This window comes from Tetrao urogallus (genome assembly GCF_951394365.1).
Source record: "Tetrao urogallus genome assembly, chromosome: 8".
Lineage (NCBI taxonomy): Eukaryota > Metazoa > Chordata > Aves > Galliformes > Phasianidae > Tetrao > Tetrao urogallus.
The window spans coordinates 2,884,491-2,956,579 of NC_136821.1; positions in this window are offsets into that span (position 1 = coordinate 2,884,491).

Sequence of the window (72,089 nt, forward strand, 5' to 3'; positions counted from 1 at the left end):
TCCACCAAAGTTCTGCCCTCCCAGTCATCCCTTTTCAATTGAGAACTCCGCTTAGACTTTCCTCATCCTCCTTTTGTTCTCAATCAAATATGTTTTGAAAACAAAACAAAACACTTGAAACAGCGCTTTTGGAGCTTCCCCTTTGCTAAGCTGTTCCTCCTTCAGATTATTATTGTTATTATTATTTTTAAAAAGCGAGGCAGCTCAGAAATCCTCTTTTGAAGCTCCCTTCACCTATTTATCTTTAAAGCAATACTGTATGTGGCTGTAAAATCGTTATGAATTAATTTGTTTTGTTTGCAGCTGGTTATCATCCAGCTCAGGAATATTTCAGGGATATTCATGTTACTTTTCAGCGAGCACTGTGCCATTTTCTAGATGTTATCATTATGGCCTTTTAGTAAAGAATTACCGCCACTATTACAGCAACTACAAGGAGATGCACTCCCACTCAGGGCTATGATAAGATGTCTCACATCCTCCTCCTTGCGATGGCTTCCTTAGTATCCCACTTCTCCAGTGGAGGCATGTTTGCAGCAATGATAACAATTTTCAAAAAGAAACTAATAAAATGTGCACTTCTCTTGAGGATTGCGATTTCCTCCCAACAGAACTGTCACTGAAGCTAGTAACCACATTTAGTAGAAATGATTAGAGATGTGTGACAAATTTACAGCATAATGCACAGCGAAACTGGAAACATTTTTCTTTTCATCAGCTATATGAAAAGCAAGGGGGGGGGGAGGGTTGGGACATGTTTTTCTATCCCTTTCTGCCTGACAGAATATTCTGAATTTTAAGATGTGGGAGTATAACTTCTGAAGAATGTTTCTGTTAAAGTATTAGCCAATTTTTTAATAAAGCACGTTTTCGATGGTAATCAGATGTCAGTGGCCACTGGCTAGCATCGTTAATCAACAAGGATGAGAGATCTTGACTTATAACAACAAAGAGGTGGAAACAAATACTGTTGGTTTGGTGATGTTTTTATTTTTAACAATAACTTTTAAGTAAGAATTTGTGAATGAGAGAGAAAGTGTTTGCTCCCGTGGGGGCAGCTTGGGTTTAAAACTAAAAAGGCAAACATAACTTTTACACATTTCTAGATTTTAGATTTGGGCTTTAGGTCACTCAGTTAGTAACTGTTTAGGCCAACTTGAAACTTAAAAGGAAAGTAGTATATGACTGTATCTGTGTCACATGTTAGATTTGGTTGGCTTAAGGAGTGCTGGAAGTACTATCTTTTGTCACTCTGATTTTAAAAGAAAACAATCATAGTTCTTCTAACTCAGTGGCTGCTAACCAGGTAATCAGAAAGGATCAATGTTCTAGCCTTGGTACTGACTTCTGCTCTTGAATGTTGTAGAAGGTGGAAAAATAAGTGAAAGATTTCACTCTTCTTGCTTCCCATGCTATCCAGTCCTATTCACTTACAGAAATAAAATATGAGTTTGGAAATAGTTATGAGATACAACTCTCGTTTAGAAACGTTCAACCCTTGACCCAGCCAAACTCTCTGTGCCCCCTGAGCACAGTAAAACAGCACAATATATGGCTTAGGATGCTTCTGGAGCCTCTGAAAGGTGCATCCCTGCCTGTGCAGATCTTATTCTTCAGTGATAGTGGGTAGGTTGTTTGTTTGTTTGTTTCTGTTTGTCATTTGAATCCAGTGTGGGAAATTAGGCTAAGCCTGTTGGAGGCTTTGAGCATCATCCACTTAGGACAGTGGATTTGAATTCTTTACACTGTCTTTTAGTGTCTGCAGTGCTCTCTTCTTCATTAGTCAAGCAGTGCACAGTGTGAATATGTAGCTGAAATCTCAGCTTGTGGTTCCGTGAATGGGCCTGCATGCTTTGTGTGTGTAAAGGTGGAGGGCTCTGTGTTCCATGTGCAGAAAGGAAATGTGAATGGTGCATACAAAAAGAAAGCTGCTTGTCTTGAAGTCCCTCCAGAAACAAAGAGTTCTGAGTTTTGTTTGTTCTCTAGCTGTGATTGTTAATCTGTAGTTTATGGTAAAATATAAAATACCATTCTGCTTAGATCAAGGGGAAAAAAAAAAAGGCAGTAATTGTTTGATACCTAAGTAGTGCTTTTAGGGGCAAGCACTGTATGGAGTAATTATTTGGCTATCACATGCAAACTACAAGTTTTAAAAGAATAGTATTTGAAATTGAGATTCAAGAAAAAAAACCATCAGATTTAATGTTGGAAATGAATAGACTTATCTCATGTATTCAATATGAAAGCCTGAGCAGAGTTAATGAAACACTGCCTTTACATAAGGAAAGGTAAGTCCTATATTTGGGTGAGGTTATCAGCAACACAATGGAAAAAAGATTAGGGGTAAAGTATGTACAGGCCTCCAATCTACTGTTAGTATGAAAATAATGTCTGGAAGTAATTTAAATCCCATGGTAGTATTTGGGTAGAGGACAAGCTATGGAACTGAAGTTCTAAGGAGCGCATTGACCTATTGGATGTTGGTTGGTGGGAATGTAAAGGTGTTGAATAACTTTGGGAACATAGAACATGCAAACACAAAACTAGATTATTAAATACCAGACCTTCCCTAGAGATGCAGTACTTTGTTGTTTTCCAGGACAGTCTTATCAAGAGGAAACAATTATTTTTAATTCTCATGTTTATACTTTAAGGTATTTTTCAATGAATATTAAGTATATTGTAGTGATGCAAGATGCTATTGTGACTTACAATCTTGGCACAGATAGTGGAGTACCATGATTGCAATCTTTGCTTACGATTTTCCTTTTTTACTAAATTTTCTAGGGTTTAACTGCCATAGGGAAAGTTCTGTGCTTTTCTGTGAGCTTAGGGATGTATCATGCTGTGTCACTGTGAGGTTTATGGTGATAGTGTAAGCTTTGATTTGAACTAGCAGAACCTATCTAAATGCAGGTACTGCATGATTTTATTCTCGTAGGCTTATAGAGATAATGAAAAGTACACAAGGGATGATGATAAAATGAAAGAAAGAGTGTGTCTAACAGTTGAACATCTACCATTTTGTTGGCTTAGGGACACAGAAGGGACCTCAGCATTTATCTTCAGGACTGAAAGTAAAGAAATGCCCAGCTTTCCCAAAGGTACACTAGTCATGACATAAGGATGCCTGATGTGGCATCTTTAATGTGCTTCCATCAATACCATTTCACTGGTGTTCAAGTGCTGGGTTATTCCTGACTCAATGTCCCTTCCTGAAAACCACAATACTGTTCTTCGTCTGTTGTACTAAGTTGTTGTATTTACCAGGGAATGTGTGTGCAGAATGATTTTTGAACCATGAATGAAAGATGCTCTAGAGTGCAAAAAATTACTGCATTGTTTTTATTCATGACTTGAGCTGGGTTTTAGTTAGTTGTGTGTCTTTGTATGTTGCGTACTGGGTTTTTATAGCAGTGTCTATGTTCTCTGGGTACCTAAGCAAAGATTTTCATTTCAATAGTACATAATTCAGATGCTGGATTCATACCAAATTCACCTCCTCTGCACATTTTAACTGCATTATTAATAATAATATGGTTGATTGCTGATGCTATATATTTGTTTTCAAAAGAGCTTGTTGAGAAGCTGGGCGTGTTAATAAGGTATGGTGTGTTTCTCCTGTGTTCTCAGCAAGGCTCCTGCCTGTAGCGTGCAACTGGTACTGCCCATATTCTCTTTTCACTGCTTCTAGGCACAGTGTGCAGGCATTTTCAATTCACTAGATCATTCACAAGTTACCTCCAACCCAACCTTGTCATTGCAATTAGTCACACTTGCCGTGTATGCTTTTATCTGCTGTATTTTGCTGAAGTCTCATCACATCAGGCCAGTGCTGCAGGGTACTAGATAACAACGAAGATCTCGAGCACAGTTGAAAAGGTAGCGCTGTAAAAGAGAAAAATAATGGCCACAATCACTGCTAGATGTCCTGTTCCCATAGATCCTCCAACCTTTTTGCCATTCCAAACTACAGTTAAGTTGTATGACTTCCTTCCCCATTGCCAGTATACCTGGCATCTTCTTCAGCATGGCAGGGAGGGAGAGCAGAAACCCTGACAAAGTGTCTCTGGAGAGAACATGTTGGGCACTGTTTCAATGGGAATCATTTTAGGGGAGACTTTCTCTCTAATCAGCTTTTGGCTTACTGATCATGGGAATTAGGATGGTGTCGTGAATGGACATCAGGCTGTGCAGCATTCATGGCTTTACCGCAGAAATCTGGGCTGTCCTTGGACAAATCATCAAAGGTTGCTTTATCTCATCTTGGAAGCAATGAAGTTATGCTAAAACCAAAATTAAAAAGGTGAGAACAGAATCAGTCTCCTTTGCTTCAGTGGGAGAATATTGGTGATAGGTGGATGGTTGGACTGGATAGTCTTGGAGGTCTTTTCCAACCTTGGTGATTTAATGGAAAAAGTCATAGTTTTCTCATGCCACTCACATCTGTTGCTTAGGTGTTTAGAACTTGAGTTTGTTCCTTGGTGTGTTTTTGTGCACTCCCTAACATGAAGGTTTCTTGGTCCCAGTTACAGTTTTGGGTTCATGGACACTACATAGTGATTTCTATAGAGAGATGATGTTGCATTGTCAGGTACCTTCCTTGAAGAACGGAAGTTTAATTGCTGCTTCTAGTGATATCTGTGGTTGTGTGCTCCTTTATGGAGCTAGGTAAATTTTCACTTTCTGTAAGCATGAGTTACAGCTGGTAGTAATATGTATATGTATACACCTCTATGAATTTTGGTACAAAACTTGTACAAGCCATAAAAAAAAAAGGCAAAAACAAGGAAAGCTGCAATTCCATGCCAAAGGCAAACTGAGCTTCTCTTTCTCAATTTGTCCTTTTATTTACACAGAACGTTGTTGAACGTTTCCTCAGATATACTGCAATAAATTCATGCTAGGACTATGCAGGCTTTCTTGGGAGAAAGGGATGGAGCTGCTGCCCCATGAAGGTGTATGGAGGCCATCACAGAGCAGTGTGGAGCTCCTCTGCCCTTCACCTTGCTCCCTTTTTAGATCAGTGCTGGTAGTTGGTGAAGTTTTTGACAGAGGCTTGTATCCTACTGGGAGAAAAATGATGCAGGGACCTACACGCGGGTACGGGTCCAGCATTGTTTTGTTAGCAGACCACACAAGTGTAGTGATATTTCCCAATCTCCTCCTGTGGAGGGCAGCATTAATCCTAATCCCAGATCACCCAGCATACACACAAACTATCGGACAGGAGATGAGTCTGAGGAATGCTGCATCGTCTTTTGAAGATGAGACCATTTTACTTGGGATTTTGGTTAGGTCCTGATAGGCAGAGGTGGGAATATTGATATTACAAACTCGACTGTTGCTATTAGCTTTTGTCCCCTCAAAAGGAGGGGTGGTCTGAGATGCTTCATAGGCTGTGCTCGTGCTCTGCTTCAAGCTATAGCACTGAGAGGCTCCTCTGCTGCGTTTGTTCCGCCCAACTCGTGTTTTAAGCATCGTTCCTCTTGTTCAATAGTGTTGCTGTAATAAGATTAGGTCTGGACTTTTCATTGCTGCCTCTCAAGTTTCGGTTAACGTGTTCTCGGATTGCAGGAAGCATATTTGAGCAGATGCCTATAAATAAGCTTCATTGCTGTCTTTCCTTCTGAAAAACATTAAAGGATTGGAAATGATGATGCCATTGAAGTCTTGGGATCAGTTTGCCTAAGCGATGTAGGACTTCATTCCAGATAATATTCTGAAGATGCATTTTTCTTTTTAAGAAGATTTGGTCAACAATTGACAGGAAGGAAAGGTTAAATAGTAATGAGAAAGTACTGTAATTGCAGTTCTTTAAAGGCTGGTGCTGTAAATGATTATATGCATGATTGCAAACCATACGTTGGCTCCAAAATTCAGTCTGACCTACCTGTATATTTTCAATAAGAAGTAATGTCTCCTATTTCTAGGAGAAGGAAAAAAAAATCTGCTGTTTTAAGCTATATACAAATGATAAAAGCGAAGACATCAAAGTGTGCAGCCTTTCAACTCATGCTCAATTAGAATAAAAGTTTGGTTGCTGTTTTAAACATTTATGGCTAACTAACTGTGACAGCGTCTCAGCTCTGCAAATGGGATGATTTTGGATTGACTTTTGATCTGACTGACAGTTTCTTACATACTTTGGTGTTGGTTTATAGCACACGAGTCCACATTTGAATCCACATGTGACTAATTAGGAGCTGTTTATGGTCTGTATGTACACATTCACACAAGAATAAAAGCTTTTTTAACTGCAGCCACGTTATTAATGGAAAAGTTAATTTAACAAGGTGTTTGACCTGCAATGTTTAATGCATCTATAACAAAGATTAAAAAAGAAAAAAAACGTGTGTTTTAGCATGCAGGAATTTAAACTAGTATTAACAGTAAGTGTGTAAGCTGAGAGGAAGATGCACTTAAATCCTTCCATACTTCTACGGCTATTACTCTGCAAAGCGTCATTCAAACTGTTTTACTGTATGAGTATCTCAGTGAGAAACTTGATTTGAGTGTAACTACTGGCCTTTCTGATTTAAAAAAAAAAAAAAAAAATGTCTACACCCATCTCTTCATCTACCTTTATCATAAGGGCTCTTGACAACACGAGTGCTCCTATCGTGTGTTTGTGCTGCTGAACACCTCTGGGGGTTGCAAAGAGGCTGCAAAGAGAAGCACTAAAAACGAATAGGAACATAATAACGTTTTGGTGATAAAATAATGCTTCCGTGTCACAGAAAACGAAGCTGTCAGCATTCCTTTGTAGGCCTCTCTCAGGCTTAAGAAAGGGTCCTTGACAGTTTCAGCATTGCCTTTAAATATCTTATTGAAATGTAGATTAAGACTGTACATCTTATAATGGTTGGAGAGCCTTTTCATTTAAAGTCTTGTAGAAAGGCAAGTATTAAGTAAGTATTAACTTTAGCAGTTATATTTTAGCATTTTTCTCAGGTTGATCCTTCCTAGACCTAATATTTAGATTTATTTAAAGAGGCAGTAGATTACCTGCCAGTACAGTAGTACAGCATTGTGTGCTTCTCTGAGTCCCCATGAAGTCAGATTAGTTCTGTCTTTTGATTAGTGCCATCTCTCATGTTTTACAAAAGCATCGTGTGCACGCTGATACTATCATCAGTGATGCGTCAGTGTTCTCGGTTAATATGTAGTGTTTTCAAACATACTGTAGTTTCATGTTAGCTTATTGGAAGTGGAAATGACATTGAGATTTTCTTCTGTAAGCAGGGCTTTTTAAAAATATTCTGCAGTTCAGAATTGATCTTTATCTTTTAACTGTTTCTTCTAATGAAATGTGAAACAGTGTTTAGTTATTAAGACTTCTTTTAAATTACTTTGAGTCTGTTTTTGGGTGCTAACTTTGGACTCATTTGGTCTAAATTGGAAGAAGTTCATCTTTCAGAAGGCTCTTAACTTCAGCAAGTCAGTTTCTAGCAGTTATTGGTCTCTCACTGTGAAATGGCCAAAGCTGAAAGTACCAGTAATCCCAAATCGTTTCCACATCTCATACATGCAGATACAAATTTTCACCAGGGCTTAAGATAACAGTTAAGCTCATAGGAATATCATCTCAGAGGTAATGGCCTGGATGTGACGAGGTAGTCTTGTTGCTGTTGTTTCTTATATAACCCATGTTATGTATATAATGAACTTGATTTTGCAAAGCTTAGCTGTTACAAGGATAACTCTCAGCTGCATGGATGTGATATAGTTAATTGGAAGCCAATAAATGTACTGTTTATACATACTGACCTTTCAGAATGGGTTCCTGCTTTAAACAAGTGCAAGAAATATAGTGCTTTAATGATGGTGGATTCATGTTTGCTGAAAGTATGTCAATAAATATTTGAATGTGGAAGAAAATAGTCTTGGCTCACATGAGATGGGAACAAGACAGCATGAGAAAATGATTCATGAATGAAGAAGAAATGTCATTACTGCATCCTCACACAACATGGGTGCTTTGTGAAGTCCGATAGTGGTAGTTAAGCTTCCGAGTAGCCAGCATATAAGTTACCTAAACTGTCCAAAAAGTACTGCTAGGTACTTCAGTGGTCTCTGTGAATGCTTAAGTATTCAAATACTCCAGGATATCTTTATTTCTGAATCTTTTCTAGGACTTCTAGAATGAGTTTGTTGGTGTATAAGGAAATAATTGAATGGCCCTACAGAGGTTTAATGTGTGCTAGACTTTGTTTGAAGCCAACTGAATTTTTTTGATTTCTTATTCTCTTCTTTCTTGTTCCTCCATCCCTATTATTCTGCTATGCTATGTAGTATTCAACGCTTCATATCTGAAAAAGTAGGAAGTAAAGCAGTGATGCGTCTGGTTTTACAAATCATTGATTTGGAGAAGTAGACAAAACTGTCTTGATCATTTTTGGGGTAGGGTATTTTACTGTTTTTAAACCTAACGATTAGAGGGATTGCGGAACTTTCAGTGTTGACTAACAGTAACTTGTGTGATTATTTTGAGACGACATGGAAGAGCTTCTCACATGCACTTAATCACAAAACTGTACTCAGCCCTCTGGTAGGCATTCCTACGCTGCTTTTTGTGCAGTTTTCTGCACAACAATGAGAAGAATGTTCAGCCCAGCAAGTTGTAAGGATTCATGGAAAAACTTTTTTCCTCTTCAGCCTCAAAAATCAAGTCAAAGTATCCGTCTAAAATGGCATAATACTGGAATAACTCCAACAAAAATCTGGTTTTACATTCATAAATAAATAATTTTGTCCTCCTGTTCTTACTCTGAGGTTAAAATGAAATTGAAAAGTAGAAATGAAGCTTGCTTAGAAATGTGATGTTGTACTTGATTTCAAGCCAAAACCATGAAAAATAATTGAATTTCCCTTTTTGTGATTTAAAAAAAAAAAACCAAACTTAAATCACATAAAGTTCATTCAAGCTGAATCCACGGATTTCCATCAACCAGATGTGAGAAATTCTTGAGAAACTCTAGAATTTCAGCAAATTTTAGATGAACCTGAGATTTGTTTGATTGCAGTATCCATAATAGTTTTTTTTTTTCTTGTTTTATCTTAACATAATTGATAAGTCTCGTTTGATCCCAGTGAATAACGCTTAATTTTCTTGAGTTATGTACTGAACGTGGTCAAAATCCATTGCAGCCATTACAAAAATAGGGAACTCTTCTACATTGTGTTGAAGATGTCTGGTTTCAAAAAACAGTTGTTTTTCTGCCCCTATTAGGGCTTTTCAGCCTTTAATCTCTACTTTCTTTTGGTCTGGGGTTATCTCTCAAAGCATTATGATGGTCTTGCCTGATTTTATGCATTTGTGTTCTGGTGAGATGGATGGTAACATCCAAGAAAAACAACTCTCGAACAGAGTTCACTCTTTGTAGGTATTCATAATACTTCTTTGTGCTCTTGTGCTCCCTCTACTGACTCTGAACCTAGGAATGAGATGCCCAACAAGTACATAGAGAAAACCAAGCGTGAGTGCAGGGACAGGAGTTCAGATAACATGTCTTGGTTTGATGTTGTAGCCTCAAATGCAGCCTGGTAAAATTGAAACCCACATTGTGGATATCTTGTGTCTTGTCAGAAAGGAAGCAGAATACCTAAGTCTCTTCAAGAAAGGAAGTCAGTCTGCAAGTTGGTATTAGTAATTAACCTTGTGATCATTGAGAAGGATGAAGAATATAGAAGCTGTTGAGAGAAGTGCATGTGGAGAACACCTCTATCTTTGCAACTGTTGAGTCCTATCAAACTCCAGGAAGATCTTCAGTACGGTTGAAGTTTCAGTGTTAATACAGCTTTTTTTTCCACTGCAGTGATGGGAAGGTTTTAAACTTTAAAGCACGTGAGGATGAATTATGTACTAGCTAACTTGTTTAGACCCGACCTTTTGTCAGTCAACGACCTTATACAAAAGGTACGTGTTGAACAGACCAATTCAATGAAGACGTCTTGTCTGAATACAGTTCTGATATTTTTCTCAATGTAGTCAGAAGTGAGAAAAGATTTGTATCTTCAATTCTGTTGAAGGGAGACTGAGAGAGTTTAAGGTGTCTTCCATCCAAATAATTTACTTCACTCATGACCAAGTATTTCAGTAAGGTGAGAAATCAAGAACTTCTTTCTTCCATTTTCCTTAGATTTTAATGTTTGTTTCCCCTCTGCTCACTGATTGGTGATGGACCTCTCCTGGGAGTAAGGGCACTCAGCTAGAGGGGAGATGGTCAGACTGTCCTTAGACTGGTTCCATTCCTGAACTTCAGCTCCCTGAATGACAGCTTTCTACAGATCTATTTTTCTCTTCAGTTTATGAAGCCTGATCATTTTATTAAAACCCAAGTTCATAACCTGTAAGATCATGTGAAACTCCACTCTTGCTTTGCAGATCAGTTTGCTGAGATGTGTTGGTGCAGGAGGCACGTGGGTTGGATTTGCTTTTCTTGACATTACCTCTCTTGCACTGTCTGTACCTGCTGATTGCCTGTAGATGAATCAGTCACTTGGGTACTACTGCCTTCAACAAAGATGGATACTCAGTTCTGATATAAAGCATTTTGGGGCTGAGCTGACTGAAAATAACTGTCTCATTAGAAGTTCTGTCCAGAGTCATGTTGCAACTTTGGAAGGTCTTTTCCTTCCTTTTTGGAAGGAACCTTTGCTAGACAGCTGAATTAAGCTTTATATTTCTTCCCTGCAATTAAAGAAATCCCACCCTAGTGTGGGGCCTGTTTCTCTTCCTTGACTATTGAGGACGTTATGCATATCCAGCTTGAGACATGAATACATCTGGCTAGGTAAAGTAAATGTCATCACTTCAGTCTGTTTTCATGTGGTCAATGTGTTATGCTTATTTTTATGTGGATGTTGTGCTTTTTTTTTTTTTTTAATTTTAAACTCAATGTAAGAAGAACAGAACAAACTTCAGCTCTTTCTGATGATTTGTTTTCTTGGTTGTTTTGAGATGTTTAGGCACCAAATATTGGTCATGATTTTTATTTCTAAATGTACTCCAACCATTCATGTGATGAAAATACATTTCTATGGCTGACAGAAACCACAAAATAAACAATTATTGGATTTGTCATACTGCCTTGATGTAAGTGTTAAAATATCCCTAATGTCGTAACAGAATCAAATTTTAGAGAGAGATATATATGTATGCAGAGAGAGAGGGAGAAGATATGAGTATTTGAAGCATGTCCTCCTAAATGACTTTAACATTAAAGTGTGTTTTTACTTGGAGATTTCAAAACATTCAGCATGCACCTTCAATTTGAATATAGGAAATATTCAAAGGCTGAAGCGAGGAGATGCAAATGGATTTAGAATGTGGGGACAATGTAGAAAAATGTGAGAGAGGAAATCTAATCTGCACTGTAAGTTCTCAAGGTTTATTTTTCTAATTTGGGCTTATCACAAGTTTCAGTCGTCCCCATTCCTGCCATGTTGGGACTGGGGCTGCCCAGAGTGGTGGTTCTTCAACCAGAGGTGAACACTCACTGCAGCTGCTGTATGGGCACTGACCAGCTTTGTGTGTGAATCTGGCACTTGCTTAAGAATTTGCCAGACAAAAAGTCTTCCTAAATTGCCTTTTTCCTTTTGGTACTTCTCTGGAAACCTGCAGGGGTTACTTCCAAACTGGAGCCAAGATTGGACTCACGACTGCATCTTTAAATTACATCACCAGGCATGAACGGTGCAGAACTTAAACTCCCAGTACTTTGGAATGTTTGTAGGATTTTTGTATTATTGGAAGATTGAAACACTTGTTAATATTGATTTACATTTTTTCTAATGTTTACTGCCTGGCTTTGAGCTGAGTTAGGGATTTATTAGGCCACAAAATATTACCCAGTTTTTTCTTGCTTCTGATGTGAAAGAGCAGTAATAGGCAAGCTTTCAGATGGTGAGATCTTGCACACCTGGAAAGAAAAATTTGCTGTGAAATGGAGGACTGAAGTATTCAGGTTTAAAACAACTCAGCTGGAATGTTAGAATATGTGCTCCAAATTATTAGTGTAATAGTAGATGGATTTGGGACATCTCAGTCTTATTTTTCAAGTGATAGCATTCTCAGTTCTGTTTTCCTTCTCAGCTCAAACTGGGATGCAGAGAGGTATCAAAAAGGAAAAGGGTGGAAATAAGTGACAGAGTAACTTTGTATTGATTATTGCACTAGAATAGAAATACGTTTTATTAGTGAATAGATTAAAGCAAGCTTCCTTCCCCTGGTTAGTAGATGAGATTGTTCTCCTTGATAGACTTCAGTGGGTTTATTCTAGTGTAACTGAGAAACTTCACAGTTTTCTTTTCTTTTGGAAGAATATACTTAATTATACTTAACAATATAGGCCGATGTTCCTATCTGTTCAGGTAGGTATGTTTTTTCAATTCTTGTATATTTAGTTTTGCAAGTATTAATACAGGGGTGAAAAAAGGCGTTCCTTATTTTTTCTTTCTTCCATTAATAATCTGCCTCATAAATAATAATAAGTGAATCCTCGATAGTTTGCAGTTTCTCAGCTATAAGGTGCCAAAGAAGTCAGTGTGTTGTCCCAAGGGAGTAGATGAAAAGGAAAACGAGTGTGTTTCTGTTTATTTTCTTGGCTCATTGCTTTATGGATATGCAGGACCTAAGAAATAAATGGTGGTCAGAAACGAACAAACACGTTTATTAGGGCAGTTAGAAAAAGACGTTGTTTTTCTATTTGCCAGGGTCCTTCTGAGTAGCGTGTTTGGCAGCTACCAAATGACATGGCCTGCACTGAGCTGATTTTGACGAAGCCTCTGGGATGTGTTAAAAAGTAAACCAGAGCAAATCGCGTACTGGAAAGCATAACTCAATCAAGGAAAAATGTATGATTAAGGGCGACGTGGGCAAGGAAAGCTTTGTCAGAGCTCAGGGTAAATATTTGTATCAGTGTGAAGTGAAAGCTTCACATTGCTGATGTCAAGCAGCTGGAATTTTCATTGTTTATAAACTTTTGTTGTTACAGTTGGGTTTTGGCAGAAAAGGTAGCAAAGAGAGAGCAGTTCCCAGCAAGCAAGTCTGAATTTTGATAAGGCAGTTTGAATGGGTAGAAATACTGCATCTTTACATTCCTGTGTCTCATAGCATCATGTGTGACCACTGGTTGCTCTGACACGCGGTTGACTTGCCCTGTTGGAGTTGTCTAGGCACACTGTGAAAGCTGAAGAGATGCTGCAGATGACTGCTAGCCCTCTTGAGAAGGCAACTAGTAACCATCAGCTCACAAGCCTTAAATAGCTGCTTTAACAACCACAGCTCTGTCTTGTTCAGAGTCCAGAGTTCATTTGTCTTCAGAGCGTTGCCAGCACGAGCCAAATATTTTAAAGAGGAAAATATATGACCTATTTGGGGATTGAACCCAATTCTTTGGATTCTGACCAGGAGCCTTAAGAAGATAAACTAACACGCTACCTTTCCCCCCACCCCCTAACTCTGATATACTTAAACTGCAGCTATGGGCATGTGTTGTACTTTGCAGAATACTCTGCAAGTTGTTTTATTAGAATGTTCTAAGGATTTGAGATCTAGTAGAGTTAATCTGCAGTGATTTCTTTCTTGGGGTAAAATTTTGGATTGTGGTCCTGTGTAACATGAGTTTGGGTTGATTTTTGGTGGGAGCTCCCAACATTGGATATATTTTAGTAAACTGCAGGTCTGCTGTGGATGGACATTTTTAACATTGGTGATTCTTATGTTGCTATTTGTCATTAGGGACATGATCTCAACTGCCACTTCAGGTTTTGTCTCTAACCCAGAAATGAGAAGTAAGGTATTGCAGAAACAACCTGCAGGAGGAAAAGTGTTGCAAGAAAAATAGGTAAAGCTCTGAGAATGGTAATTAAATTCCCAAGAAAGGAGCTATTGCACTCTAAAAGAAGATAAGTTCAGTTGAAGAGCTGGCTGGGGGTGTGACTGGAAAGCATGTGCTCCTCTGCACATGTATGTGAAGATGCTTCAATTTAAAGAGCTCTGTATTTTAGTCAAAGCAAACCAGGGGCTATCCCTGCCAATGAAAAACGGTGCTCGGCAAGAACCTAACAACATTACCCAGCTGCACTAAGAATAGAAATCAAGCCCCTGCTGGTATAATTAAGAAATCTTCACTTCCAGTCCCTGGGCTTTAGAGACCTGGATCACTCACTAATTCCAATTTAGAGAGCTTTTTTGATAAGAGCTTTTGTAAACTAGGAAATAAGCTGAGAGTGAAAACTTTTCATTGCAAGTATTTTAGTTACGCAGTCAGGCTGTTCAGTGTTATTTAATGTTTGGTCTGTCCTGGAGGGAAATCAGATATATCAGCACTGAATTGAAGAAATACAGTGTACTCATCTTCCTAAGTTTTTTTTTTTTTTGGGGGGGGGGAGGGGGGGAAATGTGGCACTCATCCACAGTCTGCTGTCTTACGTTTGGAGAAAACATCAATTTCATTCATAAATGTGTAGCCTGGCTTGGCAATAACCTCCTGAGCCTCCTGGCTGCTTGGAGCTGTGGATAATGCAGGGGCAGAAACTCAGCCTGGGCACAGATGGATGTTTGGGTGAAATTAATACCTTTCTGCAGCGTGGACTCTGTAGTTGATTTTGATCTCGTTTATGTTGGTCTGGGAGCTAGCTAAGGGAGTTGCTCTGGCTGGTGGTGATGGGAGAATTCAGTGTCTTACCTGTTTAATCTCCAAATAGGATAGGTAGACTGGTGATATCTGTGTATTGTTTCCCTCTCTACGTGGGAAGAAGTATGTCAGTTGTAGAAATGCTGAGAAGCTTGACTGAACATCCTCTTCTTTAACACAGGTGGATTTTGATTTACTTTCACTGTAGCTTCTCTTTGACTCATCTCTTGTTCTTGTTTGTTGTTTCTTAACATTCTTCCTTCTCACCAGGCTCTCTTCTCCAGTTTCTTTGCAACAGCATGCAAATTTCGTACTACTTCTGTGTGATTCAAACCTTGTAACCCACACATTCCAGGAGGTTTAAAGACACTGGTGAGATCACCCACCCACTCATTACTTATTATTTTATGCATGGTAATGGAACAGGTCAAGTATATGCCTTGTAAAAGTGTGCATCATAACTATTACACTGCACAGAAGATGGAACAGCATATTCTGTTTCTAATGCTGTCATTGACATCAAGTTTATCTTTTCTACCTGCTTTCTCATCTGGGACATCAAAATGTTGATACCTATGATTTTGGAGGTACAAATTTTGAGTGCGTTGGACCAAGTGAGATAATGATGCTCATCGAAAGATCTTGAGATGGAGAATTTTCATGTGGCTTGTCTGCTTGTTTCCACACATTGAGTGTAAGAGCACTTTGCCTTCAATGACAGACCTTGACAGCACTGATAATCTATTTATAGTGGGTTTTTAAGTTAATGATCTCTATTGCTAGTGAGGTCTTCCCTCTGTACCTCACTGTATTTTCTGCTCACCTCTGATTTCTCCAGTTAAGGACTGAGCCTTAGTCACCCCTCCCCCCCCCCCCCCATTGCTTGTACCATTTCTGTGCCTATATATTTATTTATTTTATTTATTTTTGAAAACAACAGCTGTAGTAGGAAAAGATCGTGGTCTGAATTTTCCCGCTTTACCAGAAGTTTCTAAGTGGTGTTCTTGCTGATATAAATCATGTCTTTGCTGTCCAGGATGAGATGTTGCTCCTGAGTTTGGGCTCTCCTCCTTTCTTCCTTCTAAGAGTTGGTGTTCATTCTGACATATTTGTCTTTCCAAACAATACTGTGATAGGAATCCAAACATAGGAAGTTCCTCTAATGGAAGAGGGTTTCTGCTTCTCAACAAACCTGGTGTTGCTACTGTCAGAAGTCTGAGTATCAGAGCTCAGGGCTTTAATCTAGCACTGGGCCTTCTTGGAGTCTGAATTAGCCAATGAACACAATGTGCAATAAATGTCTATCTTCCTCCTTTTTTGATTTCTCCCCTTTCTTTAGAGGCATGCAGCATATTTGCTGAGCTTTTTGTATAAGTACTTTAAGCAGGTGGCAGAAGATGAATGGTGGTGGTGTCCAGCAGATCTCTTCCAGTCTTTTTTGTATTTGGGGGTACTGGGGTTTAACATGTAGTTATGTGGCACTTGTACAATCAATTCTCTTCTCATGGTATGGTGGGGAGGCCGCTCCCCCACCCCATGTGCAAAAAAAACCTGAGCAAATGACTTTCTGCAGCCCAATGTTTGTTCTGATCAATTTTATTCCCAGGGGAAATAAGTCTCCTCTGCAGAAGAGCTGCACCCCAGGCAGATAAGCAGGGAATTGGGCTCTGTGGGACCTGGTGAGGTTCTGAGGACCGCCCAGGCTTTAGATACCACTGCAGTTTACTTGGGTGTGCAGCCCCCCTCTATGTGATCTGCTACCTTGCCTCAAACACATATGGTGCACTCTGCAGATGCACTATTATATGCCACCAGTAACAAAGTTTGAATTAGTCTTGAGGAGTTTCATTTGGGTAAACAGAATATTGGGAGGATTGCATTTGATGCTTTCAGAGACCGGCTACTGCTTTTGCAAATTACCATCCCAATCATATTTGAAGCATTCTTTTTTTTTCTTCCTAAGAGTAAAAACACAACTTAGGCAAACTTTTTTTTTTTAATGGAATGATGAAACTACTGAACTGCAATCAAACAGCAATAAAAACAGCAGATGCTGTCAAATGATATGAAGCTGGTGCAAAGAAAGCCAGAGAGAAGCAGAATCCTCAAACTAATTCCAGGAAAAAGCAAGCTTTCAAAATACAGAAAGCCGACTAACATGAAACATACTTGGACAACACAGTCAGTTTTACCCACTTTTGCATTTATCTGAAATCTAAGTGTGTATCTTAAATTCTCAGCAAAGGTAGGAATAAAGCCGAAGCCAAGCGTTGGAGCCGCACAGAACCAGCTCTGCAGAGGGGACTGTAGGTGGAGCTCGGCTCTGCGATTCCTCGCTGCTGCTCCACAATGAAGCGATTGTTTCCTGTCTCCTCTCATCAATTCCTCCTTCCCTCTCTGTGCTTTCTGGTCGCGTGTTCTATTTATTTTAATGTATACCTTTGTGAAAAGCCTGTCTCTGAGTGGTTAGATATCCCGTTGATATGTGGCCTTCTAGGGGGAGAGCCGGGGGAAGGAGTGCAGTCTATTCCCATGACATCCGTGGGCTTTGTAGAGCCAAAAAAACCTTCTTGGGAACACCTAATCCTTGGGCTTGCTCCAAGGACCACAATCTCTCTGCACGACTGACATGGGCCGCTTGGGACACTTGAGGGCTTTAGGTGTGTCTCTCTGAAGTCAGCCACAGCCAAGCATGAGGCAAATGTGCCCAGACCAAAGAAAATAAATTATGTGGGCTCCAATTTTCAGCAGTTATGAAGTATTAAATTACACATCTGAAGTATTCACTCGGGGATTAACCCTTTGGAACCCACACTGTGTTGTGGTGGTTCCTCCCGGTGCTGGCATTTGGAAGGCACGCAGGTCATCAATCGCAAGGCTGGAGTGCTGATTGAAATATATGTTGTAATTAACAGTTAACACTAAAAAGGGAAAGAGGGAGCAATGGTACCTGTGCAAGAGAGGTGTGAGGAGCAGCTCTGGCCCTGGTGCTTCTCTGGGCGTGTTCTGGGAAAAATCTGTGCCATTGCAGTCTTAGGAAAAAAAACCCAACATAACTTTTTAGACTTTTTTGGAACCACAAACACAAGCACATCGTTAGCATATGCTTTAGCACAATTAGCACTGCCCTGGTGGCTGCCTCTTCAGTCAGGTTTGGAGAAGTGGTTGCAAACCAACGCGATTTTGCTGAATTTCTTGTGAAAATCTACTTAGAAGGCATCAGCTCTTAGTAAGAGATACAAAAAGTACATCCTGCCCTGCCTCCCTCAAGTATTTCTGGTTCCCCACAACCATCTGTAGCATCAAAAATCTGGTACATTATGTTGCTGCAACTTAGTGTAAACCCCACTCTGGAAAAACAAACTGCTGACTTTTATCTGTGTATTTTTAAAGGTATTTTCTGAAGCAAATAACTGGCTTTTGGAAATGTTACTAAACAAATAGTTATTGAGATGGAGACTTCGGGCATTTTCGTATACTTCCCTCTTCTTGCACTGATTAAAACTGGGAGTCGTCTTGCAAGCCAACCCCAAACTAAAATTTGTAATTGCACTAGGAGCTGCTCCTTTGCTGAGATCATTCAACCTGGTGCTGTCTTGTTATCTCCTGGCATGTATGGTTTTAAATCCCAAAGATTTAAAAAAACAAAAAAAAAGCTAAGTACAACTACTTGAAAATTGTGGAAAAAAGAAAACAAAAACAAAAACTTGTGCTTTCTGAGCCTGAAGGACAGATCTGGGAGATGCAAGCTTTGTGATTTAAATGTTGCTTGTAATAAGCCACCCTGTTGCTCTCTGTCCTGCTTTGCTGGGGCCATGGGTTCTCTTGGGGAAGGGATGGATGATGGGAGTTATGGAGTGCTGGGTTGGAACCTCCCACCAGGAGCTGAAAAGGAAATGGAAGAGTGAGCAACCTCTTGGAGACTGGCTTTGAGGTTTCATAAATCACTTCGGCCCAATCTTCAGTCTCTCCTGTGGTAAGGAGAGAACTTCAGTGTCCCCACACTGTAGTATCAGGCCTACAGTGCTCTGTGTGTTGTGTGTGCATAAATATCACTTTGGAGATGACAAGTTGGCACAGTTTGTATTAGTGATGAGTATCTCTGGCTTGAGAGCATCTTTCTGAAGTTCTGTGCTTCCCCTTTCCTTACCCTGCTGACTTAGTAGATCTCAAGTACGAGTTGGTTTTCCATTTCTGTATTTTTAGGAGAGCTTTCACGAAAGTGTAGGCTTGGTGTTTGAGGGGGAGGCAGTTGCAAGTTATCAGTAAGAGATATCAGGAAAAGTGGAAGGAGGTATAAGCAGGATATTTTTGTATATTTTTTTTAAATGACCTTGCAAGTGAAGTTTTTTTCTGTAGGACTGTCTCCAGGTCTTTAAAGTCTGCTGCATTAGAGGAGAGGGAGAACAAATTAGGGAACGTGTGTAGAGGGAGATTCTCTTTAGCCACTGGACCAGTGCCCAGCTGGTGGTTGCTGCAGGGCAGTGGAAGTGTGTGGGGTCACACAGTGCTCTACTGGTGGGCAGAGACTTGTGAAGGAAACATCCCTGCTACTGCCCCTAGATAACATCACCGTCTTTACTTAAACCATCAGCAATTCCAGGCTTTAAGCTTTAATGTCTTCTCTGGAATACAGTGCTGAAGTTCTGTGAATTCACCTCTCTCTTCACTCCTCCCTCCAGCCCTCAAGAGCACGAGCAAAGCCTATTCTTAGGCTTAACTCTGAATGTGTTTCCATCTGTGGGTTTGAGACAGGCCCTTAATGCTCCTTATGTCATTTTTGTGGTCAATTTTTTCTCGTTTCGTGCTCATAAAGTTCAGGGATCTATGTGGTGTACACACTGAGGTCAGTCTATTTATACCCATAAGCCCCCTCAAATTGGAATTCATCCTTGAAGACCCAGAAACTGTAGGAATTTTGCCTTGTTATACTTTATTGCAAGGACATAAATTGCTTCCAGTAATCAGAGCTTTCTATGCAGTGGTGTTGTAGCTGGTGTTTTTGTTTTTGGGTTTTTTGGTGGTTTTTTTGTTCCAGGTAGCAGTAGGGCGAGGAGGGTTTTTTTTTTTTTTCCTCACCTGATTCTTCATTGATACATGACATCTTGTTTCCATCAAAAAAGTGACGGTAGAGAAATAGTTGCTTTTAGGATCAAACCTAAAGCATTTCTGGCGTGTCTGGAAATCAGGGGTTTTGCCTGCTCAAGAGAAAAGAGGATTTGGAAAGTGTGGAATAGAGCTATAGGCAAGGGCTTTAATGTGGATTAGAGCACCAAAGCATTTTGGCACGTTTGGGTCTGAGCCAGCGCATCACTGAGATGAGGCCAGATGAAAAACTTGGATCTAGCTTCTTTTCCCAACACTGCCAGACTGATGCTTGGGTCACTGGTTTGGTTCCAGCTCTAGGGGAAGCTGGTTTTCTTGTGTTCTGGTTGTGAATACCTTGAACATATGAATTTTCTAGCATACATATTTAAGACACTCGGTTGATTTTTCTGAAGCTTTCCTGTGCTCTGCTTTTGAACCCAGTCAAGCTCTCTTGTAGACTTTAGGGTCAAGTGGAAAGTGAGAAAGCTGGATTGTAATCAGAGAAACCCTGTGAATGTATGAACTGGGAGGTAAGGGGTAAGGTGCCTCCTGTGACTTATTAGATCCAAAACAGCACTGAGGATATTTACTCTCCTGTTCTAGGGAAACCAGATCCAAGTGGTTTCTTTGCTCTGTTCCCTTTGTAAAGTAGCTATGAGGAAAACTGCAGACAAGTCTCAGCCAGAAAATCCATCTGGTATGAGAAGAAGGGGCCAAAGTACAGCTCTTTGAACACTCAAGTCTGCCTTCTGTCTTGACTAAACTGTCTCCTATCCTGTCTGTTGATGCGGTCTCCCGTTCACTGGTGCTCTTCACATCAACTTTACTATAGCACCTTCGCTATCCACATGCAAAGTAAACCTGTGTTCAGATTTTGAAGGATTGAGCGTAGCACTTAGCGACCTCGCATCCTGCTTGCTTTCCTCCTCACACTTCTCCTGTAGCAGCCCCATGTCTGTACGATGGCAGGGCAGTGATGGGCCGTCAGGGCTCAAGTCTGGGGAGCGGAGGAGGCTCTGACACACCTGTTCTTACAGATGATGCTTGAATTCATGGGTGGTTCCAAAATCTTTCCCCAAAATATTTAATATTCACTTTAGTTTGCGACTTTCAACCAACTTGAGAAGAGGAAAAAGTAGTTTGTAGTTGAGCTTCGTGTTCAAGCAGGAAGAGAACACCCAGTATGACAAGTTGAAGTGAAAAGACAACTTTGAAACTGTAAAGATAAAGCACTTATTTCTTTGTAGAACAGAATATTCATACGGACTTAAAGACAAGCTCACAAAATATAACATATGCAAAAAAACCCAAAATAAACAAACAAATAAAACCTATGTATGTATTTTTCTTTCCTAGTGGAGCAAAGCATGGCAATAGCAGCCACCTCTAGCTAGTTACAAGAGGCTGCTCTCAGGCAGTTTCAGGGCAGCAAGAAAAAGTGTGCTCAAAGGTAGGATCAGGCACAGCTGCAACAACATCTACTCCATGCACATTAGATGCCCTCAGGTATAAGTTAATGGATGTGTCTAGAGATGGTTTAAACCTGTCCTTTAGCTTTTCTGTGATCCAGCTGTGAAGGAGATCACTCTAATTTTTACGTGGCCAAAATGCATCCACAAGTTGTAGTGGGGAGCACTTCTGTGTCTGTTCTGTGACTATAATCTTTCTAATGTTTCACAAAGCAAGATTTTGCATGGGTATTATCCAGCAGTTGGTGATACCTATTCTGCAGCCATCCTTCCTCTTTGTACTGGGTGCCAGATGGAGACAGGCGTGCTGGGGATGCCATGCAGTGGAGAACTCACACCTAACCTTGTGCGGGGATGGACAGTGAGAGGACAGGAGAAACTGGAGCTTGGGGGTAGCAGAAGACCTGAAATTACAGTGGGCACATTGTGGGCTGCCATCTGTGCCAGGCTATCTGAAGGTTCAGAGCATGGAGTTTTAAGAGGCATCTGGACAAGTCTCAGTCACATGCTCTGACTTTTGGATGGTCCTGTGTGGAGCCAGGAGCTGGACTTGATGATCCTTACAGGTCCCTTATGACTCAACATACTCAGTGATTCAATGTACTGAAGTTGAAGGTAGTGTGAGACTCTGGACTTTGTCAACCACATCCCTTTGAGAGCCACTGCCGTTGCTGCAGTGACACTTGTGATTTGCAAACCATGCTGGGTTTCAAAGCAAAACTTATACTGTATCTGGTTTTTTTTAAGAACAGAACTCATTTAAAAAAGACAGTTTCTCTAAGGTTTCTTTAACCCCATTAACACAGCTGTTAAGAACATAACCACCAGACTGTGTTTATTTTTTTTGTGGGAATTCTTGGCAATCACTCAAGAGATGCTATTTCCCCCCATTTATTTATTTATTTATTTGCTTCTCCCTCCACTAGAGGCAGAAATTCAACTTTTCTTCTGTTGATCCAAGTAGGAAAGCTGCCATCAGGGCTTTCTGCTCAAGTTGGCCATGGGTGTAGCAAAAACAACTGTTTGTTTCATATTAGCAGAGGGCCGAATCTGGTGTTTTGGATGACTTGATATGGTTCTCTTCATGAGAGAAGAGGCAGATTTGGGCTTTAGGCTCTGAGCATTAAGATGCATCTGGTCTTTGATTCCAGCACGTTCAGTTGCTATCTGCGCCTGCCTCTCTGTTTAAGTTGTGATGCAAGGTATTCATGCAAACAGTAATGCAACTTTTATTCTTCTACTGTTTCCTGGAATATTACATGAGAATTAGATGTCTCTTTTTACTGAGCTTCTGGAAGAGCCGCTCATAAATATCAATAAACCCAAAGCCATATAAAATCCGTCCATCTATCTCTTGGTAGAATAGCACAAGCATAAAAAGTGACATTCTGATTTTCTGATTACTGAAATTCTAATCAGTTAGGATCTTTTTCTTTATAGAACTCTTCATACACAGAAATAAACTTTTAAAATCTTAAAGCTCTCCTTTCCTCATCTTTCTTCAGTTTTGACTCCATTCAATGTGTCACACAGAATCAGAAGCAAAAAATGTTCAGTTTTTCTTTAAGTACAGTGTATTGGATGGACAGTAACATTCTCTTGTAAATGTGTTAATTCTTCTATCAGTATTGCTTGTGCTGTTTTTTTTTTTTTTTTTTTACAGCATGAAGTATGTTTACTTCTAGTCTTCAGTGCACGATGTTGTGTCAGTAAGAGGAAAGAACAAACCGACAGCAGATGCTTGAAAAATAAAATGCATGCTGCTTTTTTGTAGTCTCCTAAGGACAATTAGTAAGGTTACTGGTAATTTTGATCTAAAATAACATTTTTCTGACATTAAAGAAGGCAAAACAATCCTGCTATTGTAAAATGTTGTGTTAGGGTTACTCATGGTAATTTTTTACAGTTTCTCTGGGATAGAAATTGCAGGAGTGATTAGGGCTTAATTTCATTTTTATTTCCATTGTCTTATATATTCTTAAGTGGAGAAACTAGTGTTCTAGCTATTAAACTTGTCTTTTGCTCAGGGAAGGGATGGATGCCTAAAAAGGATGGATTCAGCACAAAGATACTGTTTCCCCATATTTAATCAGATGTTTGGGAATGGGATTTCCCACATGCGCTGCTGTCTTCATTAGTAAGTATGGATTTAGGACTGCTGTGAAAGGTTAGGCTAAATCATCTATTGCAGTTCAACAGCTTGAACAACCTTAGGAAATGCAAGTCTTTTAACCTTAGTACAGCAGTGATATGACTTAATGGTGCTGTTATCACCTTATAATAACGCAACTGCATGTGAAGTAAGTTGTCCGTAGTCCGTTGTCTCCTGCAGAGATGATGGCACGCAGTAATGCGGCCCAATGGGCAGTCTTGAGAGAAACTGCCTGAGATCTTAAAAAGGGCCGGTCAATTAATTTGTTCCAGCCCTGCAGGTCAGGAGAGAGATAAAATCGCTGCTGTTTACAGCTGATCATCTTGTATTAAATATAATTATTTTAAGCATTCAGCTCCATTTTCCATGTGATGTGCTGGGGCAGGAAGCATCCAGTCTCTGTGGCTGACTGGATCTTTGCACTTGCTGCTCATAAAAATAAGGCATCTTGGCTTTGTGATCTTGGGTTATTGGATCTTGTGTGGGTATCAGTTCCCATACTGTTCTGTTTTCTTTTTGGTGTTTTTCTCCATCTTGCTGTTTACCTGCTTGCTGTTTTGCATGCGGTTACTGGTGGCATTGTGATGGTGCTGATTTTATGTCCACGTAGCTTTAGAGTTCCCTTACCATATGGTCATCCTGATGTTACCATTTGCCTCAATCATCCTTTTTGTAGCTGCGTGAACATCTTAATTGATCTCATGAGCTGTTGAAGATTTATAGCAGGCATCAGTGTACTTCATTTCACGAGCACGTAACTATGCATTTCCATTTGATTGGGGCATCCACACCTCTTGCACATAAAAAAAAAAATATGCATACGAAGTACGTTTTTCTGTCCCTGTGGAAAGGTAATGGTCATCTTGAAAGATATTAGAGACCTTGCTCAACTCTAACCCTAGACAAAAGGATAAGCTATGGACTCTTGGGTTGTTGCTTCGATCTCTTAAAATAACACTCAAGTATTCTTCACTTTTTTCCTTGTAGTGGAGATAGTAGAACTCTTTCTGAGTAAGATTCAAAACCATGTGTTGATAATATTGTTAAGCTAAAATGCATATATCAGGATGGCAATGGTGCCAGGAGCTGCTTTTGGCCAGGCCTGTGTTTCTTGGTATATGCAGTAGAGGCATGTGCAATTAATGATGTTGGCAAAAGGAGCACTGTAGGAAAAGCACAAAATAAGAGGTTTGATGGTTTCTGCAAAGTACTGTGCCCATTTTTTCATGCAGAAAATGAGTAAATCATTACTTTAAATATGATTGGAGCATAACATAGCATTTTGTGATGGGGCTTGTCGGAGAGCGTTTAGAAAAAGCTGCATGTTTGAAGATAAATCTGATCACAGAGAAAAGAAAATGTTTAGGGGTAGATAGGAAAATGATAGAAAGCATCCTTTGTGCCATTAGAAGGGCGTTTGGAGATCCAAACTTACCTCACTGAGAATGTGTTCACTATTAATCTGTCAAGATATCAAACTATAGTGCTGTTGTTGGAAATCATGTTTGGGCTAAGACTGTTTTCACTGGCTGAAGCCTGGGTTACCTCCTTTCTCACCTGTGTGGTTGTGCTCTTGAGCTTAAGTCTACGACTGCTTTTGACTTATGTTTTGATTTCAGAAAAAGAAGGTGAGTGGCAATCCAGTGCCCATGTCTATCTGTTCTTTCTGGGTTGGACCTCTGTGTAATGCAGCCCCCAGGTCTTACTGAGTATTGCCCATACTGCTAATCAAAATCAGATGCAGAAATCCTCTTAAAACTGTAGAGAAATGAGATGCAGGCAACCCATTTACCTAGCCGCTCCATTGCTTCATATCCCTCACCTGTGTTTGACTCCTTTGTTCTTTTAATGTCAACGTACTTAAATGCTTGCCCTGTGTCCATGGGATTGCTTACTCTTCTTTTTTTTTTTTCCCCCCTGTGTTCTCTATGTAACCCATCTCCAGCAGAATCCAGCAGTTGGTTGTTTCTAATCTGAAGTATTTGTGACTGACTGAATCACTTTTGCTCTCAAGTACCTTGAAGAAGCCAAGGACTCTTTAGTGGTAAGATGAAAGTCTGAATGCATCCAGGTCTCATGTTCAGGCTCTGGATGAGTATTTTGAAAACACTGTGCTTCAACAGCTATTGTAAAATAGAATGGAAATCTTTGTATTGAAGGAACCATGATCTTGGATCTAGATTTCTAGTTAGCCTTATGAGTCTACTCAGATGTGTTGGGAAAAACTATACAAAGCTGTGAGTGTTTTTCTCTGATCAGGTGGACTTAGCCTCAGACGTTCATCTAGAGTGGCAAGATGGGAGGAAGGCGGGAAGGAATTGATTATTTTCCTTTCTCTAGGGATTACAGAATAATTTATACAACATTCTGGAGATAGATACAGCTTTTTTTTTTCTCCAGTCCCACGTACTTCAGTTCTTAAAATTTCGCTGAGTTAAATAACGAGAGTGAAATTACTGGACCTGAGGAGCCCAATAAAAGCAGATCTTTCTTGACTGTAGGAAAGCCAAGATATCCCTGTTTCTTCAATCTTGCGCCTCCTCATCTCTAAACACCTTTACACAGCATGTGGCCAGTTCTTTGGGGAAGGAAAGAGCAGACTAATTCTATGGGTTGCTTTGTAGGTCCTGTCCAGCCAAGGCAAAGTGTTTCATATACAGGTTTGTATACCGTTCAGAAGATAACACTGGAAAAATTTTTCAAGTTGGTGGCAAATAAAATAAATGAACTTAATTGAGAGTATCAATGAAATTGCAGGAGCTAGCATGCAGTTAAATTGTGTGTTCACCTTGGCAAACCAAGAGTGATTGTATGTTATCCATCTCTGTAGCCTTCTGCTTGTGGAAGCTGTGTGTAGGACTGGCAGCTGAGCACTGGTTCTTGAAACCAGAGAGAACCTCAGCACCAGGCCTGTGTTTGTACATAACATTGCAACAGCTGGTTTGGATTTTAAAAATTCTGTTTTTATTAGAACGCTGACTCTTGTTTATCGTTATTGATTTTATTGGGTTATTATTGACTGACTACACCCCATGGGCCTATTAGTGAAGTGCTAGTAAAGCATTAAAGGAAGACTTAGGCTTCTTAGTGCTTTGTACTTACAGCGTTTGCTTTTATCAGTGATTTTTAGCCAGCTGCCTAGCTAGATATGTGGGCTGTTTCACCCACCAGATACTGCAAAGGGGACAAGAAAGGAAATAAATTGATGCTATTCAACATATCGAAGATTTATTAAGATATAAGATTTATTGTTTTGTTGGAATAATTCTAATTCTTTTGCATCCTTCTCATCTAGCTAAGACTTCTGGCTAATGTTGAATAGCAAGCAAATTTATTGGTTTTATTTGCCAATTAATAAGAATAATCTACCATAATTTTGTCGCTTAATCTTTCCATGTGGAAAAGGAAGATTTATTTTCTTATCCATATGAATCAAATGATGCATGCTTCTCTGCTTAAGCTTAGATGAGAGTTGAGTGGAGTTGTACGTTGGTCTACATGCTATCCTAATTAAAATTTTAGGCATCTCTGCTCTCTCCTAATACAGTGTATCTTTATATAGCACTCCTGACCGTCTTATTGATCCAAGTCATTTTTCACCTTAGTAGACGTTTCTCTTCCTTGCTCCATAGAAATGAAATCTCCATTTACCTGCATACCCCAGTGGAGAGCTGTGGGGTGGCCCTACAGAAATTTGACGGTGTAAGCAGGGGAGACATTAAGCAAACGATTGATTCCACTGTTTCATTTCTAAAGACTCGTCAACTACTGTGAACGATCAGCAGATGGGATGGCAAAGAGGTCTGTCTCAGTGAGATCCCCTTTCCTATTAATGGTAGTCAACTGGTGCTCCTGACTAAGAATGTCTGTTAGGGGACAGCAGCAGTGGGATGACAATGAGAGACTTCTGTAGCTCTGTAAGAGCAAGAAAGTCACCGTATATTAATTATGAGAGTAATACTTTTCTTTGACAAACCTACTGCTGTCAGTTGGAACGGCTTCCCCTGTAAGCTGTCATAAAGTAAAATGATGGCAAAGGGATGGCTCTACAATGTACTGTCAAGCTGAACCAACGAGTAAACTTCATTCTGTTTGTGACTGGTACATCTTCGGAGGGGATTATTTAAAAAAAAAAAAAAAGAGGCAAAAAATCTCTGGCATCGAATATACAGAAACCACAGTTGGTGAGGTGTTCATCAGTTTTGAAAGCGTAACTTAGAGGTTTAGTGCACTGTCTTACTCAGAAAGCAGGTAAATAATTCGCCAGTAAGATTTGATTTTACCTCTACAGAGAGCACTGAGGGTGTTAAGGATGGTATGATCAGGATGTAAGTGATGCTGAAAGCCATCTAGTTGTCTGAATTGTGTGCAAAAAACTCACATTATAACTGCAAAACAAAAGTAAGGCTTTTTCTTTTTTTTTTTTTTTTTAATTTTTTGGAAAGATTTCAGTGCAAGTTGAGTTCACAAAGGAATCTGTTCTCTACTTTCAGCCAATCTAACATGTGAATGTGTCATTAAATGCAGGAAGTATACTCATAACTTTGTTCAGATACACACACCATTTTATTTTAAAAGCAATCTAATTTTGTCTTTGAATTTCACGATGGGTGCAGCAGATAGCAGCCAGGAATCAACAGTTAGTATTTAATTTGCTGGTACAATCAAACAGCTAGATGCTCTTACAATTGACTGTGCCCACAATTTTGTGCTTGACTGCAGGTGCAAAATCGCGGATGCAAAATCAGAGCAACTTGATGGTTTAAAAATTTGGTCCATTACCGTTTGAAAGCCTTCAACTTCTGTCTGTCAGGAGAATAATGTATTTGGTTTGTGTTTTTTGTTTGTTTTTGTAAAGTGGGAGTTGTTCACCAAAATTTACTCCAAGCAATAAATAATCCTCCTGTAAACGGATGCTGCATTTATGCTCCAAGACTGAAAAACAAATAAAAGGTTATATTCAAATATTTCTGTAGCATTAGACAGCTGTCTAGCCCCCCTAAAATCTACCTCACTGTCATTTACCATGTATAAAATATTGAGTTTATACTTTTAGTTTTTAATGTAGCATGTGCACCTTATATAAAGAAGTTCTGTAGCAGAAATGTGCGTAATACAAGACTTCTTAAAAAGAGACACTCTTAAAAATTCCTATCTGCATAATATTTGTATCTTTAATTTTCTTTCTGATAAAACACATGTGCTAACAGATCTTTTAAAGATATTATTAGACATTATGTAAACCTATACCTTGTTCAGTAGCAATGGTCTTCCATAAAGATTACTGCCCTGTATGCGGTAGTGAACCCTTAGACTTCTGACAAAGTCAGATGTACTGATGTTTGGCCAAATTCAGCAAAGCCATACTTCCATGCTGGCCAAGCAACACAGCTCTGACAGCTTCCTTATAACAGTGATACCAACAGTAAGCACTTCAATTGTGTATTGGAGGAATGACAAATAATGTCTCACCTCAGATCGAGAAGCTAGCTGCTTTAAATCTAAATTACACTAAATAGTTATTTCTGGAGTGGTCTACTTCAGTGAAGAAAGCATTCAGAAAACATCATTTTTAAAAAAAACCTAAGATTAGTACTATATTTTTTCATAATTATTAAAAAAAGAACCTAAACATTGTCTGCTTTTCCAGTTTTTTTTTTTTAAATCTCCATTACTGAAGTATGCTGGGTGCATGCAGCAAGAGGCCAATTCACTGATCTAACTGTTCATTCAAATGTGATTAATAATCTCTAGTCCTTTATGCCAGGGGACACTACACTGGCCCTGCTGGAAGATAGACCAGAGATAGTTGGCACGTTTAATGCCTTGATGTTGCATTAAGTATTACAATACACATGGGGTGATGTATGACAACACTTGATTAGAGTTCCTTTAAAAAAAATTAAAAAAAAAAAATAATAATTGGGGAGCTAAGATAAAGTTTGTACATTTTGTGCCTTATTTCATTCTTTTTTTCTTCTTCTTCTTGCACCATCTTTGGTGCAAAATTTTTTTCAAAATTTAAGGTAGTGGTGTTTTGGAAGGGGCAATAGGATACCTCATAGTCCTCTTCCCATCAAAACGTTCCTAGGAACGAAGTAGGGAGGGTAAAGAAAGTCAAAACCTGTTGCTGTAATGGTTCTCAGAAGTATGTTGGAGTATAGAATTAAGGCTGGAAAAGACCTCTAAGGTCAAGCCCCATCCCAACCATGCCCACTGACCATGCCACTTAGTGCCACATCCCCATGGTTCTGGAACACCTTTGGAGAAAATGACCCCACCAGTTTCCTGGGCAGCCTGTGCCAATGCATTGCTGCTCTTTCTTTTTGACCAACTTCTAGGCCATAGCTGGTGAAATGGTGTCAACGAAAGTATTGCGTTAGTGGAAGATGTTGAACCTTTCTGTTTTGCTTCGATTAATATAAACCAGAAATCATTTTGAATCCCACATAGCTCCTGAGGCTTGACTCCTAATGAACAGCAGTATTTTCTCAACAAATTCCTTGTAAAACTGACATTTTTTACCTAAAACAAATAGAGCACCGATCCTACTTAACTGCTTTAGTACCAGGACTTCTTTCAAAGTAAACAATGTCACGCAGCTGCTTCTAACCAAATGCATGAATGAAAATACATTTGCATATTCATGATCTTCCCAGGGTCCAGCTCTCTTCCTATTAATCCTATTCCTATTAATAACGCTCGTCTCTCTGGAAGTAGCCAGTCCTGGAGTTCAAGCTCTTGGAAGTCTTATTATTCCTTTCATGTTATCCATAGCTATTTTTTCTCTGATCTTCCTTTTACCTTTACCAAAATTGCTGAAATTTTCTGTGGAGACCATACAATTTTTATTAGGGGAAAAATCACTGCTTTTCACTTAAAAATTCCTCTGCAGCTTTCCTGCAGTTTTTTTTTACTTTCCTCTTTCTAACGTTTCCCTTATTTCATGTATTATTATTACTTTTCCCTGTTTCCTTTTCCTAGTTGCTTGCTTTCTTCTAGATGTTATTCCTCCCTGTTTCTTGATTAATTCCTCTTCCTCGCATTATTTTTCTGCTCGCTCCTCTCCGTTCCTTGCCAGTTCTAACAGTCCATGATTTCAGCTGGAAAATTTGTCACCAGAGCCCCTCCTCCACTAACGTTAATGGCCACTCTAGAAAGCCTGCCCTGCCCTCCGTCATCTAATTTCAGGCACTGAGGGGGCAGACAAAACAGATGGTTGGCACAGGGAAGGATGATTCACCGCTTGAAATCACGGTGCAACATTTCTGAAATTGGTGAGAGAGAAGGAGGTCTGACATTTGACAGAGCCATGTAAAAACTGCCCGATCCAGACAAAGTTCGGGCTAATCACTTGACTGTTATTTTCCAGATGCACCAATCGTATGACTATAATTGTAAAGACAACAGCATGTATTGACAATACCTTGTTTCCCAAACGTAGTTGTCCTTAACAAAAATGTTTCTTGCAGGTTGCTCAGGTCAAACTGATGTAGTGAACTGTGAGTGCTCTGCTGTTTGTTTCAGCCTTGAGTTGTTTTGTTTTTGGGCACATTGGTTAAGTCATCTACTTCCTGGCTATAGAAAGCTGTATGTTTCCAGGTACACCATATATTTGACCAATTTGGTGCTAATTTCTTTATGAAATGACAAGCTTTTAAAGAAAAATAAAGACAAGGAAGAATTGAGCAAGGAAAAAAACGGCAGGAAATAGCTTCTCTGAATGAATCTGACTGGCATTTTGTATGTTACTGTGATTATGGAGGTGTGTGTGTGTGAAGATAGTAAGACCCTATTATAATAGTCGCAGGTATTAAGGCTGGGTAGATTGTGGGGTGTGCATGGAATTGAGGAAGTGTGCATGGCGTTTGCCTCAGTGACTTGTAGGTGCATCCCTCACCTGATTGCTGTTGTCTGTTTGGATATAGGTGCCTGCAGCTATGCTTTGGACTGAGCTGACGTAACAGAGTAGTCTTCATACGAAGCATTTAGTCAGTAAAGGGACATGGATCTTGAATGCCATGGTGGAAATGTCTAATGACATGAAAAAATAGACTCCTAACTGTGTGAACTGAAAAGTGTCTTAGGAACTAGAAATCCTTGCTCGTCCCTGATGGCAATTAGTGTACCGCAGCTTTAAGTATCCAGCTTAATGAGTGAAGTTGCTTATAATTAGCCTTGCTAATTTTTATGAATTTTGGGGGTAGTTTTCCAAATGTTCTCAGCCTTCTGCTGTTCCTAATGCTCTGAGCATGTCTGCAAATCTTGCTATTTGTTTGGATATCAAAGTGGTAACTGAAATATTCTTAAATGTCAGTGCAGTTTTTGTGTAACGCTTGCAAATTAGGCCTTTGTTTTATTGTTCACTTTATCATTCTAAAGCTGAGACTGAAGGAGGAAAGCAGACGTAGATAATTGAAAAGTGCAAATTAAGTTACTCTGAATTAAGCTTCTCGTGAATTCCATGGGTGAAGGTAAACCCTGACTGGAATGGTGTAGGTACATTAAAGAACTGGCTGAAAGTCTAGATCTGCTCTTCTGTTTTCTCAGCTCAAAGCTAACTTCTGTTATCTCAAGTGGACTTAACACCTGGAGAATTCCAAACACAGAGAGTGAAGTTCCCATGGGGTTCAGATGTTTTGGTTTCCCTGCGTCATCTAGAATGTAATGCATGGTTTTACTATTTTGAAAGAGATGTTCTTAGTATTTTCTAATGAACTGGTTGCTCCTGACTGGGATAGCTAATCTCTGATAGCCTTGTATGATCTTAGTGTGCAAAAGCCTGCTATGGCAGTGAGACCTAGTCAATATAATCAATTGAAGCTGAGAAAGCACTTCAGGTTGATGTAAGACAGATACCTGAATTTGAGCGTCAGCATTGTTTTCTGCACTGCGTGAATTCCATTGACTTGCTCTGCTTGATAGTGGCAGGCATGTATGTGTGAACAGATGCAAAAATGTCAGGCCCATCCTCCTGGAGCTGGGTTCCAGCCTGCATGTCTCAACTCTGAGCATCTTTGATAAAATCATGTCATCTTGGCAGCAATGAGAATTAGCTTTCTTAGGGTGAGGAGCACGAGGACCCTCTCCAGGATATGAACCAACTGCAGCACGTTAGAAGAAATCACTTCTTTTTACTTAATTCTTTTTGGCCTGAGAATGTCTTTGGAATTTAAGCAATTGTTTTAAAAAAAAAAAAAAAAAAAAAAAGTTGGGGTGTTTTATTAGGACTTCATATTCCTCTTTATTTTAGGATAATTGATGGGAAAGACTGAGAAATAATAAAAAAAATGTGGACTTTCATGCATTTAAGTCTTATTAACGTGATGCTGGTCCAAAGTCACCAAAATAACTCATACTTTATATATACATATACACGTGTGTCAGTGTGAAACTTGCCTTGGGTCATTTCTTAAAAATGTAGGCTCCTGTCTCCTAAAATAAGCCATCTCTGCTTATGGAAAAGCCATAGCCATGCAGGTGTTTGTCCTTTCTAGCCAGTCCAAAACTTCAAAGGCCAGATCAGACTTCACATGAAATGTGGCTTAATGACTTCATCTTGCAATGGATTCTGGGAAACCTCTCTTCTCTGATGCTTCTAAATGCAGTAATAAGTATAAGCAGTTTTTCTGTTCTCAGGTTTTGCCTTTCTGAAGAGCCTCTGAGTAGCACTCCATACTTATCCACCTTCCTCCCTCTGTTTTTGCAGAGAACTAGTTTGGATGAGATACTGATACAGTTGGGCTTGACAACATTGAGCTGAAATTAGTCTCATTTAATTTCTGAGAATTATCGAAAGTGCATTAAGTGCATATACTTTTCCAAGTTATTGCTTATTGCCATATCACTTCCATTCCTACTGAACGATAAGTTTGTCTGTCATAATGGGTAAATGCTGATACAGGCTTATTTGCCATTCAAGTCTTTATGCTTAAAGGAATTACTGTGTAACTTAAAAAAAAAAAAAAAAAAAAGCACTTTTTTTTCCTAGTAGATTATGGGAAAATATCAAATAGCAAAAATAAATTGAGTATGATTTGGAGAATATTTGCATGTCAGTAGGAACTCTTATCTGTGGAAACTATACAAAAATTTTGCTATTAGAACTTATGGAAGACGCTCATGACTAACTAGGAGAAACAGGGCTTGATAGTTCTTTTTATGGCTGTTGTATGTACCAGGGCACCAGGCGGAGGGGGGAACTGCAGTCCAAGGAGGGAGGGGTGAAAATTAAAAGATCAGAACACACTGACAGCAAAAACAGTGTCATGAATGTATTCTTTTTGGTGTTAGAGCAATGTTTTACATTTGTTAATTTTTTTCCTAATTAATTGTGGACATCTCCACACAGACTAGCTGTGCCTTTTTCACTAGTCATTAAAATACTTTTTTTTTTTTTTTAAAGTATTCATTTAAAGTTTTAAAGTAGGCTTTAACATAGAGTAATGGTTTAGCATAACTTAAGAAGCAACAGATACCATTAAATACTTTATTTTTTTTTCTGAAAGATAGTCAAGAATTTCTACCTGTGCGTAACTTGAGAAGAAAGACATCATTTGCCAATAAAGGAAGATGACCTTTTGTGCTGCCTCTGGGGACAATGTGTGTCCCTCACCATGGAGTTTGTAAGCCCTGTACCACCCAGTGGCTTCACTCTATGGCTCTGCCAAAACGTGTTGCTGGACACCAATGCCTTGCCAGAGCATCTGCTAATGGGTGTGGGGCCAAGATCAGGTTGGATGGGGCCCTGGGCAGCCTAGTCTGGTATTAAACGTGGAGGTTGGTGGATCTGCCTGTAACGGGGAGGATAGGAGCTTCATGATTCTTGAGGTCCCTTCCAACCTGGGTCATTCTGTGATCGTGCATGGGCAGAAGGGTTCTCCTTCAAATGTGCAGACTGACCTTCAGTTTCTGAGGTCAGGGGTATACTGTGGTAGGGCTGAAGCTGCTTTCCCGTTTCCTGAACTGTTGCTCAATCATGTATAGGAACACTTAGTCCTGGTTAAGACCTTGGAGATTGTGCTGAGCAGTGAGCTGAAATGCCCACAGAAATCTTACTGGAGAACAGGGCAAAGCAATAGCACTGCAGCGATACCAGCTCACTTCTTGTCTTTTCTTCCTATTGGAAGCTGGGTTTTCTACAGTAAACTCAAAAATGTGTTTTGCATCCTTCTCTCAGGCAGAGTGCTGTTGTTAGCTGTAAATGTGCTTTTTCCTCTGTACAGACTGAATTATGGGCATGTCAGTGTTGTGAATGTCCTTATCTCTGCTGCTCCCCAAATGAGGAAGGTAAAGCCGTGTAAAGACATGTCTGTTTTGGGTCATTGATGCCTGACAACAAACTGCTTCATAAGTAAGTTCAGTCTGGAAAATATTATTTATTCACTGAAATCATGTCTGAATTGCCCAAAAGTCAAATTAAGGAACTGGAAAAGCATCTGCTGTGTGGAAGGATGTTTGTTTGTTGGTCCTTCGTTTTGTGTTTTTTTTTTGGTTTACCAGGATGATCAGTAGAGCATCTGTCTGGGAGGAGGTCTGTTTGCAGAACTGGGATGCAAAAAATCTCGAGCCGAGGGAGTATTACAAAGAAATGGCATGCCTTTCAAATGAAGGCTACAAATAGGTTTGTAACTTTCTTCTGTCTTTGGTAAATTACCCAAGTGAGGCGAAATCACATTCCTAAAGACAGTCCCCTGGCATCCTTCAATAAACAAATTTTGCCCTGTGTATAAAATGTTGAGCTCAGTGCTTTATGAAGTAAAGGTCATCTGAACATAGATGTTGCAATAAAGGGCTGCCTGTAAGTGCTTCCACTGAGCGTGAACAGCAGCAATATTGCCTTCAAAACTCTGTGCTAATTGATTAAACTCCTGACAAACTAATTTTAATGAACCATACCAGGTTAACTTTGTTCTTCCTTTTTACAATACCAAAGGTTTGTTAATGGTATTTGTATGGCCCCAGTTATTTATTACTGAAAAATATTAAGGCATTAAATGTATGCATTATAGAGTCTGATACATTTTGTGTGTGTACATACATAGCATAGGAATTTTCTGTCAAAATGTACCTGCTTTCAGCTGATAGAATAACCTTCAATTCTGTGATTCTTTTTATTGTCCTCAGCATTCACACGTTCACCCTCAAGCTTCTCCTGGATCTGGCATTGCTCTAGGAGCTCATAGTAAGCAGTCACTGCACATACTGCAAGCACATGCAGACCTTCTGTGCTTCTCATTTAAGGCTGTGTGTAATGTTTCTTGGGGGTTAGGAGCATCCCTGGGTTTTTATGTAGCATATGTGTATATGTATGTATAAATGTATATGTATATATATATTTAAGTATTAAGCTGCCTGGTAATGAGTTATCTACCCTGCTGTTGACTTCCCTCAGACATTTAATGTCCTTTCATATCTTGTTGTAGAGTGGCAGCTGTGTGTGCTTGGAACAGTTCTGTATCAACTTATTTCATTTCTGTAATGGTAAAGTTGAGAGAATTTTTATGTGTACTGGTGGATTCAAAATGCCCACGTAATGGTTGGAAAACTGATACTTTTGTCAGCTTCAGCCCATCTCTCAATAGCTATTCATTTGAAGTTCAGATAAAAATGGGATAAGTGAGGTGTCAAAGATTGGGGTGGGAGCTGAGCTGGGTGCCGCTGCTTCTTAGTAAAACCGAACACTTCTCTATCCACATCTAGCTAGTTCTCTCCATTAGACTTGATCTAACATGTCACTACGGCAGGGCAATCCTACCTTATGTTTGGAGCAATATGCACACGTTGGACCATGTGTCCACCAAGCACTCCAGGTGGGCTGTGGGTCTGCACCTCAGTGGTGCAGTGAGCTGTCGCCAGGTGTCTGGCTTGCGTTACTCCTAAGTGCAGTTGGAAGACTCTGTAGATGCTCAAGAGCAGTTTTGAAACATGATACATGGGCAAAATAATCTCTGTACTTTGCTTTCAGGTGTGTCCTCATTTTCCTGCAAACAGGTTACAGCCAACTTGCTTCTTGAGAGTTGGAATTAAGAAAATGTTTTGATTAATTAGAATAGTCCTGTTTACTTAGGTGTTGCAAATTTTGGACAAAGGCCACTATATATCTGTCTTTAAATGAAATGCTGTAATAGGTGATGATTGTGCAATATGGACTTGGAGCTTAGTACATCAGCATTAAATTTATTTTCAGTATCCTCTGAGCTTGGATCTCACTTGCCAAATAGGCTAATCTGCTAATTCAGTGTGCTCCTAGCTGCTCTCAGAACAAAACCAACTTTCAAACATTTTCCATTTGCAATTGTAATCAAAGGACAAGCAGTGATACAAGAAATGAAGCAATGTGGGTGAAGTAGAACAAAATCATTTAGTGGGCTACTGGAGGAACAATTAAAAATGTTCCCATGTGCCAAAAGAAAAAACAAAAAAGCCAAATTCCACTTTCATGAACAGCGTATCAGAAAATGAATGAAATCATAAAGCATTGGATAGAAATCAGAGTGTCTTTTTCTATTTATTAAAGAATTTAATGCATCTGAAGACTTGGCCAAAAAAAAGTTTCAGTATTGAAAGCATGATGTGTGTGTTATTAACGCTGTTCTTCATGTTAACTGGTACAGAGAAAGGAGTGGAAATCAGTGCTGATGGTGCTAAGATCCACTGATCTGAGACAAAAGTATTTTGGGGTAGAAACACTAAGATGGGGAAGAGTTGAACCTGAACCTGATGGCCAAGTTGGTGGAGAGTAATACAGTGGAATCTGGAGCTGTTGTGGAGTAGTTAATTCATGAGTCAACTTCAGCCTTAGGTATTTGTGTTTTTTTTTATTATTTCCCCCTCAATCAGGTTTACAGAATGCTCCACAACTAGCTTCATTTTCTGTCTGTTCATTATTACTCTTTTTTTATTTCTCCTAACAGAAATATCATAAATGAAGCCCTCTAGCTCTCCTCTCCAGGCTCAATTAGTGCTTTCAGTTTGCATTAGGTTTGAGTACGCATCTGACCTTCCTGCAGGGTTCCAAGGCCCCATGTAGTCCTCCTGGCCCTTCCACCAGCAGAACTATGCTCCCTGCAGGTCCCTTCCTAGTTCCACAAGGCACGGTCAGCATCTCCTCTTGCTTTAATTTCTACTGATTGCAAACTGCTTCTGTACAACAGAATATTTCTATTGCAAGGGACCTTTAGATATCATCTTGTCCAACTGTTGGACCAGGCAGCGCCCTTATGTATCAATGCTACCTTTTATCCTCCAGCCTCTAGACACTGTGTAGGATTTGCTCTGACAAACCTGCTTTGTGGAGAATGGGGTGTGAAAGAGTGGTAAAATACTAATTAGTTGTATTTCAGGTGAATATCACTGTTACGGGTTTTTGTTGTTGTAAATAAACCAAAGGGTTTATGATAAAACCCTGTGGTTTCTTGATTTCTAGCCATCTCTTGTGTTATTTCTTTTCCTTTTTCTGGTCATCTTTTTCTTACTAGAAAACTAACTTTATGCGCTGTGGTGCGGTCTAGAAAAATGAGCTCGGATGTGGGCTGTTATGAAGAGGAATGAAGTAGTTGCTGAAAGTTCTTCATCCTCCTTCTATAAGGGATGAGGAGGTGTATTATGATTTATAGGAAAAAAAAAAAAATCTTTTAGTTATAGGCTTATCACCAGAGAAGGAAAAGACCTTTAAATTAGGCAGCAATTCATCCCGCTCTTTTCCAGTTATGAGAAAGCTTAGCTTCTGTTTCCGTAATATGAGTGATAATGCTTACCTGCCTGGTTTTTGCTAGTGAGAAGGAGGTCATTCTGAATATAGGTGCTTTTTTTTTTTTAATCTTTAGCAGGATAATTAAAAACAGGATGACAGGTGCAAAAGTTCAAGACTATTAAGGATTGTCTCAAGGCTGCTTTAAGTTTTGCTGCTAATTCAAACTGGATGGGGGAAATAAATGTTTTATCAAACTTTTTCTTCTTCCTTGCTCAATTTTTTTTGTGCCCAACTCAGGTAGACCAGTGTACTTAAGTGTATATCGACACTTGAAACAGCTAGATGAATGTTAAACTGCCCAGGAGCTTTTCTTATCTGCAAACAAAATTGCTTTGCTGCACACTGGTAACCCCTCTATCCGCTGGACTGTGGTAGAGCTTCACAGCCTGTGCAGTTCTTCAGTTTGTTTTATTTTTTAAAAATGGAAAAGCATATATACCTAATATTGCATACATAATAGATGGGACCGGTTCCAAAACAATCTGTTGCATAATTACCTAATTAATACAATCTGTAATAATTAAAAATCCTTTGGAGAATTTGTGAAAACATTTTACTACGCGTGTGTCATAGATAATCTTTAGACTCAATGTCTCATCTGTTTACTTTCATATATAATATAGAACTCTGATTCTGTCAGTATCAGCTCTATGGCTGGTGATAATGCCTGCTTACACACTTGGGAGGTTTTTCCCACTGTGGTGTTTGTGTGAGCACCTCTGTGTAGCTCTGCACATCGTGGTATCAGGAGGGATTTCCTAGCCCTAGGTTGTCAGCAAACTGCTTGGCAAAACAGTACCCACTTTCAGCAAAAATAGGGGGCACAGATTGAAACAGCCAGGAAACTCTAGTCCTCTCGCTCACGGTCTTCTGCCTTTTAACCAGTGTCCATCCTACTACATTCAGCAGGGTAATGCAACTGAGTATAAAATCTTGTGTCCTGGAGAAGCCAATTGACTGAAGCTGATGCTACAGGCAGACCATTTGCCTTCATTTTTCTTCATCTGTGACACCTAAACTGAAACATTTTTGATTTGTTAAATGCTGTTGACAAGTCTGTGTCTACAATATGGTTGAAAAGGCTGCCTTGATGTTAATGATTGAGGTATCCCAGGCTTTGTAGCATTGATTTTGCAATTGCCAGTCACTGATGGTTCAAAAACCAGGCAGCAAACTCTCCAGAAAACAAGACTCGTGGCCTTAAAACGAATGCTGACTCCTTGTCAGCAGTAGAAATTTTCTTTGAATAAATGATTAAGCATAGTGGACAGCATTAAGTGTGTGGTCAATGCAGGAGATGCTCAATGAATAATTATTAGAAAATAAAGGATTTCTGCTTTGTTTGAAGTGTGGGGTTGCATCAAATTGATTCTTAATTGTGAAATCCATTTTTCACCTCGAAAGAGCCACTTAATAGTTGTGGCAGCTTGGTTCGTTATTTAACTTTGCAGTAGAACTGATACTGGAAGAAATCTACAGTACCTGAAAACCTTCACCTTGTTAATGTTTTTGGTCTTCATAAGGCTGATGGAACAAATTAATTTATCAATACTGTAAACTAGACATTGTAGCGGCTGCTGGAATGGCATTCAGCCTGACCATGTTGCCCAGCTCAGGCCTGGTAATGAACAAGGTCTCACCATGACAGATGGGTGAGATAGATTGTGCACGTGTAATCCCTCAGATGAAAACTATTGACCAAATCTGGGGTTAGGAGTGGGTTCAGTTTCACCTGGGCTCCTTCTCTCAGAGTTTCAAGGAGTTTAGAAAGCAAATGTGTCTACTCTGAACCTAATTACTTCAATGGGGGAGGCCTCCTTGTTGAGTGTTTATCCTCTATTCACTACCTTGCCATGTCAAGTCTTGCTAACTTGCTGTCTTGTTTATGATTAAGCTTTGTTAAATCATTATACTCTATCAATAAATATATTCCCTCTTCTCTCTTACAAGTGAAGTGCATTTTACATCTATGGCAAGTATGTGATGTATCTTTTTCTGGACGGCACCTGTAATTTGGAGCCATAACTAAATTTGGAGTTTTTCTGATGTAATTGCCATTCTACAAGAAAGCACTGTGTTCCAAGCTCCTTGAAAGGAAGAGTGTGAGCCTCTCTTTTGGGCTTAAATTAGTACACAGGGCCAGAATATCAGCCCTGTGCATACTGTCTGTTCCTCCAAAGCATAGCACAGCAGTGGCCACCTCTGCTCTGTGAGTGCTGCTAGAAACCCCCCTCACTCAACACGCTGCAGTGACTAACTTGTCTTGCTGTTAGGTCAGGAGGATTCATGCAAGTTAAAGAGCTGTTGTGTTTTCCCCGGATAGATTGTGTACCTAAGATATCTAATTCAGGATGCAGATGTTAAGTAACTTCTTTATTTTTCATAACTCAGGATCCTAAAATACTTAGATTTTTTTTTTTAAAACTCTGTTTTGCAATCACTGTGAATCATATGAGCTGCCTAAGGATATACATTTTGCAAATCAAACTAGATTATTATTAGGCTCAGCTTTTTCAGTATGAGCAAGGAAGAGGAAAAGCTATTCTGTGTACATCTTGCAAATCAGTTGCAGTTCATTTGAACAACTTTTTATATAAACACTGAGGAAAGGAATGACTACCTGGAGTAGTTTTATGTGCGCAGGATGGTTTGTATCAGTGATAACTTTGAGAAAGCTAGAATGAAACTTTTGGTCCAAGATTTCCTTTAAATAAAATTAAAAACAGAACAAACAGCAACAAAGAACACAACAAAATACAAAACATACTTGGGGGCTTAAATGTAAATGAATACAGACATTCAGTGATCTTGGTTGTTGCGAGTTTGATGGGTTTGTTTCTTTTCCCTCACTGGCAGGAAATTTCTTGAGGGAAACTATGCCAGCAAATTACCATTTCCAGGGTATTCTTTTCCAGAGAGCACTTCTGGGAATGACAGCAACATGCCTGGGACTGCTCCAGCTGCCTGGCAGTGAGGTGTGCTCAGCATCACTTACTGTTCAGTGGTTGTGGTAGGGCACCTGTATTATGTTTACTGTGTTATACCTTTGAAGTTTGGCCTCTTTGACTTCTTCCTAAGATAATGTGCCTGCCAGGCACTTCTTGGTAGCCTGCCACAGCTCAAATGCTAACCTGTAAGTTCTCCTGAAGTCACTATTCAGGTGTCACATATCACTTTCATTAATTCTTGTGATAGCCATAATATGGTTGTGACTAATGTTATTCTTCCTACACCCTTGTTGTTATTTTCAAGTGTCTCTACAAACAGTTACACTAATTCAAAATGAACACCACTTGTGTAAATCATTTGTGACCTGGTGGTGTAAGGGAATGTAGCCCATCATCTGAAAGGCTACAGTATGTTTTGTGACATCATTATGACATGATGTAAAACATCATGTGACAGCTCTTATTGCACAGGTGTCATTACATTTTTCATCAATACACTGAAAATACCTTTTGTCATGTTGCTAATTGCCTTGTATTCCTGTCTGGTAACCTCCAGCTGCATCACCTTGGTGAAACGGAGAGGTACAAATGCAGTGGTGCTTCTACCTTTGTGCCTGGTTTTACTGGGGAACAGAAGCATGGAATGGCTGAGGTTGGCAGAATCTGCTTGAGTTCATTCAACCCCAGCAGGAGATGCCCAGAGCAGGGTGCCCAGGACCACGTCCAGGCACCTTTTGAAAGCCTCTAAGGAGGAGATGCTACAGCCTATGGGCAATCTGTGCCAGTGCTCCATTACCTGCACAGCACTGAAATGCTTTCTGATGGTTGGATAGAACCTTCTGTGTTCCAGCCTGTCATTGTAGGAGAGGTGTTCCAGTCCCCTGATCATCTCGGCAGCCCTGTTCTGTACTAGTTAAAGCTGTAATTCATGGCAGGTAGGAATCCTAGGCTGTATTGCAGCATTATGTTTTGCCGCTCTAGTACAGTTACAGGCTGTCTTTTGCCTTTCTGAATTCAATCAGTTATTGGGAGTACTCTACTCTGAAGTATGCATTGTATCCACCAAAGGAAGTGCATGTATAATGTACAAACAAATCCTCAGCCCCCGAAAAGCCCTATGCCTGGATTTCTACATCTGTACAAATTTCAAAAGCATGATCTACTGTAAGTTCTGAAAGAGTACATTCTCACGTCCTTCATTACGTGTCCAGACTGTTACTGACTTAAAGTGAAGCAATGAGAGTGTTACATGTGGATCAGATATTGCTCGCAATTAACCAATGCTAGCTTTATATCATTAGTGACAGTTTACAATTACAGCCTTTTTACACAGTGCTCTGTGATTATACCTAAGAAATTTGTGATAAGCTTTAATGGCCTCACTGATGATTGCATTTAAACTTTCTAGCAGCCAAGCATGAGAAGACAGTAGAATTTTGCAAGCGTTACGAAATTGGTCAAGGAATTATCCTTGATATGCTTATGGTTTGTCTTGTTACTCGCATTCTCCTTTGTGCAAGAGGACTTCAATTCTGCATTATGATAAAAGTTAGCAGGTGTTTAGCAAGCTATGACCAATCATACTTTTTCCTTCAACTCTGACAGAATAAAAATTGAAGACAGCTTAGGAACTTGTATTGCTCTGGTGGAGGCATTTATGGGAATCGTGGGTTTGGGATCGAAGGCTGATTCCAGCTTGAAGCAGAAATTTCTTATCCTTTTGGGTAAACAGTCTATTTTTTCTGCAGGAAGGCTGTGAGACAGGGTTGGTGGTTTACCCACAGATTGCAGGAAAACTTTATTTTGTTTACTTCTAGTAGTAACGATTCAAGTTCTGCTGTTTAACAGTTGAACAGGTCCAATGAACCTTCGGCTTGGGCAGCTCAATGCTGGCATCCTACGTTGTAGATAAACTTCCACAAGCAAAGTTTAATTTAAGATGTGGCGCTCTATGAAAATGAAAGCTTTGCATGCAGTACTTAGGAGGTATTTTTCATGTGTTCATTCATATGTGTCTAATTTCATTCCTGTTAAATTTACTGGGAACTTAACCACAGCCATCAGTTGGAGTTGAGTTAGTTCAGTGCTGATAGCTTCAAATTGTCTGATCAAAATGTCTTTGATGCCTTTATTGAAAACATTAAGAGAATTAATACCTCCCAGAATCTCAACACGAGAAAAACTGGTGGGGATGGAAATGGTGGGGAAAGCCAGGGATAGCATGTCAAGAAGCTCAGGAAATCTTTAATAGAAATTGTAGCACAGAAACCTCAAGGAAATTGCATGCGAATATCTCATGAGCAGCATTTATGTAAGAAAAAGCATTTTTGGAGGGGAAGTTATAACCTCTTTCACACGATGAATGTAACAAAGCTAATTTTCCCCCCCCTCCTTCACAAACACCTTTTGCCCTCCCTGCAGGCTTGCTTTCTCTCTTTCCCAGCGCTGAAATATCTCTCCCTTTCTTGTGGTCTTCTCCAGCACACTGAAGTTACCCAGCATCTCTGGGACATTCCCTCCCACATCAGAGGATCCTTCCCGTGTCCACAGTACAGAGTTTCATTCTTAAAAATCAAGCCATTTAAGGTTTACATGTCAACAAACAGGGAAGCAGTTCAAAGAATAATGTAAAAAATAGAAAACAGGGTTTTCATCGTCAGCAGTTTCAAGCAGTGGCAGGAGTTTTGCTGAACCACTGAAAGGAACTAACTCTAACAAGAGGAAGATGAGCAGAAAAATGCATTGCAGTAATCAAATCACATTGTAATAAAAACATTTAGAAGAATCTTTGTCAGTTAAGCAAGAAAATGTCTTTTTCTGGAAACGTTGCTTAGATGAGGAAATACAGAAAGCGCTGGTACTGTGGTCAGCTGTGGAATGCCTAGTATCAAAAATGATCCTAGGTTTTCTGAAATATTCAATTATCAATAGCTATATTGTTATAATTAAAAATGAGGGTTTTTTTTCTGTAAATTTTTAATTATCTGTCCTTCTCAGTCGAGCCCTAATATAAGTTTCCTGAGCCTAAATTTCAAAGCATTTGAAAACAAGATTACCATACTAGAATTGGAAATTAAAAATAGGTTAACTATTTGGTAAAGAAAATGTGGTGGGAAATACTGATGAAACGGGAGTAAAACCCAACAGAATTATCCAATTTTCAGTGTGGCTGCAGGTATGCTAAAAGACCAAAGAGAAATCTTGGTGCCAAATAGGACAGAAACCAAGCACAGGACATTAGACAGTCCAGTGAAACTGCACGGTTCACAGAGCTGAAGGCAGCTGCAGTCTCTAATAACATGAGTACAGTCAAAAAGACCATGCAACAGAATTAATAAGGAGATCATTATGGGCTCTGACCAAGGCAGTCTCCATACTGACCTAATCGAAATCCAGAATGGACGTTATGATAATGTGTATGATGAACCAATTAGCCTGGAGCTGGATTGCCTCCGCTTGCTCTAGTATCTCAATTTAGAATGGCATATTAAGACTAAGAAGAGGTGAGTGCATGTGGCAGAAGATGATGTGGTTCTTTACCATGGGAAGATAGCATGGATTTGAAGAAAACTGGTCTCCATTGGCTGCAGCTCATTGTAGCCATACAGGCTAATTTTTTCTTTTGGTCTGCATATTGGGATTGAAAGGGAATGACTAGTCCTCCAAAAAAGAAATTACAAATCTAAGATAGGCTGGCTGCAGGGATGTAGTTTAAAAACTGTGATCCTTGGAGATCTTCCTCTGTACCTTTTAAATCTTTCCTTGCCTGGTATCCTTGCATCTTTGCCCTAAGCTTCTCAGAGCTCAGGTGTCAGCCTCACAGTGGTGACCCAGTTCCCACGTCTGCACCCATGATGAAAGTTCCCCAGGAAAATAGGGATGGGGTGACAGTTTTCAAGCAGGCGGCTGCCAGGCTTCTCTATTCCTTTCCTCTTGCATATGAACATTGTGCCTGGAGATCTGAGGCTCTCACCAAGGTGGTGAAGGTACAGGGAGAATTTTATTCCTCTCCTGTTGAGGATGTTTTCTGCTTCCCTCCCCTAGAAGCTGCTGTGACAATTTAGATTTAAAGGAGAATTCTTAAGAGAAATGGTTGTGCTGGGCCAGTGTGCACTGATGAGCAGGGGGTTGACTGTCCTGCTGCTCTGGATTCCTGAGTGAGGTGTTTGGATCCTGCCTGCTGCAGAACCCATGTAGTCTGCACTGTGCAGTTGCTGAATTGAGAGTCTAAATAATCTGGAAAGCAAGGTTCTTGGCTGCACTATGGCTTGTTTTCAGGAGCAGGGCAACTTTTTCTAATTCTTAGTATGATGCTAGCCAGTATATCAATAATGGAATAGGTGATGGAAATACATTGTTCGTAGAGCTACCAAAAGGAGTTGAAGAGGTGGCTTTTGGGTCCTTCTGTCTGTGTATCCACCTTTGAGGACCATAGCGATGTGTACATCAGAGATTTAAAGAGTTCAGAGATGGGTCGTTAGCGTAAGTCCTATATGCAGGGGAGACTTAAAGGACCATAAGAGCTTAAAAAAGGAAAATAAATACACAACAATGTGATAGAAGTGGACCTTAGGGTGATATAGGTGATTCTTCTTGCCTTGTTCTAGATAGCCAGAGGGAAAAATGACACATTCTTGATCTGGTCTAGGTTACAAAGCCATCAGGTAATTTTTTAGAATCTATGCTTTCTACTAAAGAGAGTATTTGGGGGTATATTCTTCTACCATAATCCATTGAATGGAAATTTCTTGTCTGTCTTAAAGCTGTCGGAGATGAGTGTGTCTGTCTTAATAGTGGTTAGTGACTGTCACAGTTACTACAACATTTGACTGTTTCTGTTAATTAAAATTGACAATTTTTGTTTCTCATATTTCATCTTTCTTTAGCTCTGGTTCAGTATTCATTTGGTGAATGTTTTGCTCAAGTACTTAAAGGTCTCTGCCAAGTACTTGAGTTCTTGCTGAAGGATGTCCCACCTCACCCGCTTGCATGTAGTTAATGCATGCAATTGATATTGGGTAACAGCGAATTAATCTACTGGTAGTTTCTGCAAAGCTTAGTTTTTCATTGTACGTTTCACTAGTGACTGGGAAAAGGAATAGAGGAATGGCTGCAAACAAATGTAATACTGGAATATTTTTATGCGAAAAGAAAAATGCAAATGGTGTAGGAACTAGAAAAGGAGGTGTGAGAGGGAATTGGAATTGTTCAGGCTGGACAGAAGGAGGCTGAGATGATTCCTCATCACTCTCTCTATATAAGTATCTGAAAGTTAGGAGGGTGCTGGCTTGTTTTCTCAGGTTAGAAGTGACAGACCATGAGGAAATGGCTTCTAGTTGTCCTAGGGGAGATTTAAATTGGATATTGGGAAGAACATCATGGAAGAGGTGATTTGGCATTGGGACAGGCTGCCTAGGGAAGGGTTGGAGTTGCCAACCCTCAGGGTATTTAAGGGACATGTGGATGGATGTGGTGCTGAATGATGTAGTTTAGTGGTAAGACTTGTAGCGTTAGGTGGATGTGGCTGGATTTGATGATCTTAAGGACTTTTTGCATCCTAGATGATTCTGTGATAATTGCTCAAAACGTCATTCTTTAAATGTGATTCTCGTCTTGAAGGGCAGATGTTCTTTGCTTTGCAGATTGCCCATACCAATAGCCTTTTGCATAAAGCAGTACTGCTGACTCTTGTGATTTACTGAGAGCCACATGATTCTGCTTGTTTTTCCCTTGTGGTTTTGGAAGAAAGTTTGAGAAAAAGTGCTCTGAGATTAAACAAAAACAAGAAGTAGGAAAATAAAGACACACAACTTATCAATTCAGAAGAAGTCCTCATGCTTTATCGTGCAAGCTTGTGGTTTAGGATGGGAGGTGGAAGGTTGGCACAGGCTCTACGAGCACTGACAATACTGAGCACCCCATCCAGATGAATCCACGTTGCAGCTGCTGTCGAACTGAAAATGATGGATGCAAGAACCATGATGGTTGTAGAGGCCTGATATTTCAAATGGGTGGTGAAGAACAAGAAGCACAAAGAAAGGTTCCAGACTGTGCAGTACGCACACATCCCAGAGCCTTGGCTTTAGTTGGGAAATAGGAAAGGTTTTAATTTAAAATTTGATTTAAGGGAGAGAGTCTTTTTCATTAGCGTAACAGTTACTCACTCAGTTGGGAGCTATTGGAAGAAATTAAAGTGGATTTGGCAATCTGTATGCTTCAAGTGGGAATGAGGTCTATCTGTTCATCCACCTTTCTGCATCATCACATGAATTCAGTGGTACCTAATGTTATGTTTTCCCTTTGCTGTTGCAAAATCTGTCATAGTGTGACCTGCTTTAAGGTAAAAGTTACTTTCAATATAATTAGGCAATCAATCTCAAGTGGTTTTTTTTTTTTTGTGCTGCTGTTATTTTTTTATGCTTTTAACACAGGACTTTTCCCCCATTTATGAGTGAGGGGAAAAAAAAAAAACACCACCCTGGAAAAGATTCTTATTGTCTTTGTTTTCAAAAAGATTTTGCAGGAGGGAAGAGGGGGAAGCAGGCAAAAAGAAAGCAAGCCAGGCAAATGCTGACAAAAACAAGAGGAAAAGTGCTTTGGAGAAGTGCGTATTTCATGCATAGCCCTGTTGTTGATATTCAGTTACCTTCTTTCTCATAGAGCTTAGCATAAAGTTTTGAAGGCTTTTTTTTTTTTTTTATTTTTTCCCTTTTGTCAAAAAAAATTATGAAAGTGTCACTTTTCCTTTGCGGTTAATTCAGGAGAGATCCTCAATTCGAGCAGGGCACATTTTCATGCAAATACAGCGGCACAGTTTCCAGCCCCCTAATAGCTTCTTACAAATGATGTGCCATTACAACGAGGTTTATTTAAACAAATTTAATACATCTTTAATCAAGCTGGAGAGCATTTTCAAAGGTCACGCTCCAAATCAGGATCACTGTTCAGAGCTTATCAAAGTATTAGCTTAAGGGGGAGGGAGAATTATTTCTTGGACAAGTAATTTTAGGCAAATCTTTATTTACATTTTTATTCAGTTATTAAATTTTATTCCTTTCCCTCCTCCTCCTAGTCTCCATTTATGAACCTATAAGAAAGTCTGTAAATGGAGCCATAAGCATATCACAGCAGCTACTATTTCCAGGGGCTATTCCTTTGAATCTAGAGGGCCTATAAAAGCATGGATGAAGTCACTTTTTTTTTTTTTTTTTTTTTTTTTTTTTTTAAGCACAAGCTGTGTGTGCCCATTTCCTTCAGCAAGCTTTTGCCTGAGGATCTGAGATTAGGACAAATATATAGTTAGCTATATTTTAAATTAACAGAAGTTAAAAACAAATTTTGGGTGTATTGGGTATTTAAGGGTGCTCTATATTCCCGATGGGAAAGGGGGATTGTTGGTGCAAGTCCCATTAAAACTAATGGGAGCTGCACTAATGTGCTGAGGGAATCAACCTGAATTCACACGTCAAGTATCGTTCTTTAGGTGGAGATCTTTAAATAGATGGCAAATCTTTTAACTTACACACAAGTGGGCTTCACTTGGAGGGGATGGTCAGTGTCTTGTGTGTCAGCTCTACATCACCTGTTCTGCTGTGTGCTCTCAAGTTAGTGCTCTTAGAGCTCATGCTTGTTCGTAAAACTCAGTCCTTTGGCCTTTGCTTTATAGAAGTAACTAATGAGGCACCAGGATTAAAGAGAAGTGAACTCTCTAAGTGCACAGACAGAAATACTCCTGAGATTTTAGTGCTCATTAGACTGAGGCATGTTCAAACTTTGCAATACAGGGAAGTAAAACTAAGCATCTGAGAAAATAATGAAAAGAGCTTGTGTGGGCTCTGTTAATTCTGTGTTTGAGGCTCACCTTGCAGTGAGCGTTTGATAATAGGGTTTAAAAGAAAATATGTCAGACTAATGAGGAAGCACTTCTAGAAGGCTGGTTCTGCAAGTCACTGGTGTGGTTGGTTGATGTAAAGCGTTTTGTACCCAAGTCTTCAATCCTCAGCAAGAAAATATTTGCATCTAGCACCTGTGGCTTCCAGGAATATGCAAAGCAAGTGAAGCCTATTGGTGTCACACAATTTCCAGTGGTGTATGAACTTGTGAATGTCCTTTGAGCCTTTTAGCAGAACAGCAATATACATCTGGCATCCTAAGTGTCAGTCTGGGTGCAGCTAGTGATAGAGCATGAGGTAATGGCCTTAAACTGCTCTGGAGGACGTTCAAGTTGGATGTTAGGAACAATTTCTTCTCTGGAAGAGTTGTGATGCATTGGGACAGGCTGCCTGGGGAGGTGGTGGAGTCCCCATCCCTGGAGGTGTTCAAGAACCATCAGGGTGTAGCACTGAGGGATGTGGTCAGTGGCCTTGTTGGGGGTGAGTTGGGTTTGGATTTGGTGGCTTTAGAGATACTTTCCAACCTTAGAGATCGTTGTTTCTTGACAGGGAATTTTGGTGATTCACAGGAAACTGGTACCACTGGGCTTTTTGAATTGCAGTAACTCTAAAGTCACTATCAGTATGGGCTGAGAAATAACAGTCCAGAGGTTTGTGTGCAGCTAAGCATCACAAAACAAATGTTGTTTCAGGTTTAGGAGCTGAAAAAAAGTAGGCTTCTGTGAATAGGAAATGATAGTATGTGATTTTTTTGACAGAAATAAATGAACAAATAAACCTGATGCAGAGGCAAAGTAAGACACTGACCTGGAGGAGGTCAGTGACAGAACGGCTAAATTCTTGCAGCAAACTGTTGGTTGCACTCTGAACTGACCTCTAAAAATCAGAATAAAAACAAAAGTTTGGTCAGCCGAGGGTGAGGAAATGCATCATCATGTCCCAAAAACAGACATTTGAGAAATGCAGGGTGTTTATAATGGCTTTTTTTTTTTCCCTCTATTTTTTTTTTCTTTTTTGTGGACTCCAGTATGGTGGTTACCTCTTCTTTGCCCATGTAAATTTTAATTCTGAATTCATTTGTAAGTGACAGTGTTTGAACTATGAGCACACATCTATGAAAAGGTAAAAACTCAGTACTAATTTACTCCCCACTTCGTCTTGGGAAATGAACAGTGGAAATGTATTTGTTAAATGACTGGAAATTTTCTGTTTAAAGCCAGTTAGTGGTATGAAATTTTCTGTTAAATTATATTTTTAAAAGGAGGTCAGATTAGAAAGTTAGGAGATTTAAAACGCTGTGATATTACCCAAATGTAATGGAGCAATATGGAACAATATGAATTTGTTCTTATGTTATACGTTCAACAGAATAATGCCCAGCTTAGGAAAGGGCATTTTTCTAACAGCTCACAATTCCAGGTTAAGATGAGAATTTTTTTCTCCATCTCTTTTTTCTTTTTTCCTACTAAGTTATTTGAAATCCTTAAGAATAATAAAGGTAGGCTCTATTCAGCTAATGATAACTATAAAGTGGTTTCTGCTTTCTGTATCAATGTTAGAATTCTGTGATTTGGGTTTGAAGGTAGACTGTATGTAGCTGAAGTGAAATGTTGGGCACACACTTGATGCCAGTGAGTTGCATCTTCTGAGTATGTGTAAGTCTGGCAACATTGCTGAGATTTTCTTTCTTTTTTTATGCCTGTGTAACAAAGTGTGATGTGAATTAAGTGCTATTTTGATCTTGTATTTTGCTGCTATTAAACAAGTAGCGGTTTGAGAAGGAAAACAAACAAAACAGGACTGTTGACACTGTAAACCCTAAGGGTTCCTTGAAACATACACTTAGTTGAAACAGCAAATAGGTCAGCTGCTGAGCAAACTGTATCCAGAGCCTTCCAGGGTGTTCACGACCTATCAGATAGTAGATAATTCTGGCCAGACAGCATCTCGATATGTTTGAGAGCCAAGAAGACTCTTCTTTAAGAAATAACGAAGTAGCAGAGACGTAATCCTCCATATTTGTGTTCTGAGGATAGTCCTCTGTCATGTAGCATGATGAGGGCTGTATGAGTGCTGTAATACTGTCATTTTTCTCTAATATTCTGACAAAGCAATGCTTATCATTAACTGAAAGCACTGAATATTGTAGCTGAGACAATTTTTATTACAATGGAAAAAAAAGAAAAGAAAAAAGAAAAGCATAAGCAGGAGTGAAACATAAAGAACAGAACAGGCATTCTTCACATTTGCGATGCTAAATTCACACAGCTGGAAATTGGGAAATTTGAAGAATGAAAATTAATTTATCAGTGCTAACCGGAATGTATTGCACAACATGAAAAAAATAAAATGGATGTTTAACCAGAAAGAAAGCAATGGGAAATGGATATACTAGATAAGCTGTGGATATATAAATTTTCATCAAGGTACTAAGTACATGTATAATAAAAAAATGTCAAATGTTGCTGAAAACAAGCAAAACACCTCTGAAATATGATATTTATCTTGCACTGACATTATTTAATTATTATTAGTACCTTCATGTATCTTTTTTGGAAGTTGCAGTTAATAGCCTATCCTACAGTGGGGATTTCAGGATTTTCCCCTGATTTTCATATATTTCATTGTAAAAATGGCTACCATTGCATTTACTTGTGCAGCGCACACTTGCAGAAATGAGATAGTGACTTAAGGATCTAAAACTAGGTTTCAGTACACTGCACGTAATTAAAAAAGAAAAAAAAAAAGACACCATTATCATGGTTATAGTGTGAAATAGTGCTATATTAATAGAAATCTTTTCCAAGGTGCAAGAGGCTGCGCTTACTCTTTAATCTTCAGCTACTGGTTGTGTTCTGAATTGCCACTTTATCTTACTGGGAAGATGCCTTCATGTTCAACGTATCTGTAGGGGCACCTGTCCTTATAAAAGGGGAGTTCCTTCTTTTCTGCAAGAGCACAGAGCAGTGTGGGTATCTTTTCTGCTGTATACTAATTGGGGTAGGATTGGTCATGTGATATACATGGCTCTACAAGGTAGGGCAGGTCTAAATAAAACACAGGTTCTTTTCTTGCTGTAGCCCTACCTGTGGTCTTAAACATTTTTTCCTGGCCCAAGCCCAGTTTAAAAGCAATCCACAGGTGTTTTCTGAGCAGGAGAAGATTCCCACCTCAGACTTAACACACCAAAATCTCTTTGTTGCTGCCCAGTACTTTGGGGAGATGGTTTAGTTTACCATGAGCTTGTCCAAATAGAGCAGCTCAATACCTCTTTAAAATACATGGGGAGTTCGGATCTCTGCCTACAGCATTGCTCACCCCGTCCCTGCACTATTATCTTCACAAAGCTGCTGCCTATTTTTCCTCTCCTTCTCAACACATTTTGAATTACTGGGTGTTGGTTGTGCTTGTGGTTTTTTGTTTGTTTGATCTCCTGTCCGGGAAGCATAGGCAAGTTGCCATTTTGGTGATAACTATTGCATTTTCAGGATTCTTAAGAGCCTTTTTTTTCCTTTTATTCCTTGCAAATCTCTCTGGCGTTATTTAATCTCCTATTTGGACTTTTTAACATTATATTTAATATTTGTTTGATGCTATGCTGCTGAGGGGACGTGTCCTCTATGCAAACCCTTCTGCTGTCCTTCAGCTGGAGAGCGTTTCTTCCGTAGGTTCATGGAGCCCCGTGGGCAAACTGTGTGCTGGCATGCAACTGAATGGAGGTAGATGGTGAGAGGCATGATTTCCTTTTTGCCTCTTTACTGCCTTCAAGTCAATAGCAACTTGCTGTCTTAGTGGTGTGAATGCTTGCTGAGGGTGGCATGCTGAGACAGGATGCTAATAGGAAGGAGCAGGCCCACTTCTTACGTTCACATTCAGGCATCAGTGATAAAGTAAGGGAAAATGTAACCTGAACATCCTGGAAACTGCCTGCCCAAGCCTTCAGGAATTAGCTGAATGAGGAAGAATTGCCCTCTGTAACCAGCCTTCCTTGAGCACGCCTTGCATGTAGGCATGGGCATGCCTATGATGGAGCAAAGAGGTGAAAAGCAGGCAGCCCAAAACCCAGCGAGGAGCAAAGGGAAATGAGGTGATAGGGAACAAGAAGAATTAGATGGAATGAGTTTTCTTCAAACATGTTTTCACTGCACAGAGATTAGAGAAGACAACCCAGAAAAGAGGAGTGAACCGTCAGCGGTTGCCCTCTCTTGGAGCTGGCATCTGACGTGGTCTGAGTCATGCTTTGCTCGGGGAAACAGTCCCTGTTGTTACTGTATATGGAGAAACAGGCTCCGTTTCCCACATTTTTAAATCAATCTCAGGTTTAAGTGAAGGTGCAGGCTTAAAAGTTATTACAGCTCCACTGTTTCCCCTGATAAATTACATGAATAACATTTGAGACAATGCATTGTTAAATATTTATGTCTAGTACTATAGAACCAGAAAAAGCACAAGAACCCCTAGAAGAATAAATATATTTACCTAAATAAATTACTAAGACAAATATACTCCTATGTGCTCTGTACCAATAAACAGTAGGTATTCACTAAATTGTGGAATATAAATGGCTCATTTCCTCTAAATGTACACTGAAAGATCTATAACATGTTACACGTTTCCTGTGCTTTGCATATATATTTCAATATTCATCATGAAAAGGCTTGCTTATGTGTCAATATACATTACTTTGCATACATTAAGAAAATATTTTTTTTTAATTTTACCATTACAGATGTGCACCACCGGTGGGTGGGTGGTGAAAGTGAGGGCCTTATTTTGTGATTAACCCTTTCTTGGCTCGTCCTTTTTCTTTTTTATCAACGTGACATTTGCACAAAATGAATTGCTTGCTTAGACACAGCTAACTAAATAAAAGCAGGCCAGAGCTGATAGTATGAAAAATGGATTTTCATTACTGTTTCATTGATTCTTGTAAATAAGGGCCTGAGGCCTGCTCCAAAAAGGCTGCAAACAGTAATAATTTAATCTGAGGTGACATAGACCAAAATGTATGTGGACAAAAATCATCCTTGAATATTAAACAACAGCCTGAAGACAGAGAAAAGTGTTGCAGGCGAATTTAAATGTATGCAGATCGGTGGGTAACATATTTAAAAACAGAAATTAAAGATTCCTGTCATAAATCACATTTGCTGCCATGGATATGCCTTGTTATGCTGGCGTTTAAGAAAACCTGAAAGGTTAAGGCAGTTGGTGCATTAAATCGTACAAGGATAATTAATACTTTTCTTGTGGCTATTTATAAGAAATGGAAAATATAGTTAGATCAGCTGTGGCACTGTAGTAATTTGAGGGGGAAGAAATGAAAGTATGAGTCAATAGTTTTAACTGGACAAATGTCAAAAGCTTAATGATGCAGTATCCTAATTTGGAGGCTGTCTGAAAGTTATATACGAAAGAAATAAGATAAAATAGTTCATTCTTCTATTGCACATATGATTTGTTTGGCTCTCAAACCTCCGACCTGTTTAATAAAAATAATAATAAAGAAAATCTCTGATTGCAGTTGAAAAAAGAAACCAAATCTGTTTCATGGAACTGAAGTGCAATTCAGGTCTTGAGTCCAGAATCCTGACTTTGTTTTTTTTTAATATAGATCTTCTAATTAAAAAGGCCACTGTGTTTTGCCACCAAATAGCCTGAAACTATGTGTAAGAACATTGTTTCAGTTGTGGTAGCTTGACTTATTGCTATAGTACCAATCACTCAGGATGGCTCATAGCAAGACCAATGTAGAAAATGTTTTTCCTTCAACCTGCTGAAGGATTATTTCTTCTTCTTTTTTCCTTAACTTGGGGTTACAAGTTAAGGAATTATTCAATTCCTTTATTCAAAGTATTCAAAGAAACCCTTCCAAGTACTGCAACTCCACAGAGGAAAATGCTCCTGCATCACTCATTGAGCTCAGGTTTATGATCAACCTATTATTTAAAGTTCTTATTTTCCTTTTTTTTTTTTTTCCCCTCTTTCCTTTCATGAATAAAAACAATAAACTTTTGTGGTATCAAACATTATTAAAGAGTCTCAAAGCAACAAGACAGAAGGTTTATATGCTCAAACTCTCTCGATATAAAAGAGTTGCATATTTTCAGATGTCACTGCTATTCATCTCCTCTCTCTTTCTCTCCTCTGCTTCCCTTAAGCTAGGAATAAAGATTCTGTTTGAAAAAATCTGAGCAACGTGTAATAACTTTTCACCTGTTTTCATGAAAGTTAAACATTTGAGGACCCAATTTGCCTCACTATTATTTTTATATTTGAAATGAAAACAGGAAGTGTTTCTTTACAGTGAGGCAGATTATCCACAAAAGATATTTTCCATCTGAAAATGGCACTGGAGAGGGGGGAATATTTCTCATACCTCATTGAATTTCTGCTCTCTTTTGAGAACATTTAAAGTATCCCTGTAAGTTGTTATCATTATTATTTTTATAATTTTACCCTGGTTTCAATTTGCAAATAGCCATAAAAATCACCATGGCTGCATGCAGATCTTTGGAAACAAAGATTAGCAGTTTGGGTTTTTTTTTTTTCTTCACAGTTCTAGCTGGAACACACTGTCTTTGGCAAGTTTCTGTTTGCAACAAACAAAATGTGATACTTTATAGGTTATAATATTCATCATTGCACCGATGTGTCATTGGTATGCGGTGTCACACCCTGCTACTTTCTGGACAGTGTTCCCAATTTGATTATGACGAACCTTTTCTTAAAAACTGCACTTCTGAGAAAAACAAACAGCAACAAAAAAAAAAAAAGTAAGGAATTTAACCTGGTCTAAAATAAAGGGGAAAATCTGATTACTTTTCAGAGGAGTATTGGATGAGTGAAAGTTTTGGCCTGCTCGCTTTGTAGGAATCATTTGGAAAATAAACCAAGTTGAAAGGAAGGGGACGAAAAGAAAGAGTGTGACTTCAGAAATTTCATAATCAGAAAATCTCTTCAAAAACTTCTATCAAAATAGAAGAGAGGTGGAAAAGCAGTATTCCTTTGGTAACAGCACGGAGTTAGTATAAGAGTATTCTTTTTGTTTCAATGCATATATTTTATTTCTGGAATAAGTGTCTGAATATCAGAAGCTGAGCTGGATGTGAACTTTTTTAGTTAATGCCTTAAAAAAAGGAACAGTATAACGATCTGTTGAATGAAACCACTTCTGTCCACTCACAGCCTACTAATTCATGCACCGTATCTTGATGGCTGAATAATCTCCTACACTGTAGGCAATCAACAATTGCTTGTGTAGGTCAGAGCTTTGTGGGTTTACTTACATTTTTAAATAAAAGCAAATTGTTTCACAGCCACTCTATCAATAAAAGCAGCATAACTTTTTATCTTTAGTACAAAGCTTTACATACAATGACTATAAACTGTGTGCAAAGTTATTCTGACAGTGGTATGTACAGCAGAAGGAAAATGTCTCAGACATTATATTGCGATCTGAAGAAGCACGACAACTAAAAAGGGAATATGTTAAGGCTCGTGTTCACAAAGCAAAGCATTTTTTTTTTTTCTCTTTAAAATATTTTAAACCAGTAGGCAAACAGCAAAAAGTCACGAGATCAAAAAAAAAAAAAAAAAAACTGCAAATCCCTTCCGAGAGTTTTAAGAAGTAGATGGGTTGCAACTGTGCTTACCTTTATATTGCCTAGACATCTGCTGGTGTATTTTAAGCTGAGCAAATATTTTGTAATTATTAATGTTTTCCTTGAATTTATACTACTTTTTCTGCTTGTGAAATATGCGAAGAAGATCACGACGTTTCAAAATGTCTTTGTTGTTCATAGTTATTTATGATTTTTTTTCCATGGCATATTCTTTCCTGTGGGTGGTATTCGCTCTTGTGCATGCACAAGGACTAAGCAGTACTTAGACCCCACTTAAATCCTCAAAATATGTCTTCTGCAGAGGATTGGTTTTCATGCAAAGAGAGTTGTCTGTTTGATCAGATTGATACTCATTTTCCTATTCAAACAGATAGTTACAGGAGATAAGTTGTAATGCAGCAGTGCCGTGTAAATGGCTGGGTATGTAGTCCACCAGCTGTAAAAGGGACTGCATGCAAATCAGGCTGTTTGTATAAATAATGTACAGTTCTTAGAAGTAAAACTTAAAAATGCAGAGCAGCAAATTAAGCTGTTGTTTCTAATACATTAATTCTCGGCAAACACAGAAACTACCTGTGAGCAACAAGTTTTTCTACCTAATAGCTGCACATCTTTTTCCCTCAAAGTCCAAACAGAAGATTTGCTGTGTCATTGTTAGTTACGTGAGAAAGTACATGTAGTAATGTACTTTTTTGTTTGTTTTTCATGTTCCTTTCTGTCATGTGGCTGGAAGGTTTCCAGATTGATTGACAGACTGTCAATTTTGGATAAGGAAATAATAAACCCAAGTGGTGCTTTGAACCTTTCCTTTATAATGTGGATTGTGTGAGTAGTATGCAGAAGATGACAACGCTAGAAATGCAAAAACTCTGTGTGCGGTAACCCTTTCCAAAGCTTTAGTTGAATAAATGGAGGAGAACCTGTGGTCCTGAATTCTACACTGCTAGCTCCCAAATCCTGTAATGGAGGAGCTGCTGCTGCTGAAACCAGTGGGTTCATTCAGGGGTAAACAGGGCCAAGGGATGCATGGGACAGGAAGAATTCCTCTTGCCCAGAAGACTTTAGGTCAGGCATGATTTTGGCCATATTAGTTTCTCTCTTTGCTTAGGCTAACTCAGGCCTTAGGTTTTCGTGCCAAACCTCCAAGGCTTACACCTCTCCCTTTAATCCTTTTTGGCTGTTTCTCCCTCATATGAGAGGACTGCTTAATTGGTTATTTCTTCCTCAGGCCAAATGTTGTGAGCTTTCTCTGCTCCCCTAAGCAACAGAGATGTTACTTCAATGTCCACTCCCATTAGATGACTCCCATTACTAGTTCCACCTCAAACATGATTCATAAAGTTTAAAGCCAAAAGGAATGATTAGATCATCTAGTCTGACCTCCTGTACATCACAGGCCATTAAATTTCACTGAGTTACCTCTGGATGGAGCCCAGTAAGTTTTGTTTGTCAGAGGAGTATCTTGGAGAAACCACCCAATCATCATTTGAAGTGATCAGGAGCTGGAATTTCCCTGTATCTTCTTGGTGGATTATTTTTGTAGTGAATGACAATCAATTGCTATGAAAGGATTCAGAAAAGTGTTGAAACAGTCTGGTAATTTCTGAACACTAAGTGGCATGCTTCACCTAATGGTTGATAAACTTCTGGAGTGCATGTCTTTCTGTGGAGACATGATAAATTGTATGTCAGGACAGTTTTGCTTTAGAAATTGCTATTTTTTCGTAACATTCCTACAGTAGTTTTTGTTCAAATGATCTAACAGACCAAATCCAGGGAAATGCATTGAATTTAGGATTGTATTGTATGTATGAGTGCGTATATTGTCCTACTTCTGTGTAAGAGATGGCTGTGTGAAGATCAGCCCAAGGGCTCCATAACACACCTTCAGCAGTGGGCAAAGTAGATATTTGTGGGAACGTGCAAGAACAGGCCAGAGTCTCCTTGGAATGCCCTCACCAATCCTCAGCTTTGAAGGAAAGTTATCATAATCACTGTATCATCGCATATGATTTACTTATTGCTACTGGTGATTGGATGAGTGCTCCACTAATTCATCTAATCTGATTTAAAACTTGCATTTTGGCCTCTGCACCCTCCTGATGAGTTTCATGGTTCAGTTATGCTCAGTGTTTATAAAGTACTTGAAATTGTTTCATATAGAAAATAATTATTTTTTTGTTTTTGTAAAAAACAGAGGTATCTTAAGGGTACGTTTGACACTGCTATAAACTCTTTGTTTACTAATATTTCACTTAACTAAATATTATACCTGTCCTGGATTTCAGCCAAAGAGAGCTTCAACATATGACCAAAAAAATCTCTTAAATGTTGCTCTTACGTTTAACGCTTCTTTTGAAATGAAGCAATTTGATGTTTAAAACACACATTCCGAATAAAACTCACAGAACAAAGACAAAAAAAATATTTAATTGTTATCTATAAATATACCAGCTAGAAATGAAAACGGTGTAATACATTTGTTTCCAGACAGGAAGAAGGGGCTTGTTACACTTTGGTCCCACCCCTCATTCTAGACCTTTACAATATTAGTGAAAATATGTGTTAAATAACCAACCACACTAGCAATAAACTCTATTTATATTTTATATGAAATAATATTCTGGGCCATGGTACTTTGAATGGTTCACAGAAGCACAAGAAGTCATTAACCTAATCTGCAACATAACATGATGTAAATCATATGAGATGTCATGCATTTTTAGAGGAAGTATTATTTTGAGTGAGTACAGACATAGCTATTTGGCATGATGTCTTGAAAGGGATGGGAGTGTTATGACCCAGAAAATGTGCAGCATTTATTGCTTTGACTTAGGATGTCATGAAGCTTCACATAAAAATGGAAGTTTCAAAACAACAACTTGAAAGGAAAAAAAAAGTTAAATACCAGGAATGTCTTTGTCTAGCTCTAGATTTGGGCTGTGCTGAAGTGAGCGTTCCAGTAAGTCATATTCATGTCTTTTTAAAGAGTTACTTCAAAGAAGGCTTGTACAAAATAAAATTTTCTTCTTTACTGAGAAAAAGAGTAGCACTTCTAGTACTATTAGGTTTATTTTTGTTCTTTTTCTTAAGTGAAGAACAAGAGAAGGAAAATCTGAGTAATGACTTAAAGGACAGCATATGTGATTCATTTCTTGTCATCAAGCTGTCTACACAAGGTCTAGAAGCCTACCTACTCTTGTAGATGCTTTGGTAAAACAGATCCAGCCCCTATAGACCAAAATCTTGAGCTTGCTGTAATTGTGGGGAGGCTTTGTTGATATTCAGGTGTTTGAACGTGATCAATAAACTTTCTCCTACAAATAAGGATGCAGTAATATCTTTCATATGAACAAATTGAGTAATATTTTTCATAGAAAGAAAGTAAAGTATGTGCATAGATGCTGCGTGCCTGGAGTGTCAGCTCAGAGAAATGGAGCAATTGTAAACAAGTCCCTGGCTGCATCCCAGATGGAAGCAGGATACTTGCAAACTCAGAATCGTAAATGATGCTCATTATAATATAATTTCCTTTGGAAGAGTTACAAATCATTGGATTTGAGTTCACCTGGGAACTCTAACAAACAAACAAAGACCTTAGAAGACTTTCATGTTCAGAGAAAAAGTTCTGATAACTTCTGTGAGTTTTACACTTGGTGATTCCACTTACTCCATAGTTGTAGTAATATTGGAAATCAATGTTGTGTAGTGATAGCATGGAGGCAATAGTCTTATTGCTTCACAGTGATTGCAACAAGGTGGGGGAACTTGGGTACAAGTCACGTCCCTTAGAATTCTCTGTGTGCAAATATGTTAACAGTAGAAATATTTGTCATTCTGCTCTGCTTAGATTGTGAATGATAGGTTGATCAATTCAGTAATAACTGACATGAGCTTCTGCCAATCTTCTTAATGATTATTTTTTTCTGTTCGGAGGTGGTTTACAAAACCCTGGTATAGCTAGACTTGTGACACCAAGGGAAAAGTTGATGCCATGTTGTTCTAACCTAATCTAAGACAAAAGCAGTGAAGATGTACTCCTTGTGTCCATTTGCAGTCCACTTCTGTAGGCTTAAGTGGTTTCTGTAGTTAGGGCTCTTAGCGTAATGTGCAAGTGCTCAGCTAAATGGAACCTATGATCTCCTTCGAGGTTTATCCATCATTATTCAGAACCTCTGCTTTGTGCCGTCATGCGGGCTAATGCTTTCATGTATTTATTCATCTCATTGTAAGAATTTCTGCAAGCATATGCAGACCACTAAGGCTAGCAGTGATTAAAGCCATGCAGTCTTGAGCAGATGTAGACACTTTAGTTCACCCTATTCATTTTGCTGAAAGAGTATAAATCAACTATTTTCGGCACCAGGAAGAGAGCTCATCTGTTGCTGAAGATCACTGCTCTCCCCAAAATGTCCTTCTTAATTGTTAGCTTTTTGTAAATTTGCCTGTATCATGACTCCTTTGTACGTCACAGAGCAGTAAAATGGATGCTGAACTTTTCTCACACTCCCTTTGCACGACTGCAGTAAAAGCTTGCTTGTAAGGAGGTAATGGGAAGGATCTGTGGTTCCTGGAAAAGAAGTCATATCATTTTAAGAATTTGTAATCTTTCCAAATCAGTGGAGCCGTGGGGGGAGAACGTGAGAGGAATTATCATCCATGGAGAGAAAGAATTCAGCCAAAATAATTTTAATTTTAATAGGTGATAAAATCCAAGCTGAAACTAGCCTGCAACAATCACAGTCGCTGTTTACAGCAGCAGACTTTTAACCGCAGCTATAAAATGTATTTTTTGTCTAAGGAGCATTTCTCTACTTGGTTAATTTTTGTGAGCCTTTCATTTACACAGTAGGTCATCCTCCCAGACAAGATTTCTGCTGGCCCTGAAGCTCCAAAGGAGCATTTGATTCTCGGCTTGGACCCTGTCCTCTACCTCTGTTCCTTACCGGCCCAATTAGCCTTATGCTACAGAGTTGTCAGTAGCCTAACTACCTTGGAGCCATCAGATAAAAGTTGCTCTTTCCTGACTAGTCTATTCATCAGGAATCCAGCGCAGCCAAAGTTTGTATAACCTGCTATGACAAACCCTCCCACTCAATTGATTTCTGGTCCCTAATGAACCATAGGCTGATGGACAATTACTCATCTTGCTGAGACATATGGGGACTTTTAAAGGCAGGGTACTTGGGAGCTAGTAAAACTATACGCTTTCTTATTTAACATTAGCTATAATTTTTGACACTGGAAGGATTTTAGCAGTGACTGTTAAACATCATCCAGACTATCTCAGTAATGGCAAAAGCTAGTTTTTAAAACTCTCAGGCCCTTCATTATTTACTTGCTGGTAAACACATAACAATGATACATGCAGACAAAGTTCCAAGCCCCCCGAAATACACTGCTGTGGAATTTGACATTAATAGCTCAGAACAGTTCAGTGCTGCTGATGGGAACTGTAGTGTGTTTTACTATAACTCAGATGGATACAATTAAAAAAGAATATGATTATTGCCATTACTTTATTGTGCTATGACTGCTATGAAGTGTTTCAACAGCCCCAGTGCTTTCAAGTCACGCCGAGTGCCTGAGTTAAATCTTAGCACTGGTACGTTGATGAGGATACTGACTGAAATATTAAAAAATAATAATAATCTATGCCTATACTGAAGCGTGCTAATAATTAGCTAAATTTGTTATCCCCAGGGTCATAAAACTCCTCTGGGAAATAAATTATTAAAATCACTTGGTTTGTTAAATGTAAGGTATGCAATATGTGCTGTTTCCTAATGTAATGGCTTGAAAAATGGCTGTGTGATTTTGAAGTCAGTTGAAACTTGTTGATCATTTATGGTACAGTAACGTGACTAAAAATACACCGCTCATCCCTCTGATTTAAATTCTGGTGCAAGCAATTGGCTTATGAAGCGTTAGAAGGGTTGAACTGTGTAACTGCAGAAGTAGCTGTGTTCTGCATTGTGTAAAAAAAAAAAAAAGAAAAGAAAAAAAAAGTGATGACAGCGACAAACACCTCAAGGTTTTTGGTAGATCTTCAGTACTCTTTTGAATCTACTATAGGAAAAAAAAATCAGCTTACGGTCTCTTCAGAGAAGTGGATTAGATGCTCCAATATATAAGTAATTTTGGAGAATGTTATCATTCATTTTAACTATTGGTGGTAAGTTGACGGTTGGACTGGATGATCTTGTAGGTATTTTCCAATCCTGGTGATGATTCTATGAGTTCTATAAATGGCGGAGATGATGGAGAAACATTTTTCTTTCTTTTTCCCATTTTTGTCATCTTAATTTCTTACCTCCCATCTTTATCATCCTCCTGTCTGCCATGATTTCTGTAGAGTCTGAAGTGGATTTCCTTATGACCTCGCTGTCTCTCTTGAAATCCCTTACACTTTATTCCCATTTTCATTTGGCAGCGTACCTGCAGAGCTGAAGTAGCCTATTGCTTAAGGCTGAACACATTCTTCTGCTGTAGAGTGTGTGATCTCTAAGATTCTGCGTTCCCATTTAAAAAGCTATTACAGCTATTGCTATATTTAAATTATGTATAGGGCCCCCTATAGATGGATACTGGTAAATATAAATAGAAGAGTTGATGACTCTTCTCCAACCACACAAATTCTAAACTAAGACATAGAAATATCACAGTTAATGGAAGTGGAGTGGAAGGGGAGAGCAACAAAAGCAATACTTTTCTTTAGATTGGTATTGAGCATAACTTGGGAGACAGACATAAAAAATATCTTAAAGCCACTGCTTCAACAACCTGTTCTAATCTTTTTCGTACATTTAACAAAACCTGCCTTAAAACTAATGAGCCTAAAACCTTCTGCTTTTCGTTGTTCCAGCCTTTTACTCTTCTAATACATAACTTTGTGTCTACTTTGCATCTGGGTCAATCCGTGGTGAATTGTACTTATCCCACTTGCCTCATGCTGACAATGTCTTTAGCAGGTGATCCTCATCCTTGGTGCCATTACATATACTGATGCTCTTTGAAACCCAGATGCTGTTTGTGGGTTGAATTAGTACCCCTCAGTGAGCTGATACTCCTACCCTTTTCAAAGGTGTTTTTTCCAAGGCAAGCACTTTAAGTCTTGACTTTGCTTGGCTGCCAATAGCAGCCCTCCCCTCACCATGCACCCTTGCACCGTTTTTTCTCATTTTCCCTCTAGGACCACGCACATGAGTATGCTGATACAGGCCCTACAGATGGCAAGGTGTAGGCAAGAAGCTCTAGCAGGGCTGAAAACTACAAAACTGCACGAGGGATGGACATACTGACTTACACGCATATGAAGAAGCAAGCAAAAGCTCTGCCCAAAATGCAAACTAATTTTTTAGGCATTTAAAATGTTTCATTAATATTTATAAGGGGTTTTGATGTGGGCTTTTTTTCATCCCGATCTTGCTATTTTTTCATAAACTTTTAAATTTCTGTCTTTTGTCTGGGCTCTGAAATTGAAGCACTGAAATGGCAAGGCAGAGAGCAGGCGAAAATGGAAATTTCTCTTCGAAGTTTTCTAGCTCAGACCTCAAAAGTTGGAAGATGTTATTTAAAAACACACTGCTGTTCATATCAGCTCTTCCAGCTTTTTCGAGTGTGTCACTTGCTAGTTTGTCCCTTTGAAACTGTCTTTTTTTTTTTTTTAAATTATGATTGGGACCTGGAGCATAAATGGCAATTGCAGTTCTAGTAGTCACTGGTGCACTCCCTGATATTCTCAGAAGATCATGTTGTATCATGAGAAAAGATTGGTAGTGTCCAGAGTGACAGTGGTGTCTGGCCCTTCGTGTGTGACAGCTCCCATCTAGCAGTCTGTGCCTGTGTAGTGTATGGAGATGATGTCACTTCCAGCCCTCAGACTGGGATCAACTCAACTCATCGCTTCATTTCTTTTTGTTTTGTTGCTTTAAATCTCTCTGGTTCTGATGACTCTGACAATAGAAATGATTTTAGCAAATGGTTTATCACAGGTGACACAGTTTCTTCTGATTTTAGGATCATTTTATGTTTTTAAATCTGTCAAGAGGCATAAGTAGGTAATAACGGAGAGCCTGCGGGTGGAAATAAGGACAACTTGTGCCACTTTGCTCTGCTGCTTAATAGCAGAGGCCGTGGTGTTATTGATGGCTGTGGTACCTTTTGCTTCTTCTAGAGTATGCCTGGGTAGTTTGCTCACTCTTGAAATAGTGTGAGGAAATCTGTGCCCAGCTCTCAGGAGCATTTTGCTGCCAGCAAAGTGGTTGTGGCTCATCTTTGGCCATTGTTTGGCACCAGGCTTGGGTGGAAAGTGTGGGAAAGGGGAGCAGATGTCAGTGACCAATCTTGTGGAAGGATTGGAGCTGCAGGATGGTGTATCCTCCTCATCACTGACTGGAGGGCAAAGAGAAGGCAAGGACTGCTTCCCCTAGGAAAAATGGAGCATCCCTTAGGCTGTTTCATCTTGCCAAGTGTCCTCTATCTGGTGGTGGGGAGGTTAGCTGTATTTCTTTCCCCCAGCTCATGCAAGGACGTTCAACATTCTTTAAAAGGAAATGTTTTCACTGAAAGCAGGCTTAGAGACTGCCTGCAAAACAGCAAAGAGAAAATCAGATGTAGTTTGAAAATAAAAGCAACAAGAATCCATCATTTGTTTATTTATTTCTTTATTTTAGTTTATTTTTTTCCATCTCTTTTCAAAGGTTGAATATCTGCACTGCCAGGTCAGGTTGTGATGCATGTGCTGAAAATGAAACACGCTCATGAGAATCAAATTAGTTAAAAAACAAAAAGCAAACAAACAAACAAAAAAAAGTTTTTTTTTCTTCTTCTCTTGTATGCACAAAGAGAAAAGTGCTTTAGGGAACAGATCAATTGCGAAGTAAGGGAAACTTAATATTTCATGTAACCATATTTAAAAATGACTGCTATTACAAATATATTTTGGGGTTATTTCTATCAAATGGACTGTAGTTATTTGTTTTTAAATGTAAAACTGTGAAAATTTCTCTGAAAACTGAAGTTCAAACCTAATAGCTGGAATCCTAGTGGGAATTTTGTATCTATGGAGAGCTGAATTATTAGGGAGAGCTGGATGGCAGCTGACCTGAGGCTTGGGGCACTGAGGCGGAAGATGCCAGAAGGCCAGTCATGGTGATTTACTCTTGTTAAGGGGTATGGAGAGGATTGAAATGCAAATTGCACGTGTTTTGTGGAGATGGAAGCTCAGAAGTACCTGAGAGAGAGAGATCTTTGCCTAGGTATTTACTAAATTGATATTGAAGAGTTCCACTGTACATTTCTAGATCAGCATAATTTTCTTCCTTCTCCCATCTGACACAGTCTCAACACTTACTCTGTCTCAGCTGTGGCTCCCTTCTTCTCATTCCTCCACCATCTGCTCCACATGCTTTCCCATGAATTCCTGATTTGGACTCCGTTTCCCAGCTCTAAGCTTATCTATCCAGGGTTACACACTGGAGCCATCATAAAACCAGACGAGAACTTTGTGTCAAATGAAGGAGCTTCTAAGGTCTGTGGAAGGGTCAGAACTGATTTTTTTTTTGTTTATTTTGTATTCTTTGTGGTATGGGGGGACATGAGAGGTGTCAGACAGATAGCAGAGGCTAAGATGATGAGTATTTTCATGTTTTGAATGTTTTTCTTAGAGTAAAACTTTATTTTTTGAAGTTTCAGATAGGAAAAAAATAAAAATAGCAATGAAAATATTATTAAGTGTTCATTCCTATTATGGTTAAAATTGATCCTGTTTTACTTTCATGGCCACTCTTTCTTTTTATGAAAAATTACTTCTCTAAGGCAACAACTATGGAGGCACATTTTGAGAAAATAAATGTTTTTGCTACTCCATTAGTAAAGAGGATGAACACAGTGATATGGTTAGGAACCGAGGTGTTTCTGATGACATTGTGCATCTCTGTTTCAGAAGAGCTCAGAAATCGGCATAACTAGAGTTCCTGACGTCTCTGAGCTCAGTTTTTATGGTGGCTGCTTTGGCAGTGATCCCATTTTCATGTGGGAGAAACACCTCTAACTCTGAATGTTGACATTTGTTCTATTGTGCTCAGAAACAGTGCGTATTGTGGAGGAATCCACCACTATCTGCAAGTTGTTGTTTGTTTAGACACTGCTTCAGGAAAATGAGAAGCAAGGCTGATTTCACTGTAAATAAGTCACACCTTATTTATAGCACCTGGGTTATTCTCCTTAGAAAGAGTGCATTGTTTGATAAATATCTTTTCGCCTTTGCAGAAAAGAAAGTATGGAAACACTAAAGCTAAAATTAGGTCTAATTAAGACAGAATTGAACTTCACAACTTTGCGTGACCCAGTAACCACCCTCACTACAGTGAGTAGCCTGGACATCCCAATTGTGGGGAATGAAGCCACCCTAAAGAGTTGATAACGAGGGTGAAGAAACAGCTACCCTGCTGAATTAGAGAATATTAAGCAGGCCAAGACAATACAGAGCATCGCAGTAATTTAGGTCGTGTTTGGGCTTTGCAATGCCAATAGCTCATTGCCATGATGAAGGTTAGAGCAGGAATGGGAGCTGATCACAGAGGCAAGGAGGATCAAGAAGACTTGACTCTTTCTCAGAGCCCTGTGAAACACCTCCTTGCTAGACTTGGTGTCCCCTGCAGGATAGAAGCCTGGATTGACCCTGTGATTCTGTGATCACTGTTAGGGCACAGGGCAAGTTCCTCCATGTTTCGAGGCAGATGCAAGTGTGAGCTGGCTTATTAAATTCAACAGCAGTTCCTATTCTTATGATTCAGTAAGTTTGGAACCAATAAAGAGAAAGCTTTTATAAATAAAAATTGTGTCTGTTTAAATAAATACGTGATTATGCTGGGAGGTGATGCGGATGATGTGCACAGAGTGCAGTATAGACCTCCTTGCTGAGGGGAGCCAGGTCAATAAGTGAGTTATATCAACATTATTTAACTTTTAAAATAACAGTAGACTTTTTGTTTTCTGAGATGTGAAAATCTTTAGGTTTGTGTATCTAAGAATATGTCGACTGAAGGAATAAACAAACTCTCCCAAATAATCTTTATATCAAAAGCTTCAGTCTGTCCTTATTTCAACTCTACAAACAATATATGTGCATCCCACCATGCCCAGAAGGTCATGAAAAAGGCGTGTTTTGCCCAGATAAAATGAGCTATCAGATACTGAAAAAAATATATTCAGGAATTGATCTTTTGTGGCTTCTGTGAGCAAGAAACAAGGTTATATTAATTTTAGAACCCTCTGAGCTTTGGGCACTGACTTTCATTGGCTAAGATGTTAATATTTTATGTGAGCCTAAAGCATGGCCAATTAAAGTGAGATCAGAAAAAACATCCACAAGTATATTCAAAGAGAAGTATTAGAGTTTTAGACAGTGCCATAAATTCATACTCCAAAAAGCTGCAGTGGAATAATGGTAAGGGTCTGGTGAGTAAAGAAATAAATAAAAGCTGGGAATGTCATTTCTGTAGTTCAAGCAAGTCTCGCAGTATGAAAGCAAGCCTTATTATAAATCCTTTAAAATAATTGCCACACATGAAAAGTTGATTTACAGAGTGTGTGATGCTGGCATGGTACCGGAGGATGAACCCTGAAACAGGCCTTGAATCTGGGCATGGAGTTCAGTTATTCCGCTGCAGGGATGCCATCTTTTCTTAGTCCCTGGTTAGTAGTGGCTGTAAAAATCGTAGGTTTCTGATCAACTAGTCACCTGTCCCCAATAGGACTCTTATTTTTAGAAAATAAACAAAAAATTCACCACAGCAAATTTCTGAAAATTCCTTTTTGCTTTCTCGAGACATACAGGAGTTAATCCAAGCATACTGCAAATGCACCAAAGGGCTTGGGTGACCTCCTTCACCACAACACAGTCTTTAATATATTTATTCTTGCAGTAGTGCTGTGAAAGGTTCTGGGAAATTCTGGTTTCAGTGGAAGAGGCATTTATGATTATGTCCAGTTCTTGTGTTGCCTGCTAGTATAATTCCCTTATTGGCAATGCTTCCACCTCTCCTTCACTTGAGCCAATCTCCTCCATCTCTACCATGAAGTCTTAGTAACGTCCATCTAGCCGTGATTCTGTCCCAAATGCAAACATTTTCATGTCTTTCCATAGAGAATACCTTTACATCCGTCCAACTAAAAAATGTTGTATATTGCTCATGATCCGTAACGCAGTTTTGTGACTGATGTATTAATAGGTTCCCCTCTGCATTCCACTTAGGCAGAACTTCCTAATTGTATGATAAAGGACAACTTGGAGACTTGAGATTGTAATCAATCTGCGTAACAGTAAAAATAATTTACCCTTTGCAAGTCTGTGTGACCTAACGACACCCAGGACTTACTGTCATTTGGAGACTTTTACACTTGGATTTTTTGTTGGTCGGTTGGTTGGTTGATTTATTTTTTGTTTGTTTCATGAGTATCACTCCTGGGATGAAAACCTCTGGCTGCTGAGTGTCATACTCACATGGAAGAACCAGCAATAGTTAAATCAGTTAAAATAAGAACTAGACATGCGTTTTTTTCCCCCTCCCTTTCTCCTTCTTTCTCCTTTTCTCTTTCCTCTCCCCTTCCCTTACTGTTTCCTTCTTATCCCAGTTTTCTTTTCACTTTTTTCATTCTTCACACCGAACATAAACTTCTCTAAGGTTTATAGCTGTTTTGAAAACTTTTTCCTGTTTCTTTTACAAATTGTCGCATGCTTTAGCCCTTTTTGTGGTTGTGATCTGGGTCTGGAAAGAAAAAATGCAACATGGTGCTTAAAGAAATGCCTGGTATTTGTTGATAAATCTCATGGGAACGCTTCCCTTCAAATTTTCAGCCATTTAAAATATTTTATATTTTTGCATCCATGGTCAGCTTAGCCTCATGTTGCTGGTAATTATAGTTAGATGTTGGTGAATATTGAATATTACCTTCACTTGCATATTTATTGGTTCATTACCATTCTTATATGAGTTAGTGTGGAGTTAAGGGATCTCTTAAGCCTCATGAAAGCTAAAATTATGTTCGTATAAAATTATATTTACCTTTGTTACAGAAAAAGAAACACCGGCTCCTAGTTACTGGTGTGCCTTGGGAACAGATTTGCTGAAATTTTCACAACACAGTCTCCTAGACCTGCTCATCTGAGGCTTTTTGTAGTAGAAAACCTTGATTTGCTTGTTTGATTTGGAAGGGTTTTTTGAGAAACTTTTGAGAGTGTTTCATCCGAAATGGGCTTTTTATACTATACACAGATGATGCAAATTGCTTCCACATTTTTCTTCTAGGCTTTGGTTTCATTAGATTCAAAGTCAGTAGTGCAAAGGTAGGAAGGTCTCCTCAGAGCCTCCTGGGCTTCTCATCTATCCGTGCAAAAATGGCATTAGTTGCAGGAGTGAATATACTTCATGTATTTTATGCAGCCAAATAAAAAACTCAGTTACTAACAACCTGAGTCAATTCTCAGTAGCTGAAAGGCTTGTGTCCCATCACCACTCCCTTGAGCAATGCAGAGCCTAGAGAAGAATGACCATCTGGTCATCTGAGCAGAGAAAGGAAGGCAGAATAATGATGTGGCATTCAAATCTGTTTTCATGTATCAAACCAAAGCTGTGAGATTCAATTTTAGTTTAGGTTTTTATCTCAAGCCATGCTACAAGACCTTCAGTAAAGAATGAATGCAGTTTGTGAGTTGATGGAGTATGAAGAGGTTTTGAGTCTGAATAGACTCCCCTGCTCTTCAGATAGGGGATTTTCTCTTCATTTGCAGCATTTTGCTTATCTGTTGCCTTTATGAGCCTCCCATGAGGTCTAAACCTGGCCAGCATTCCTCTAAACTTCCAAATCAACTGAGTTTTGCACAGACAGATTAGCACAGGAATTCGCCTTCTCTCAAGGACCCAAGGAGACTTCAGCTACAGGTTCTATCCTGTCTTTGCCATGCACAGCTATGGGAAGAACACAGTAGAATCAGCCCTGATGTGTTAATAACCAAAGAAAAAGATTCAAAGAAAACACATGAACATGCCTACTACTTGCCTTCTTGCAAATGCCTATCACCATGTAAACCACCACTTCAGCTTCTTTGGTCTCATAGGTTATAATTTCCCGTTATCAGGGTAAGGATGTTTTAAACAGCTTTTTGTAGATGATTAGGTATTTGCTGATCATTCAGGACAATTTACAAAGATAAATATATGTTAAATGGGTTTCTTGTTAAAACCAATGTAGAAGTAACCCCTCGAGGCCAGACAGTAATTACTCCTAATAACAAATTAGAGCATTACCTACTTCTTTTCCGTTTTTCATTTTGAAGGGGAAATTACCTTATAGAACTGAATGTATTCAAAACTGCAGATTCATATTTTTTTTTCTGATAAAGCCACACACACACAAAAAGAAAATAAAATAAAAATCCAAGGGGTTTAAAATGCTTAAGAGAAAAGGATGGTCTCAAAGATACTTATTTTTGCAGTTACTCCATGTACCTTTGACCTTGCTATGGCCATCCATACTTCTGCTCACTCCCTGGCAGTAGCACAATTGGGGTTGGGCTGTGGGTCACGAAGTCTCACTGTGGGTCCTGTACCCAGTTTTTTCTGCCTGTGAGTGCATATTTGCATACAGGATGTGAGTGACAAACCTGTCTTCTTAAAGCAGAGTTAGTGATTAATTCAGTCCCAATAAATGGGCCAAGACTGTCAGGGATATTGGCCCATAGACAATGCTACCTCACTGATTTCACTCATATCAGCAGGAATTAAGTATCTAGATTCCAACTTGTCCAACTCTTCTTTTTCTTTGTCCATTGGAAAAAGAAAAAAGATTTTACAGCAATTGTTAACTGGTGTGATCTTTGGTTAAAACTTACTACTCCCAGTTCCTTTCTCCTTCATGCATTCCATAGATATGTGCTTGAGTTCTATCCAGGCTCCTCCTAAGATTTTGTCTTCTCTTGAAGAGGAGTCTTATTTTATTTCCTAATATATATATTTTTTTTAAATAAAATTATTTCCTGTATTATTTCCTAATTCTTTTGCTTGAACCTTTAGGTCCAAACTAAAAAAGCAGACTTGCAGACTTGCTCAGAAATGGCTCAGCCATTGGCTCTTATTTTTCCCTAAAATGTTTGCAGTATAGAAATTGCATTTCACTTTCTTCATTTTTTGTTGCTTTTCTTGTATTATCCTGTTAAACTTACTGAATATTTTCTGGCTGTGGACATCATAACTATCAAGACAATGTAAAATGTTCTTTAATTCCACAAGAGCTTCTGTGAGCTTCCTTGCCCAGGGTTTAGCTGTTAATGTGAGGGCTCTAGGGACGGATACAAGGATGGCAGCTCATGTGGTCTTCTCCATCAATGAGTCAGTGTTACGAGAAAGGACTTGTCAAGTCTTTGGTGCTTTTTGACTTCTAGAATAATCGTCTAAGACTTGATGACTGGGACACATTTTGTGGCTTTCATACGTCTCTAATTTATACCGAAATAT